This window comes from Labeo rohita, unplaced genomic scaffold (assembly GCF_022985175.1).
Source record: "Labeo rohita strain BAU-BD-2019 unplaced genomic scaffold, IGBB_LRoh.1.0 scaffold_365, whole genome shotgun sequence".
NCBI lineage: Eukaryota > Metazoa > Chordata > Actinopteri > Cypriniformes > Cyprinidae > Labeo > Labeo rohita.
The window spans coordinates 4,224-73,483 of NW_026129283.1; the positions used below are offsets into that span (position 1 = coordinate 4,224).

A 69,260-nucleotide genomic window follows, 5' to 3' on the forward strand; every position below is an offset into this window, starting at 1 on the left:
TATAATCAGACTCATTGGGATAAAAAGATTGATCACTTGCTACTGCTGATGTGCAGATTTCAACAGACAAGTTTGTTGTTCCCTTGTAATACCACCCATTTATTCCATTATTACGATGCAAAGGAACACTGTGATCTCCATCATGGTTTTCTATGGTGTTGGTGCAGGTGGCTCCACAGAACGGACACTGAACCCAACAGCACTGACACAAGTGATCAATCAGAATCTCATCTGGCCTAAACTTGGGATCCAGTTTTCCAGTTTTCAGCTCTCTGCTGACATCAGTCATTGTAGCAGAAAGTTTTTGATTCATCACATCTTCGAGGAGGCTGAAATCATCAACATCATCAAGTTTCACTCCACTGAGGTCTTTTTCAGAGAAGATCAGCTCATCTGAGAGCTGCTGTGTGAAACTCTTCAACCACAAACCAACATCTCCTCTGTTGACTTGAACATGTTCAGTAGATTCATGAGCTGCTTTCATGATCTTCTGCTGCAGGAGTTTAATGTTCTCCTTCATCTTGGGTAAAACACTGACACTGAACTTATCAGTGATGTACTGACTGACTTCATCTCTGATGAAACTCTTGAAGTGATCTCTGGGATTAACAATGTAGTTCATGTATTTGTCAAAATCCTCCTCTTCTGCCAGTGTCTTCAGGATGTGTTTCTCCAGTTTTGATCTGTTTCCATTCAGTGATGGACAGTTTGATCTCATTTCATCTGTCAGTTCTCTGGCAGTCTTCTTGTAGACACTCTGCTCAATGGGCTCTTTAAGTTTCTGACAGATCATCTCACCAAAAATGGCAGCTGGTGTTTCTCCATGACAGTATTTCAGGAAAATACTATAATAGGTTTCTCTCTTCTTCTCAACATATATAACAGGATCATTTCTGTCCCTGAACAGTCTGTGTTGGTCAGTGATCATCTTGTTTGATCTCATACAGATGGAATAAACCAAATCCCTGAAGAATTCATCCTTGAACACATACTTCACTTGTCCTTCCTGATGTTCTGTTACTCTCTTCTTGATGTAATGTGTGAGTTGTTGAATGTAGCGGATGTTGTAGCCCAACTTTGAAATGTTAAATGACTGAATCTTCCTGTCTGACTGCTGAGCAACGTCTTTGACTAGTGATCTTATTGGGGCTTCATGCTTCAGCGTTTGAGCAAATCCTAATGCATCCTTTACAATCTCTTTAATCCCTTTTGTTGGGAACTTTTTAAAACTAACATATTCAGAATAACTTTGCACAGAGAAAATATCCCTGCTCTCCCTCATATTAACAGAAGCACCTTCATAGGTTTCACTGAGAATATCTTTCACGTCTCTCAGTATGTCAATGTCTTTGATTTCAGGACAGTTTGTGATGATCTGCTTTACACTCTGATCCCAAAACAAATCAAACTCTTTCTTTAGTATTTCTTTATTATTTGAATTGTCTTTGAGTTTTAAGGCAAGTTCTTTGCTCTTTTCATAGAGAGTGTTTTCATGATTTCTCCTTTGAGCATCAATAATTTTCTTCTGGTCTCGTTGCTGAAGAATCTCATTTAATTTATTGTTTGTTTCTCTAATAATGCTTTGCTGAAGTTTTTTGATTTTGATTTCAAAAGATGTTTTCCATTGAAACAGTACATCTGCATCTGTGTCTTTCTCAAAGAACTCTGACATTAATTTTTCCACTTTTTCATTTGCCTTCTTCAGTTCTTTTTGAAGATTAATTTCCTTAACTATATGCATTTTTTCATTTTCTATTTTGTTGTGTAGTTTGTTCTCAGTTTCCATCATAGCACTGTGAAGACTCCAGGACCACTCGCTGTATTCAGTCTCCAGTTTGCTGTAGGCTGTGACCTTTTGGAGTTGAAATCAACAAACATCATTCATTAAACAAAGACTCAGAAAAGAGGTCTTTACTGTCTGAGATGTTTGAACTAACGTTAAAGACCAAAAGTGAAATGAACACTCACCTGGTGTGGGTCATCAGTGTCAGAGCAGACCTTCTTCTTTCTCTCCTCTTTCTCTCTGTCATGTTCTTCTCTCCAATCCACTTGCTTTTTCTTTAGTTCATCTTCATACTGTTTTTCAAGGACTTTCTGTATCTCGTCAAAAGATTTCTGTTGCTCTTCTCTCCTGTTTCTTTCTTCTTTAAGGCTCTTCTCTAAATCCTCTAGAATTCCTTGTTTCTCTCTTTCCATTCTCTCTTTCTCCTCTTCATGTTTCTTTATCAGTTCTTCTCTTTCTCTGTTTCTTTTCTCCATTAGGATCTTCATCTTGTTTTCTTCTGCTTCATGTTTAGATTGAAGATCTTCTTTCACTCTTTCAGCTCTTTCTCTCTCTTGTTTCAGTTTTTCATTAAAGTCATCCCAAACTCTCTGTTCTTTCTCTCTTCTTTTCTCATCCTCTTCTTCCCTTCTTGTCTTTCCCTCTAGTTTTTGTTTCTCCCATTCAGCTCGTTCTCTCTTTATCTCCTCACGCATCTTTTCTTCACTCTCGTCTTTCTCTTTCATTAGTGTTTTGTATTGTTTTTCTATCTCATTAATTTTTTCTTCTCTTCTCATTCTCTCTTCATCATGATTTTTTCTTTCATTTTCTATTCTCTTCATCAGTCCTTCTATTTTTGTATCATGTTTGATCCAAAGTTTATCTTTTTCTGATTTTATTTTTTTCTTTTTCTTGCCTCATACCCTCAATTTCATTTATAAGTGTCTCTCGTTCTCGTTTCATTTCTTCTTGTAGTTTCTTCATCTCATCTTCTGTTTCTCTGACTCTGTCCATCAGGATCTTCATCTGTTGTTCTTGTTTTTCTCTTTCCATCTGTCTGAACATCTTACATGAGTAGAAACTCCCTCCGTTTGCTTTCACCATGTTGTCTATCTTCTCCAGTAGATCAGACACCTGTGTTCGGTCTCCAGTCTGATTATTATTGAACACATGGAATCTGTTTCCACAAGCTTCAGTCAGCTTTCTGATGACAGATTCGGGTTTTCCCAAACACTGTTCAATGGTTTTGTTCTTCAGATCATCTCCTCTGGTGAAGAGCACCATAGTGTACATTAACGATTTCTCACCAAACATCTCTTGGATGATCTTCACTGATGTTTCCTCATGTTTAGTGAATCGTCCCAGTGGAATCAGTAAGAGAAACACATGTGGTCCAGGCAGGATCATGGAGATGCAGTTGGTGATTTCTCTCTGGATCTCTTCATTAGTAAGTTCAGTATCAAACAGTCCTGGAGTGTCAATCACAGTAACGTGACGGCCGTTGATTTCAGATGTTTCTCTCTGACTCTCTTTAGTCACTGATTCAAAAGATTCCTCTGCTGCAAACACATTTCTTCCTAAAATTGTGTTTCCTGTTGCACTTTTGCCAACTCCAGTTTTTCCCAGAAGAACAATCCTCAGATCATCTTCATTCTCTGTTGAACCTGTCAAAGAGGAAATGCATTAGTTTTCAAGCATTTTAACTTACTCTGACCAGTTCCATGGTTATGAATGTAAAATGAACCAAACTATTTCACCATTCTCAAAGAGTGATGGACTGCTAAAAAAATAACATGGCGCAGGAAAAATTGTAAGATTTTGTAAGTTTTAAATTTTAGACATGACAATAACATCTGAATTATTTCAAGTGTATTTTATAGATTTGTATTTGTAAAGACTAGATGTGAATGTTCGGATAAAAAAGGATAAAAAAAAAAACCCTTCAGCTTCATTGCTCTGGAGAATTGTGGTAGTTCCGTAATTGGCCAACATGATCAGTTTGAAGATTTGAATAACCAACACTTTCTGTGGGACACTGAAGCTTGACCCTTATTGTTGTACTGTCTAAATATTTAAATTGAGTTGTTTTTTTTCTTTCTTTCTTTCTTTTATGAATTTCTGAAATCTTTTTTTCTCTCCATAGTGCATAACTGTAAGAGTGATTTCCTGATCATTACCCTTTGGCATTAAGCGTGTGTCTAGAGAAACATTTTTCCTCTTCATCTCTTCATATTCCATCAGTTTTTTCATCTGTGCCTCCAAAAATGTTTCTGTGGAGAAAAAGCCTCCTTTATTTTCATCCAGCGTCTTCTCAATGTTCTCCATCAATGAAGACACTTGTCTTTTGGGACCAAAGAAATGATGTCGTCCTCCAAAACTCTCAATGACAGACTGTGTTTCTTCATTTAGTTCTGCTGTCTGATGCTCTGAATTTATGACGATCATGATGTGTTTGTTGATTCTTGAGCTGAAGATCCTCTGGATCTCCTCAATTTCTGCTTTGTCTTCATTCGTAAGTGAAGCATTAGGAATAACGAGGAGGAAAACATGAACTCCAGGGTGACAGAGAGACACACAGCGGAAAGTCTGACGCATCACTTCCTCCTCGGAGAGCCGAATCAGAGCTGGAAGCTCCTCCAGACTAATCTGACGACCATGATGCTCCACGTCTGATCTTCTGTCTGTTTGCTGCAGGATCCGCTCTGATATGGAGGATTTTAATGTCCTGTCACTTCCACACACAACCAGATTCAGCTTCACAGCCTCTGAAACTGTAAGTAGAAGAAGGTAAAAACCTATATTAAAGTTTATCACTATAAAACCATATGTGACCCTGGACCACAAAACCAGTCTTAAGTCGCTGGGGTTTATTTGTAGCAATAGCCGAAAATACATTGTATGGGTTAAAATGATTGATTTTTCTTTTATGACAAAAATCATTAGGAAATTAAGTAAAGATCATGTTCCATGAAGATATTTTCGCAAGGGCACAAATTTAGAAGAAAAAGTGACGATTTCCTTGACAGTTCTCAAAAAGCGTTTTTTTTTTAACATCGCGTCATATGACGTCACGAGGGGGAGTCGTTTGCCTTGGTCTATTGGTTTTCACTAGGAGCGGTCTTGAGTCAGTGTGTTTTCTGTAGTTATTTTTTTATTTCTATTGATTATCGTCATTGTAAATTATTGTGTTTTTGGAGGTTGCCCAAACTCCAACCTGTCAGGACATCGAGTCCACAGGTTTGCTAAAAAGAAAAAGGACGGCCGCTATCGTCCGTGCCTGCGTGCGTTTGTGCAGCTGAAGAGACGGGCCTTTAAAAACGCGGTGTGTAGCGTTCAGTTTACACCGGAGGATTATTGTCCCGGCGATATGATGGAGTTCAACATGGGATGCCGAAGCAGCTCAGAGCTGTTGCAATTCGTTCGGTGCACAACTAATTGGTAATTTATTCTCATGTGGTGTGTTTATAAGGCTTTGCGAGACACTGCAAGACATGACGGTGTGTGAAGATCTGAAGCAGTGCAGGCCAGCTGTTATTAACCACCTCTACTGAACTGCAGCTTCCACTCCTATTGGAGATGCAGATGTGATGGAGGCCAAGTGGAAAATCATGGTCAGCAATGAATGATAGTGGAATACTGCAGATCACCAAAGGTTCTACGAGAACGCAGCACTTTCTTGTCTTCCACTACACCTGCTCCCCGTTCCAGATCCCTCCAGATGATCAACAACATGAAGCTGTTGGCGTGTATCTAGCACAGCATTCACAATTTAACATGTTAACAACACATTAGTGTGATACCCACACTGAAAGAGTGTTAAATGTTTTTAAATGGGTCAGATGGTATATTTTTGTTTCAGAAGTATATGTTTGGTAAACCTACATTTGTTATATATATGTATGTGTGTGTGTGTATGTATGTATATATATATATATATATATATATATATATATATATATGTAACAGTTGCAATGTTGTTTTGAGTTTGATTTAGTGCTGTATAAATAAAACTGAATTGAATTAACCATAAATGCAGATCTGCTTGATATATATGTGATGTAAATTTCATAAACAAGTTTTTATACAGTAAGACAATTTGTGATTGTGATTATTGTTTATTGACTGTCACCAAAATGGGGCCATTCAAAACCTTTATAAAGTCACTCTTCCTCTGTAAACTGTCTACTCATGACTGACACAACACATTAAGGGTTTCCCACACAAGAATATAATGAAACACAAACGTGTTTATCTCCCTCTCTCTCCTGCTTTGACGAGAAACCGCTATATCACGTAACGTTAGTGTCGGATATTAACGAGTTTGACGCGCTTAATTAACGATTATTAGTTTCGGTTACGGGTAAGTATATCAGTACTTGTCGATGACCAATATTAGCTTTGCTTTAGCCTGATTACATATCATTTGTTAACGTGTGTAAAGTTGTATCTAAGCAAACACTGGTCTCTCACCAAAACATCTTCCCGGTTCTCCTTACACCACAACTCAATTCGTCTCATCTGACCGTTGTTCAGTCTAATCCTGGCCTGTCCCTGCTCTCTTGGCCACATAGCAGACTCATAATTGTATGTGTGGTCCGTCATACGAGTGTAAATAAACATTTAAAATTTCCTCCGCGTCCGAATGATCATTGCGATCCATTGTTTTTCTATTGTTTACATTGACCGCACTCCCTCTCGTTACGTCATTTCCGGTTTTGGCGATTTTCAGATGCGGAACTAAAATTCTCTCACAAAAATGACTCCAGAAGCCTTAATATCATGTTTTAAAGTATAGTTTCAAGAAAATCTAGTTCCTACATTATTTTTCTATACATCAACTCACTGGGGTCGCTAACCTGGAATATGCACTTTAAGCAACATAAGGGCCGAAGAGCTGGACTAAAAATGGTTTACATGGGACCCACATAAATTGCCCATTTTCAGCCCTCCATGTGGGCATGGGCTGAAAATGGGCAATTTATGTGGGTCCCATGTATGTTTCACAATGTGGGTCCCATATGGGTTTGAACATATGGGACTCTCATGGGATCTATGTGGGCAAAATTCTTTCACACTTAAAATACATCATAGCTTTTTTGGTTAATAGTCACTTTTTAACAAAGAATATAGATTTTATTGATCTGATCAATATAACTTTTTTAATGAAAAATTTATTGTTTTCTATTGTTTCTTTTTTTTTTTTTTTTGTTTAATTTTCAATATTACAATGTTAGCCTGCTTATCAAAATGTATTTGTTTTCTTTTACTGTAGCCTTCACATTTTAGCAAGGACGAATACAAATTCCAGAATATAAATGGGTCTCACATGGGAGCTACAGTTGTCTTGACAGAAAGTAGCGAGATACATCTGTAGTTTTAACATTAATTGTTCTTCAGACATTCCTCTTTAAAAGAAATGAAATATTATATTTTTGCAAACCGACATTTGGTTTTTGACCACTGAAATGTGTACATTTTAACTATTTACTCCTGGAGCCATATTGAAATTCCAATATCTCTGGAACCGAATCTCATAGGGCATTAAAAAGATGCCATTACCAAGATTGGTTACCATTGGCACATAATGCAAAAAAGATTGCTAAAGTCAACAGATTTTACTAATAGAACTACCAATCTCTGTGTAAAAATAAGATAATGATGCTGCAATCTTTCTGAAGTCATGTATACCCCCTGTAACTTGACTCTGAATCTAAAGATAAAATTGCCTCCCTCTACAAAATAGTGGATTACTCAGTAAATATTCATCAATGACATTTAATATTTTGCCTTTCAGCATTATACATGTCCATCTTTTGACACAAAAAAATAAAGTAAAATCAAAAATTTGAGCTGGGGAATTTTTTTGAAATTTGGTTGATTTGACACACAATTACTTTTTAAATGAAAATGTGTGAATTATCAATATTACAATGTTACCCCTGCCTATGGATTTATGAAAATGCATTTTTCTTTTACTTACATATTTTAGCAGGGACAACGTAGGCTTTTTTTCAAACTCTAGATTCGTTTTTGCATGGGACCTAACAAATGATCTGACAATGCACCTTCCGCTTGACCAAGTAGTCCTGTTCCATTCGATTTTTAGTTTGGATTTGTTTTTTCACATCATATCATATCATATCATATCATATCATAAAATCACATGACATTGTTCTTGGCTGAAAACAAGCGTTTGTTTAAATGTGTAACTATTTTATAAATTTGAACAAAAGGAATTTCCGCTCTGGCGCAAGGATAAAGTCTCTTCTAAGCGCGGCCGGTTACTACTTTTAACAGTTCACACAGACTAGTCAGAGCGGAAACAAGCAGGTAAAAGGCATATTTTCTAGAAATTAGATATTATTATTCGTGGTTTCAAGTATTGAGAACATTGTTTTGACTGTTTAAATTGTTTTTAAAATAATATAGCTTTAAAAACAATGATGTTGTATTTTTTTGCTGGCCGCATAATCGCAAAAATGTCTGTAAAGCTTAAAGCATGTCATTTTTGTTGACGGTAAGGTGTAGTTTTGTTTTTTCCTGATATTAATGAAGTAGGATTCTCAGTTATTATTTATTTAATGCTTTACTGATGCGTTTTGTGGCCGTCTAGCCGCCATTTTTTCACCTGAGGGAAAAATGAATTTCCGCACAATTTATAATAATAGTCGTGTTTGAATGGCAGAATACTGAGTTTTTAAATTATCTAACATATCTTGTTCTTAAAAGCGGACAAATGCTGCTTTCGAACGCCAGGTAGGATTTTAAACTGTTTTGAGACCACCATTCTCATTAGGTCTGTCTGTGCCAAGTGGCAACCCCCCGGTCTCCCTCTTGAAGCCAACACGGAAGTGACTAAAACTGCAATTCATCGACTGGCCGCTAGAGGCTGGCTGCAAAAGGGAGTCAATCCTATAGACTCCCCATGTTAAAATGCCCAACTTCACAGCAGAAAAAAATATGTTTACAGCCTGGTTCAAAAAGTGGTTTTGGTCTATATAGCTAATTTCGCCCTTCATGTCAACTCTGAGGGGGGTGAATTTTTTTATAACTCATCCGTTTAATTTATATTAAGCCTTAAAGTTCTGCATAATTTAGGGCGTGGCCACTTAAGTGACAGGTGGATTGCCGCTGCTGTCACCACCGTCGCGCTCGGCGGGCGTAGTCTCACCAACCAGCTCCACCCACGTCCCGCCTATTTACCCATTTTCGATTATCCGGGAGTGACGTGCAGTGACGCGATTCCAAGATGGCGACGGCTGAGTCACGCCCACTAAGAGCTTCAAAAATGCTCTTCGGAAACCTACGGGTGACGTCACGGACACTACGTCCATGTTTTTTACAGTCTATGGTCTGTGCGCGCGCTTCGAGCATGCGTGATCACCTGAGCTGACAGCTTTTTTTCACAGCAGCCTATGTGACACCAGTGGTTAAACTGTAATTTTACGAAACTACGACAATACTTTTTGTGTGCAAAGAAAACAAAAATAACGACTTTATTCCACATTTTCGTCTCTACTGCGTCACTTGTGGATGCGCGTTCACGAGAGTACTACAACGCATACGTGTGGTGGCGCCGGCGCTGACCCGATCCGGCGTTTATGACGTTAAGCACATGCACCGTGCCTTGTTTACAAACGGAGAAAGACGCAGGCTGTATGGAAGCTATTGAAATCTATTGATCTGGGTCAGCGCCACCACACGCATGCGTCGGGGAACCCTCGTGAATGCCCGTCCACAAGTGACGCTGTAGAGATGAAAATGTGGAATATTTTATTTGACTACCCTGTCGCTTCTTGAAGTTTGGGAATTACTGTTGTCTCTGCACTCACCGGTCAGCCTTTTGTTATTGCAGTGGCACAACTTTCAAAAAAACAACTTCTCCCTATGACTGATGGGTATGTGGCTCCTGAAGCAGACTGGGCAAAGTACACCATACCTGTCCTAGGAAATGCAGGTAATTTGAACCATCTGTGTTCAAATTTTCCAAATGGTAGTCTTGTGTTCCTAAATGTATTTGTTTTTTTTGTTTTTTTTGTTGTTGTTGTTTTTTTACAGACACATGCTGCAGCAAAAGCTAAACTTAGCAGGGTAGAGGGTGCCTCAGATTTACAAACTGACACTGAAGTGCCAATGAAGCACAAAAGATTGTAAGTTAAAACTTTTCTCTAAGTGATGCTGTTTAGGGTTAGGAGTTATACTATACCAAAAACACATTATTTTGTTTAAAACTAAATGTATATGGCTGTGGGTGACATTTTAGATAACAGTAAAATTCCACAATTCAAATTTTTTTGTACAAATAATAATAATAATAATAATAATAATAATACTAGACAAATTAAAAATTTCATGCTCTTCAGACAGTCGTTTCACGCTCTGTGTGAAAACACATTCGTCAGTGATTCACGTTGGTTTTTCGCATCGTGCCCAGTGTGAAATTGCCTTAAATCTGTAGATATATTGTAGTTCTGTTCATATCTTGCTCAAGCTTGTTAGCGAGACATAAAGCATCAGTTTGTTAATATTTGGCTTGTCATACTCTTTTGTACAGCAGTAAATATTAACAAATATGGGTAACACTATTTTACAGTGTTCATGTTACATTTTACATGTACTTATTATAGAAATACATTGTGTATTAATTTATGCAACTAATCTAAACCAATCTCTAATCCAGACCCTAAAGGTATGGTTCACCCCATGAAAACGGTCATCATATACTTAGCCTCATGTCAGCACAAACCCATAAGAAATTCATTCCAGTGGAGGGACATAAATCTCTCACATTTTATTAAAAATATCTTCCACTGTGTTTAGAAGACAAACAAGTTTTATGAGTTTTGAAAAACATGAGGGTGAGAGTTCTCATTTTGAGGTGAACTAACCTTTTAACCCTATAGTAACTAAATGTTGTTAAATAATAATACTTAGTACATAAATGTACCTACACTGTGATATGGACACTATAAAATAAATTGTAGCTGAAGTGTGTGGCTGGACGTTTCAGATGATTATATGTAAACTTTTGTTTTCATAGGTGGACTGAAGAAGAATGCAATGACCAAGACCAGAAACACATCAAAATGGTTCACGGGAGTTAGAGACAGGGCAGAAGAGAGCAATCAGGTCACAGCAGTCTTCAGGACTGTGATCAGCTTTGTGTGCGTCCATCGGTACAAAATGTGTTGAAACCAAGTATTTTATTACTGTATTGTAAGTTAAACCAGGGTTTTTTTGTGTTATGTTGTCATTGAGGATTTAAAAGGGATATTTCGCCTAAAATTTAAAAAAAATATTCTATCTGTTCCATTGTTTTAAACCAAGGGTGTCAAACTCTGATTCTGGAGGGCCACAGCCCTGCAGAATTTAACTCCAACCCTTATTAAAAGTACCTCATCCAGCTAATCAAGTCATTCAGGCTTATTAGAAAACTAGGTGGTATGTGTGTTGGAACAGGGTTGGAACTAAAATCTGCAGGGCTTTTTTTTTTCTAACCACTCACACCCAGAAACATTTTAATATTGTATATAGTTTACTCGCTATCAATACTCAGGTTATTGAAATCGCTTTTGCGCTGTTTACTTTCACTTTTGCTTTCGTGATTAACGCGCACTCTGTGTAAAGAATGTCATTGAGTATTAAGCAGCAAATCCTCAAGCATGGTCTGTCAGTCACGTCTCCTTACCCTTTTTTTCTATTTTATTTTGATCGATTTAGATTTTTAGCCCCCTTAGCCTACCCATTTTATAGCTAATATTAAAGGATATAAAACGTAACTGATCAAAATATGCATGGAAATGACCATTTTAGTAACAATATAGCATAAAAAAAAAAAAAAAAATTATAGTCGCTAATCCCACTACTACCTCTAAACCTAACCATAACTCTCTCTGTACAGTAATAAAGGGAAAAAAAATGACAGATAAGTACAATAACTATTATTTATTTATTGCAAAAATGTCAAAATTAAGCAGTACCAATGACGCTGCGTTGCAGCCGCAGTTCTCTCTGGTATGTTTGTGAGGTGCAGAGTAGAATTTAAATTGTTAATCGCTGAAAATATTATCCAGAATATTTCCCTATTCATTCCGTGAAGGCGCGCGCGCATCATTCAAACACACCTCACCAGAAAACGGCATGTCGTAATCTGTGACGAATGCAGGCGAGAGCCTTTGAGCGTTCGATTTTCCTGCAGTAAAATGCACTTCAGCGTGGATTTATTGCTGTTGCTTACGGTCGCTGGATTCGCTGCTCGGGATGGAGATGAAGATCGCAGGGTAAAGGCTTGAATTTGGTCCGTTCCTCGCAGTCGTATGGATTTTGAAGATTTGGAGTACAGCGCACAAATAAAATTAGTTAATTTTGTAATTATGTTGCGTTTTGGTCTATTGTGGTTCTATTGTTAGTCACAGCATGTTAGAGAAAACGCCTTTTGTGTCCCCCCTGGTGAAAAATCCAGCATATGCTGGTAGGTATGTTTTGATGCTGGTTTAAGCTTGTCCTTTGCTGGTTCATGCTGGTCCTTGACCAGCAACATGACATTTAGACATTAGACATAGTACATTTAGATGCTATGAATACGTCAGTGTAGTACGTTTTAGTGTCTGGAAAAACGTAAGTAAATGTACAGCCGCTTTTCCACTATCGTGCCAAACGGTTCTTTTAGCCTGGTACGGCACGGCACGATTACAAATCGTTCTCGGCCCGGAATTCTCGGCACGGTTAGACAACCGTGCTGGTAGAATGTGTGTGCTAAGCGAAAGCGCGCTATATGATCAAACAGCCAAGTAAACAGCTGTTACGCTGCGTTCATAGCTCATGCATTAATACTCTCAATAAATGTGTACGTTTTTAGAAAGGTTTCACCTTCTGTGTCCGTCTCCGTTGGCATGCATATCCCCTCAGCATTTGTTGGTAACGTTATACCTGTCGTCGCCTTCTGTTTATTTTATTTTTTGCTTTGCTTATAGGGATGTGACGAGATCTCGTAGGACCAGTTGGATCTCGCGAGATCTCGTGAAAATATCTTTGCAAAACATTTTGCGGAGTTTCCAGTAGAGCTGCACTATTAATCCTTAAAATATTGAGGTGTTGATTCAAACACCCACACGATCTTATTCCTGAATGACAACGATTTAGCTATGTCTGTTACACTGTTTCACATCGCGAGTGTCAGTGGATAGTGAGAAGCAGGTTTTCGTTGCTGCTCATGTTAATGAATAAGAGGGTAAATGTGAAAGCAGAAAGAGCAACACAAACAGTCTTTTCAACCACATTATAATCATTATTTCTGTGTTACAGACATTTAAATAATAGAAGTACTGGGATAAAAGTTTATAGTTTGGGTCTAAACACTTATTGTCTACAGTAGCGATCAAAACGAAAGTATTTGAACACGTGTATGTATAGTAACGCTTATTCTCTTCCGCCAGGAGGTGGCGACAACTGCCCGTTTAAAACATGTCATTGAATTATTCATTCAGGAGATTCCAATAGTGAAACATCTTAATGAAGTGAGACACTGACTCCTTCATTGAATGTTTTTTTTTTTTTTAAATGAATGTATGTATTTAAAAAAAACTTAAGCAATGAACAGTTTGTCAGAACCACTAGTAAATTGTTATTTTTTTAGTTTTCTAAAAAAAAAAATTCCAGAATCGTGAGAATCATGGTCTCCAATTTATTAAAAACAACTAGGATTCTCAATTTATTCAGAATCATGGAGCTCTTGTTTAAATGTTATTACTTCATATAGTTAATTAAAATGGAAGTTTAATTTCATAAAGTTCAAAATGCACCTTCATTTTTTTGCATTTTGTGTTTTTCAGTTGAATAAAAGACTATTTCCCCTATATATTTCATCATTGAGGATTTCTTAAGAAAAGTTAAAAAATCTCGTCTCGTCTCGTTCTCGTGAACCCAGTCTCGTGTCTCGTCTCGTCTCGTCTCGTCTCGTGGGATTAGTGTCTCGTCACACCCCTAGTTGCTTATAGTTGTGTCCTTTTTCTGTTATTTAACGAAGTCCCAAAAACAGAAATATCTGATCATCGTCCATTTCTCTGTTTATATTGCAATTGCGTTACCAAGGCAACGACTAGAGGTCGGTTATCAGCACCATAGTGGAAAATGAAACCGTATCCGTGCTGACTGGCCCGGATCGGCACGGAACGGTTAAGCGAAGAGAACGGTTCGGCCCGATAGTGGAAAAGTGGCTTACTACGTTTTATAGAACCACTTTTTACGTAAAATACATACGAATTATCATGAGATTACAGATGCTCTCAGTTTAGAATTGTAGCGTATGTTTTCCAGCTGAACTAAATGATTTTTATTTCTATAAAAATGCTAAACATCAGTGAAGGCGGTGCCGCGGTGGTCAAGTAATGTAACCAGTGTTAATTTTGTACTTAATATACTAAAATTTATTCTTTAGTAAGATAATCTTAAGAACATCTGTAGTGTACTCAGCTGTGCTATTTTGAGGCATTGTAAACTAAAATGTGCTTTTATCATAATATCTGTGTATTAAAATAATGTATGTATTTACCACTAATTGTAACATACCTGGTTTAATCACATGCTAGTCTAACCAAATTTATAGTATTTACTAGTTGCCATGGCAACAATATACAGAGAAAAAAGTGGTCAAAATTCAAAAGCCCTTTGATGATATTGCTGAATATATATTTTACCATAGTAAAAGTAAATTTCTGGCTGAAGCAAATTTTTCTTCTCAGTTTTTAGTATTAATTTAAAACGAGACAAATCTAATCACCAATCTGTTACTTATCCGTTTAGACAGTTTATTAATGCTTGGCAAGTCAGCGGAAGACACAAACCAGTTTTAAATTCCAGTTGCGCTGATAGGGAAAGTTGTAACACTGCGTTACAATCTGCCCCGCTATATTAAACTATGCTATTCTATGGCATGAGCCATGTAATTTTCACTATTTACTTTTATGGACTTTAAAAAGAAACCACAAGAAACAGGTGAATAAACACTGGCAATCGATGTTTAATGTTGAGAAATTATTATTTCAAGAAATGTAAAACATTTTGGCTCATTTATGTGTCTGGTGTTCTATGAGAGCTTTGTCTGGAGGGAGGGAAGGGTTTTTTTGTTGTTGTTTTTTTGTTTGTTTGTTTGTTTGTTTTTTATGTCTGAATGTGTTTCATCTATTTGCGCACATTGTTTTGAACTATACTGTATAGCTGTGTTTTGCGATCAGGGTGGTCCCACACATGGTTGCGATGTGTGACCTCAAAAATTAGATATTTGTTTAATTCTTTAAAAATGCCATTATTTTATTTGAAAAAGTTAATCATTTTATTTTATTGACAAAATATTTTAGTGTATATGTTTTTCATTCGATCAGGTAACATTTTAAGCTGTCGTATGGTCATGTTACAACGTGCCCCTCACAGGTTACAATGTACCCCACCTACGGGGCACGTTGTCACTTTTCACTTCCTTTCATTTGAGGTAAATAAAAAAGGTATACACTGTGAAATTATGAAACGACGCAAAATATTTGTACACGACAAGTGTGAAATTAAGGTGGATAAAAAAAATTATACTCTGAACCCCATGTGGATTTACACAAACTGAGAAATTCAAAAAGTGTTGTGCCCCGCTCTCCCCTATATATGTTGGTGATTAATCGCCTTTCCTAATAATGCACTAGGTAACAAGTTCCATGGCTAAAGTTTACAGTCTTTGGACCTCTTGGATGGGGTGAGCAAAGCTCATTATCATTTAAAGGGACATGCACTGAAACAGCTTGAGAAATTTTAGCCAAAGCATGTTATAGACTTTTCATTAAGACTCTAATAAAAATGGGCATCTGATGAACCCTTTAATAGTGCTACTTCACTGGATGGCCAATTTTACAAGTATTTTCTCAATTTTGAAAATACATTATACTGTATTTGCATTTTAAATATATTTTGATGTATTTGTGGCCATCTCTGGCTGTAACAAGACACTCCAAGACGGCTGAAAAACAATACACATATGTGACAATTTAAATGGGTTCAGATGTTACACCACGGATGCCCAAACTCGGTCCTGGAGGGCCGGAGACCTGCAAAGTAAAGCTCCAACCCAATTAGACACACCTGAACCAACTAATCAAGCTCTTACTAGGCATGCTAGAAACTTCCAGGCAGATGTGTTAAGGTAAGTTGGATCTGAACTCTGTAGGACACCGGCCCTAAAGGACCGAGTTAATGTGCGATAACGTTTTATTAAACAGTAGGGGGCGGTGAAGCTGTATTCTGAGACCTCGCTTTACAGGCGAGATAGCAGCGAGCAAGTTGTAACATTAAATATTGAGGACATCCCATCCTCATTCAAATCACTGTAATATAGATAAATTTAATATAATTATATTATATTGTGCATAAAGTGTAACTCATGCTGTATGAAGCAAAGCAGATGCTTTCATTTTAGAATTGTAGCCTGCAATGTACAATCTAAATAGTTTTATAGCTATAAAAAGCAAAACGACAGTGGCCAAACATTGTGCAACCCCAAATACTACAGCAAGCCTGTTATGAATAGGGAGAAAGTAAAAAAAAAAAAAAAATCCTAGCAAAGACATTGATCGTATTATTTATTTGTTTGAATGGATTTTAATTGTGTATTAAATCTCATTTTGTTAAAATAAATAAATTGTGAAATAATAATATCGTAAAAGCAGTATGGTGAATCGTATCGTAAGTTAAGCGAACTGTTACTTACCTAGAAATAAAGTACAGTAGGAAATTATTTTTGTTGTGACTTTTTGTTGTTGTTGTTGTTGTTTGTCTTTGGCAGAAACAATTTGTATCTCTTTTTTTTAAATAATTTCATATATATGTATATAAATACTTACTGTCTGGAGGTCTGTTTTTGCTCCGTGATCTGCTGCGAACATGATTGTGGCCCACTGTCACTGTATGAAACAGAAGTCTTACATTTGACTCTGTCATCACAGAACAAAATGAACACTTATAATAAAATCTTTTTAACACAGATTAATTAAAGCAACAATTCTGGTCAAAGTGAAAGTGTGATGTTGTCAGTTTTGATTGTCCAAGATCAAGGTCTTGAACTTATGACTCAATTCAAGCGCTAAAGAGCCTGTACTGCATAAATAAAGATAGTAATGAATAGACAAAAGTGAAGCATGAGGTTATGGAGGAATATTTCAAAAACCTTTGTGCTGGTAAAGTAAGAAGAATTAAATTAACATGTTCTAGATAGATCATATGAATCTCTAATCTGTGTGTAGTTCACCTCTGCCCTCTCTCCCAGACATGTTGATATTGCGTTTTCTCCTTTCTTTCTCTCTCTGTTTTTTCTTTTAGTCTTCAGTCAGTCTTCTTTGACTCATGACATCTGTATAGTCACCGTCCTGTAAGAGTTTAATCAGTCCTGAACCTCAGTGTGTACGGAGTTGCACATCTACTGTGAATCACAGGATTGATTCTCAATGAACAAACACATTGATCAAAGATCCAGCTTCAATTAACTTTGTCACTTTAGATAAAAGCATCTACTGAATGTAAATTGTGTGCTCATTACTGAGTTAGAGTTTGACTTTACAATCTGTTGTGATTCTAAAGGTTCTGTATTAAGATTTACATACATATTCATGATTATACATGATTAAGCTGCTCTACTGAGCCACATAAAACTAAATGATTGAATGGGATAATCTGCTTCTTCATACAGTAAAGAATATTAGTTTAAGAATATAATTTATGAAAACTATAACTTGAACAACATGTCGTATCACTTTTATATGCCCATGCAGCAGCTTTCCAATATCTTTTGGTACAATTGTAGACTTTTATTATTTTTATTATTCTTTATCATAAGAACTAGACATAAACTAAAAGACAACTAAATGTCTGTCTCTCAACACTGAACACAGTCACACATTTGTTTTTCATGTGATTTTTTTTCTTTTTTCTTTCTTTGTTTTACAATTGAAAGTGAAACTTATTGATGCTACTTCTGCTAATACAGTTAAATACATTTATTAGTAGTTTTGCATCTCAGGTTTACATTTCATATAGCAAACATAAATATGGTATTTAAAATGAAATATGCTACCTGTATTTTGAAGTTTCGTGATGTTCAGATGTTTCTTATTGCCAACATGAGAGCAGGAAGAGGCTTGTGCGTGGAGTGACTCACATTAAAACAGTCAAAAAAACCTGTTTCTGTCTTTCTGGTTTGATAACGTTTACATGCAGGTAAAAGTTCAAACCACTATAGAGTTTCTGTGAAAATGAGGCATAATTTGAAACATCACAAATAAAACAGCAGCCAACCATAAAGACATTTAACAACAAAAATATATACAGGTGGATTAATTTCAAAAATTTTCTAGTTATTTCTATTAGTGAACTTTCAGTGACATTCAGTGAACTAATTACTATTTTGTATACAGTGTGTATTAGGGTGGCCCTTATTTTTGGACTTTTGAAATTGTCTGTTCTAACCATCCCAGTCAACTCTCCTTTAATGAGAAAAGGAAACAAACCAAATTTTGCTGAGATTGGACTATGTTTAGGGTGTGCTCAACAAAATTGAAATTATGTCTTAATGACCATAACAGGACATATTTAATAATTAGGTTAAAAATGAGAACACAGAACTGTGTTTTTAGTCTTAAAATGTTAAACTGCATGGGCACTGATAGCCTTGTGGGCATTACGCTGACATGTAGCAATGTGGTACTTCAGGTGTTTCGAGTTCGAGTCCCGGCTGAAGGACTTTTCTTGATCCCGTTCTTGATCCGGTCCCTCTCTCTCCTACTTCACTTCCTGTCCACTTACTGTCCTATTAAAACAACAGCATAAAACAACAAAAATTAAATCTTAAAAAAAAAAAAAAGTTACATTACAATGCTGCTGATGAGAACCAATTTTTGGAAAACTGTGATCTGATCTAGATCATGATTACAATCTGACAGGTGGTTCAGTTGCAGAAACTGAAAACAGATTTTGTTGCTCTCTGACAATCTGCATAATGAAGTGCATTTATTCTTTAGTCTTTGAGAGGAGTCCATTGTACTCTTTGATACTGTGGAGTTGCAGATGGAAAAACCAAGGCTGGGGATCACTCAAAACAATGGAGGTTTTATTATAACAAAAGAACACCAGACAATTCGAGTCTCACAGCAGTAATCAGAACTCTCTCTATCTCTTTTCTACATTGTTACTTATCATGCTGTTTTACTGCCATCTAGCAGTCATGTGCAGAATCACAGTATTTCACAGAACACCACAGATGCTCCTCTTTCTTGCATTTGCATGGTTTGCCCAGATACCAGGATTTTCATTTAGGAAGAATAATAAAGAATTTGCAAGTGTTCTGCCATTGTCATGACATGTTACCATTGTCATGACAAGTATGGGAACCCATACTCAGAATGTCTGATATGCATTTAACCCGTCCAAGTGCATACATACAGCAGTGAGCAGTGAACATTGCTCACACACACTGGAGCAATGCACAGCCATTTGCTCCATCACCAGCTGGAGCAACTGGGGGTTTGATGCCTTGCTCAAAGGCACCTTAGTTGTGATATTGAATGTGGAAAAGAGCACTGGACATTCACTCCCCTCATCTACAATTCCTGCCAAGACTTGAACCCACATCCTTTAGGTTACAAGTCTGACTCTCTAACCATTATGCCATCATCTGATATCAGAAACAACTGAAGTACCTAGATAAATATACATTATTTGAGCATAACCTAAATGACAAATTATCTGGATGGAATTTTGCATACACTACATACTTCTAGTGGAGAAACAAATGAGGGGGTGAGAGGTTAACATTTCCAAAACAAATAAAAAAATTACGCCCCAATAAGGGTCACTCTAGTGTATATATATATTTGACAGGTGTTTTCTTATCAGAATAACTTAAAGGGGACGTTGAGCTAGGCTTGATTGTGTTTATGGCAGTCTAACGTGTTAATGCTTCATCTGAAAAAAAAAAAAAAAAAAAAAAAGACATAATCGTGATCTAATTAAAAATAATGAAGCAGACGGGAGAGACTGGACATCGTGTTGGTTTCAGAGAATATTTGTTTTCGGCAAGAGCGGCTTCATCTAAAAGTAAAAATATCAAGCTTTCTATATATGTATCTCTCGTGTGTGTGTCAGGTATTCGCTGAGTTTTAGTTCATTTTAATGACGCATTTCAAAATCTTACGTGTGGAGACTGAGACTGCTGAATGTGCACCCTGTTTATTTTCTTTGTTTGGCAAAAGCATATTGTTTTGTTGATATTGTGAGTGTACAGTAGACCCCTTACAGATTTAAATTATGTATAACTCTTATATGTACGAACAAAAATGAGAAAGCATTTTAGGTTCTTTTTACTCCTGTTATTAATAGATGCAATTGGCGTCGATCTCGCTGCAGCCTGCGGTGGACATCCAACCCCGCCCACATCCAAGTGCGACGTCACAAACCACGCCCGTGTCCAAATACGTCACATTCATTCATTCATTCGTTGTGAAACAGGAAGAAGCATCGATAAGAAGATAATTCGTATTGTTTGCTAACCGCTAAAAAGAAGAAGTTGTTTGCCGTGTGGGTAAGTAAAAAATATATCTTTGGTCTTGACCATAACTAAAAACATTGACAACTTTTAAGAATGTGTGCGTCGTTGCGTTCATGTACATAAACAACAGTTCGGCAGGCTTAGTATGTGTTTTAAACTTTACACAGACACGTTATTACTTAGCTCACAACAAATTTACATATATATTTATATATATATTAACGTTATATGTGTACGTGCGTGGGTTAGATGAGTGTTGTGTTTTGGGGAACTGCACGTTCATTCAGCATTCATGTTATGTCGTCGTAAGAACGTAAGAATCTGTGCACTGTGTGTGTCTCTGTCTGTCCGTGTGTATACTGTACATGTGTGTGTAAGTCTGTGTGTGTGTATACACACACACACACACACACACACACAAATACATATTTATACATACATGTGTGAATAGATAGATAGTGCACTATCTATTATATCTATCTACGTCTTGTGACATAAAGTGAATGCTGAATCAATGTGCATTTTTTTATACCCTAACCCCCACACAATACAGTCATCTCACCCACTCAGACACACTTCATCCCTCTCACACATACAGGTCCTTCTCAAAAAATTAGCATATTGTGATAAAGTTCATTATTTTCTGTAATGTACTGATAAACATTAGACTTTCATATATTTTAGATTCATTACACACAACTGAAGTAGTTCAAGCCTTTTATTGTTTTAATATTGATGATTTTGGCATACAGCTCATGAAAACCCAAAATTCCTATCTCAAAAAATTAGCATATCATGAAAAGGTTCTCTAAACGAGCTATTAACCTAATCATCTGAATCAACTAATTAACTCTAAACACCTGCAAAAGATTCCTGAGGCTTTTAAAAACTCCCAGCTTGGTTCATTACTCAAAACCGCAATCATGGGTAAGACTGCCGACCTGACTGCTGTCCAGAAGGCCATCATTGACACCCTCAAGCAAGAGGGTAAGACACAGAAAGAAATTTCTGAACGAATAGGCTGTTCCCAGAGTGCTGTATCAAGGCACCTCATTGGGAAGTCTGTGGGAAGGAAAAAGTGTGGCAGAAAACGCTGCACAACGAGAAGAGGTGACCGGACCCTGAGGAAGATTGTGGAGAAGGACCGATTCCAGACCTTGGGGGACCTGCGGAAGCAGTGAACTGAGTCTGGAGTAGAAACATCCAGAGCCACCGTGTACAGGCGTGTGCAGGAAATGGGCTACAGGTGCCGCATTCCCCAGGTCAAGCCACTTTTGAACCAGAAACAGCGGCAGAAGCGCCTGACCTGGGCTACAGAGAAGCAGCACTGGACTGTTGCTCAGTGGTCCAAAGTACTTTTTTCGGATGAAAGCAAATTTTGCATGTCATTCGGAAATCAAGGTGCCAGAGTCTGGAGGAAGACTGGGGAGAGGGAAATGCCAAAATGCCTGAAGTCCAGTGTCAAGTACCCACAGTCAGTGATGGTCTGGGGTGCCATGTTAGCTGCTGGTGTTGGTCCACTGTGTTTTATCAAGGGCAGGGTCAATGCAGCTAGCTATCAGGAGATTTTGGAGCACTTCATGCTTCCATCTGCTGAAAAGCTTTATGGAGATGAAGATTTCATTTTTCAGCATGACCTGGCACCTGCTCACAGTGCCAAAACCACTGGTAAATGGTTTACTGACCATGGTATTACTGTGCTCAATTGGCCTGCCAACTCTCCTGACCTGAACCCCATAGAGAATCTGTGGGATATTGTGAAGAGAAAGTTGAGAGACGCAAGACCCAACACTCTGGATGAGCTTAAGGCCGCTATCGAAGCATCCTGGGCCTCCATAACACCTCAGCAGTGCCACAGGCTGATTGCCTCCATGCCACGCCGCATTGAAGCAGTCATTTCTGCAAAAGGATTCCCGACCAAGTATTGAGTGCATAACTGAACATAACTATTTGAAGGTTGACTTTTTTTGTATTAAAAACACTTTTCTTTTATTGGTCGGATGAAATATGCTAATTTTTTGAGATAGGAATTTTGGGTTTTCATGAGCTGTATGCCAAAATCATCAATATTAAAACAATAAAAGGCTTGAACTACTTCAGTTGTGTGTAATGAATCTAAAATATATGAAAGTCTAATGTTTATCAGTACATTACAGAAAATAATGAACTTTATCACAATATGCTAATTTTTTGAGAAGGACCTGTATATACTTACCTGCCCCCCACACAAAACACTCACATACATATGACATCTGTAATGATAAACACTGATCACAGTACCCATGCACAGTAAATCAGACGAGTAACCGCATCATTTCACTACGTCTTGCTGGATAATTCTGTGTATGTCACAAATTATCTTTGTATTCTTCTATATTAATGGAAAGATCACATAACTTTTGTCAATGTTTTTGTGCATTCTACACATTTTCAGTACAAGCCTGATGCAGGGCAGTTCTGCCGGGTTGAGAGGTCCCTGCTGCAGTTTTACCAGTAAAGAAAATGACTCATTACAATTCACTTGGAGGACCACATAAGCCATGCAATGGTGCATGGAGTTATGGTGAGAGCATTTCTCTAGATATTGATATAGATAAATAAATGTATAAATCATACATATGTTTGTATGTAGAATGATGAGGTAGCCTAAATTATGAGGTAAATACTTTTTAGTGGACAGATATACCTTCCAACACATATGTATTCTCTATTTTTATCAGGAGCACCAAGAGGACATAAAGTGGAAGTTACCAAAGGTCCATCATGGTGCTGGAAACAGAGTTGCTGTGAGTTATTCTGTAGGGTGATGAAAGGTCCTGCCTTTCTACAGATGGACAGTAAAAATCAACAGAATGCCATCAAAGACTACCGGGGGGAGAATCAGATGAAGCAAGATATGTCTTTTTATTCATCTTTGAGCATCTGGAGGAGCTGGACACATTCATATCAAATTGTCTTGATGAACAAGGCCTCATGCCATGTCCTGTGAATGATCTTTCAGAGCAAGGAATCTCTCTGTGTAGCCTATGGATGTAGGTATGTATGTGTACTGCATAACAAGAACTGTTTGTCTGATCATTCAACTGTTCATTCAACTGCTCAGGCTTATGATATTTGGAACATATATTTTGTTGAACACAATCAGCCAAAAGTTTTTGAACAGTAAGATTTTTAATGTTTTTTTTTAAAGAAGTCTCTTCTGCCCACTAGGCCTGGATTTATTTGATCCAAAGTATAGCAAAAACAGTAACATTTTAAAATATTTTTACGATTTAATATAGCTCTTTTTCTATTTGAAACAGTTTTCTATATTTCTATTAAAATGTAATTAATTCCATTGATTTCAAATATGACATTTAGCATTACTCCAGTCACATGATCCTTCAGAAATCATTCTATATTCTAATTTGCTGCTCGTTATTATTATTATTACTATTATTATTATTAAGTTGAAAACAGCTGAGTAGATTTTTCTTTTAGGTTTCTTTGATGAATAAAAAGTTCAGAAGCATTTATCTGAAGCATTTATCTTTGGATCTTTCTATTTATCAAAGAATCCAGAAAAAATGTACTCAACAGCTTTAAATATTGATGGTAATCAGAAATGTTTCTTGAGAAGCAAATCAGCATATTAGAATTTCTGAAGGATCATGTAACACAGAAGACTGTAATGATGTAATGATGCTGAAAATTTAGCTTTGATCACAGAAATATATATCACTTTAAAATATATTCAAATAGAAGCTTAAATGTTGTGTTATTGTGGATCAAATAATTGCAGGCTTGGTGAGCAGAAGACTCTTTAAAAAAAAAAAAAAACTCTTACTGTTCAAAAACTTTTGGCTGGTATTGTATATTTTTGTAACATTTTAAATTGAATTATTTTTGTAAAATAAAAAATATAAAATGCCCAAATAAGTAATGTATGTCTTTTTATTTATCTTTAAGTATGTGGAGGACTTGGACAAATTTCATATCAAGTTGTGATGAACAAGGCCTGAATGTCAATGTCATGTTTAAACTATCAAAGCAATCAACCTCTATTTAGCCTGTGTATGTGTAATCTAGTGCATATGGAGAACTGTTGATTCTGTCATTTAAATGTTAACACTTTATGATAAGTGAAACACTTTAAAAAAAAAATAACTGAAAATTATACAATACCAACTTTTTCAATAATTTTACATACTTTTACAATACCAAAATCGAACTGTCCCCTTTACATTACATTTAAAATTCGCCTAAAATCGATTGTAATAAATGTGAATTTATCTCATTACATAAATGAACAAGGTAAGGTTTAAAGGTTTTTATTAACAATTAGCCTAATGTAGTCAATGTAAGCGTATTACAAGCTGTCAGGATGACGAAATCAGCTCCGTATATTAGACATATTAAATATATTAGATTTAAGTTGTGGCATTTTAGCCTAGACATCCTTTACACAAATAAGAAAACGTGTATTAGTAAAACGAAGGACAATGGCCTATTATTTTATATAGATCCCCGAAACAACCGTAAGTTGCTTCGACATACTTCCGGGTTTCCCGGTATAGGGATTGGGGAATCACAAGGTGACGTATTGATATGGGCGTGACTTTCGACGTCACGCTCGTACGCGGGCGGGGTTGTATCGGCGATGAGCGTGGTGTCTGACGTCATGCGTGGATGTGGGCGGGGTTGGATGTCCACCGCAGACTGCAGCGAGCCCTACTTGACATCAGGAGGTTGAGGAAACTCAGGAGTGTCCTTTCTGCAGGAGAAGATCCTCAAAACCTGACCGTCTTCCAAATCGTGCATTAAAAAACTTGTGTGAGTCGTTCCTGACGGAGAGAAATGGGTTCATCAGGGTCTGAGGAGATCTGCAGTTTACACAGTGAGAAACTCAAACTCTTCTGTCTGGAGGACAAACAGCCTGCGTGTTTAGTCTGCTTTACTTCACATAAACACATCAATCACACATTAAGACCCATTAGTGAAGCTGTTCCATCATATAAGGTAAGATTGATTTATTTGCAAGGATAAGAGCTTGATATACATTTCTCAGCACAGTTTTGCTTTATACGGTGTATTAATGTACGCTATGCATTTCCTTCAAAATCTAGGATAAGCTCAATACTGCACTGAAGTCCTTAAAAGAGAAACTCAAACATAAAGAAAACATTAAAAGAGAGTTTGAGAAAACAGTTCAGCACATCAAGGTAAGGATTGATTCTTTTGACATGATTACAAATTTCATTTTTAAAGTTTTCACATTTTCTCACAGTTATATAGTTGGGCATTATATTGTGTATCAATATTAACTATTGTGCATTTGCTTTTCACTTTTGAATTCGCAATTACACATACTGACTATCCACCTAATATTTCAATGTGGAAGTAAGCTTTTGTGTGAGACTTCAGATTCATTAGCCGGTATTGAATATAACAAGAATTGTTTTGCAAGTCACACTGAACAATTCTTTCCTGAATTGATCCATTTGCATCTGTTCTGTTTAGGCTGCAAAATTACAGGCAATAAACAATAGCCCATTTAGTTGCTTGTGACTACCTTGGATTGATTGACTGATTGATGAGTTGAAAATTAGTTGTGTGTATGTTCTGCAGAATGAGCCCTTTTTTTTTTTTTTTTTTTTTTTTACTTTACTTTACTTTTGCTTTAAAATTTGCAATAAACCATGGCCCATTTAGGTGCTTGTGACTACCTACATACAGTACTGTGCAAAAGTCTTAGGCCACTGGTATTTTCATCAGCTAAAAATGGTTTAACCCCCTGGGGTCAACGATCACGCGGGCGTGATCAGCTCATGTTTTTTAAGATCAGTGCAAAAGACACTAAAAATACTCCGTCATTTTGGTCACACAAATAAGTGTTATACATCATTAGAAACCATTAAGTGTATACTTTTTTTGAGCACACTCACAATAAAAACTGAACTATGTGCTGCTTTAAATTAAAGAAAATAAACAGGGTGCTTTCTCAGTCTTCACTGTCTCTGCGAACGGCTTTTAGAAATGCGTCAATAAAATGAACCTAAACTCAGTGAATATTCGACACACAGGCAGGAGAGATATATCTATAGAAAGCTTGATATCTCTACTTTTAAATAAATCAAGTCTTATCAAAAACAAATATTCTGTGATAAAGTAATCCGCGTGAAACCAACGTGATGCCTAGTTTTTTTTGTTGTGATTCTTCACCTCGCCACACTGGTGGAGAATGCGAGCATAAAGTGGAGAATCACCAACCCACCACCCCTGAATGCACTGATATATATATATTTTTTTTTTCCTTTTCTGTATTCCCCGTACAGTCAACCCGCACCGAAAAGAGATGGCACTCCCTCCCCAACATGGAAGACCTGCTTAAATGCCACACTGAAATAAGTGTACGGCAACAACAAATTGTCGAGCACATCGCCACGCGGCAGGAAAAAAGTCGAAGATGAGCTCGCCGCTCTCCGCCTCGCGTTCCGTCTAGGTTTATCCTCCATCTCTGCCACTCAGCTGTTCCGTGAATGGGAGTTCCGTGAATGTTGAGCTCGCCCGGCTCACACAACACTGGCTCCTGGAGGGAACGCCCATGGCTAATCAGGTAGCCTAACGCGTAACGATCGACCGGCTGCTCCGAGCTCTCCTACCATCCACCAGGCGGGTGGTAGGGATGACGAACCCCACCACCATCGCCGAGCTCATCAAATCCATCGGGATCCCGGGGAGCGAGCACCGTCTTTCCCTCGGAGGGTGGTACAGGAGCGACGCACGCCAGTAGTGTTGCTTATGACAAAAAAGATTTATGGCTTTGACCTTTTGACCTTTCCCCTCCCCCCACTACCCCTGTGTTTCACTCTCTGTTTCCCCTTGCTCACACTTTCCCCCCAGTCTGCGTGTGTGGGTGAGGCCCCGTTCTCTGTCTCTCTCTCTCTCTAACCCCCTTACTCTAGCTCTCTCCCCACCAACACTAGGATTTAAATGTATGGTAAAAGAATTAAAGAAAATAATATTCTTAAAATTAAAAGACTTTTATTAAACACTCACCCGTCCGCTCAGCTGGGACGCCTAAGTTTACTTCACCATATAACAAATAGATCCTAATCTAATCATGACAAAACTGTATATCGTTGGAAAGGTCTAAGACACCTAAATAGATATTTGGCCACTGTTTGTGCTACAACTTATGTAGGCAAAGTAATAGATTCATTTATGACAAGAGTGCACCTCAAAAATCTACATCATAACAGGAGTTCTGACCTCACAAAAAAGACTTTATTCGCAGGCTTTTTCCCTAAAATGTTTTAGAAATTGTAAGAAATTATATATCAATTGAAAACTTAGGATCTCAAAATTTATCCTTTGAAAACCATTTTAAAATCAGACATTGCATTACCATGGAAAATGTACATCAAAATCATATTACAAAATGTTTTCGTTCATGAATTATAAAAATTTAAGTTTGGGTTTTTAACATATTTAACATTTTCACGTCTATGTTCAAAATGGGAGTGACAGTTAAAGGGTTAATAAATCTATGACAATTCTTAACTGACGAAAGCATTCTTCCCGTTTTAACAATAATACAAGTAGTTTTTCATTTTAAAGATCATACCAGTTTCCTTTCAAACAAACTCCTCTTAAGCCACAGGAAAATGTTTCTTTATTTTAATTTATTTTATTTAGTTATTCGCACTTTATTAATTTAATTTATTTAATCACTCTTTAATTTTTGTCAGACCTTACGGTCTGTTAAATCAGCTGAAACGCACATATGTACATGTAGGTAGTTAAATATCAAGATGAATGCAAATGTTTTGTTCCACGCTGCACAATAAAAACAAGAGAGGAGTCCTCACTGATTTTCTTCCCCTGTAAGACTGGTAGTTAAAACACACTTTCACGTGCATGTAGTTAATCGTCTAAACTTAACATCACATGAAATGTAAATAGCTTGTACCCCCGCAGCCCAATAAACCAAAGAGGTTGTTTTAATAAACTGGTGTATGCTGTTGGAAAATTCTTGTTTCATTTTAGTGAATATTGTTAGTTTAGTTACATTTGTTATTTCTTTATATTCACTCCTAGATTTTTCAATCCTCAACACAAGCGCAGACACATACACAAACACTCCCACAAACACAAACACAAACATACATGCAAACTCAAACGCAAACAAATGCAAACGCAAACATACATGCAACTAAAACACAAACACACACACACACACGCACGCAAAAAACAAACACAAAAACAGACAAATGCAAAAATACATGCAACTAAAAACACAAACACACACACACACATGCAAACTACAACACAAACATGTATGAAAACACGAACATGCAAAAAACAAACACAAAAAGACAAAGACACATGCAAACACAAACATACATGCAAACTCAAATGCAAACACAAACAAACATGCAAACATACATACAAACTGAAACACAAAATGGTAAACATAAATGCAAACGCAAACATACATGCAACTAAAACAAACACAAAAAGACAATGACACATGCAAACTCAAATGCAAACACAAACAAACATGCAAACATACAAACTCAAACACAAAATGGTAAACATAAATGCAAACGCAAACATACATGCAACTAAAACAAACAAACACACACACACACACAAAAAGACAAAGACACATGCAAACACAAATGCAAACAAATGCAAACACAAACATACATGCAAACTCAAATGCAAACACAAACAAACATGCAAACATACAAACTCAAACACAAAATGGTAAACATAAATGCAAACGCAAACATACATGCAACTAAAACAAACACACACAAACACAAAAAGACAAAGACACATGCAAACACAAATGCAAACACAAACAAAGACACATGCAAACACAAACATGCATGCAAACTCAAATGCAAACACAAACACAAAGCATGCGAACTCAAACTCAAACATAAATGCAAACACAAACATAACAAATTATATTATATTATAATATAATTATAAATTATAATATTATTATAATATAATTCCAATTAAGCCAAGGTTAAGCGTAGTCAGAAAATCATATCATTAACACTGGGTTTGTTTGTATATTTCTTTTCTGCGCGCCTCTGATCTGCACGCGCTTCTCTAGCACGCGCTCAATCCTGCCTTCCACAGAAAGCCGCGCACCCGCGTAATTTAAAAATTAACGGTCATTTCGTTTTACTGACTGACTAACATTCGTTGATTGATCGCTTTAATTAATAATTACTTATAATTAATATATATATACGAGAGTAAATATTGTGATTTCAGGGAAATTTGACACGTCTAATTGAAGAGAACATGATGTTAACGGAGAAGTTTTTGTGTACTGACCAAAAGAGAGAAGCACATCGTCGTTAATTCAGTGGTAAGAAACGAATGTAATATTATTCTAAGTAAAGTAAAATAAATGTTATTCGTTTTCAATGTCTGTAAAAATAAAATTCACATTTTTAAAATCCAATATTTTGCTTTAATAAACAAAATCTGGGTTATGGTACTTCTAATCTTATATATTAACGAATAAAACAAATCTAGGATATTAAAGGATAATTTAATGTCATTTTATGGTGGCTAAATGTGCTCTAAATATCTGTAAGGATTAAACAATAGTTTAAAACAAGACATGGTTTGTAGTAGTGATTATTGAGGTCCACATGCGTCCGTCTTCCATGCTGCTTACTACGGGACGCGGGAGTGCTGACATACGGCAGCGGTATCGGAGTGAAGAGGTTAGGAGAACGTTCTCGGAACCTTCAGAGAACTTTCAGGGAACCTTCAGAGAACTTTCAGGGAACCTTCTAGGAACATAAATAAAACGTTCCCTATTGGTTAGCCAGGAAAGTTTTCTTAACGTAAATAGAACGTTCCCTGCAGGTTAGGGGAACGTTCTGGGAACCTATCGGGAACATTCCCGAAACGTTCTGAGAACGTTCCCAGAACGTTCCCTGTAGGTTCCCAGAACGTTCCCCTAACCTACAGGGAACGTTCTATTTACGTTAAGAAAACTTTCCTGGCTAGTCTTAAGTGATATTATTCATATTAAACAGGTTAATGAACTGAGTTTGAAAGCAAAAAAAAAAAAAGTTTTCAACAAATATTCTCAAATATTATATTAACGTTCCCCTAACCTGCAGGGAACGTTCTATTTACGTTAAGAAAACTTTCCTGGCTAACCAATAGGGAACGTTCTCGGTAACTTATTCCCAGCTAACAATTTTTGGTTCCCAGAACGTTCAGGGAACGTTAGGTTTTGGTTCCCAGAACGTTCTGGGAACCAAAAATTGTTAGCTGGGAATAAGTTAAATATATATCGCAAATATTAACAAAATAAAATTATTTAAGGTTAGTCATATTATTCTACTGTTAATCATATTACCATTTATTGAAAAAAAAAAATCTAAACTATATTTCTTTCATACGTGTGTGCGGGGCGCCGGACTAATGAGTGTCTATGTAGGTACACAAACTTTTGAAAAGCATGTGATTGAGGCTAAGCTCTAATTGGCTTGTTTCAAATTGTCCTTGGGGCGCTGGGCTCAGGCTGAGCTTTGCGCCCCGATCCCTCCCACTTTTGTTGAGAGCGAATCAATATTTGTTTTTATATAATTGGCCTTATGTGATTGGACTGTTCTCATTCCGCTCAGCAGCAGCTCATCAGTTGACTGACAGGTATTAATCAATGTGGAAGCAAGCCAATTTCTCGAGATGAAAGAAAATTCGGTTTTATCTTTACAAAGATACCCGTTCACAAGGCGTTTGGATGAAGAAAAAAAAAAGAATCAAGGAGCTTGGACCAGATCGACCGTACTTGCAAATTCATCAGCAATCAAGTGATCGCGGTCGCGCCTACACCAGTGGCGTTGCGAGGGGGGGCTTTGGGGGCTTAACCCCCTGATGTATTGTCAAAAGCCCCTGATCTTTTGGAATATGTTGCACTTAAAATAAAATAGGTTGTATAACATTTATTTTGTTATCCAAGTACTTAAAATTCGCCTGTCCATAATGAAAAGCAGTCTGGTTGTGATAGATTGCGGCTTACATCACGCGCATTCCACTTAACGCAGCTTTTGTGTCGGGTATTTAAATAGTCAGCTGTTCAGCAGTACCTGTTTCTACCGGCAGGTGAGACTGTTGTCAGACGGCAAGTGTTAATCCCGCCACTGCACTGTCGTCATTCATTCATTATTTTGAGGAGCAGATGAGGTAATAATACAACTGTTCCGCGAAACTGAATAGTTGATGAAGCTTAATATTTGTTTTCACAGTCTAAAATGTGTGTAGTTTTGGTGAAATAAAATAACTGTAATCAATAAATTGTGCGTCATATTAATGTAAATAACGTGCATTATTCAGAAAAACGTAAATTGTACTAACTTGCTAGATATGATATAGATATCTAGACATATTTATCTAGATATGATATAGTCAGTCACATCTGTTACTGTAATAGTTAAATCAGAAAGGGATGGCTTAGGCTATAGCTTGCTACACCTCATTAGCGTTGTCAAAAATTTAGATTTTTCGATAGGCCTATTAGGGCTGGCCGATAAATCGATTTTATGGATTAACTCAAATGTGTAGTTTACATCGATTTGTTTGAATGAAAATCGGTTTTCTCTTTAATATCCGCCGACGCTCCCCTCTGGGCTCCAGCAGTTCTGAATGGGCTCAGCCCTCCCCCCACACATTTACCATATTACAAATACACTAATATATATTTGTATTCAGAAAGGCAAGGAAAACAAATAACGCTTCATATTATTGATATTGATATAATACATCAGTTAAATGAACAAGAAGTTATTATTAAAGGGGTCATCGGATGCCCATTTTCCACAAGTTGATATGACTCTTTAGGGTCTTAATGAAAAGTTTCTAATATACTTTGATTAAAAATTCTCAATGGTTTTTTAAAAAAACACCCTTTTTACCTTGTCAAAATGAGCTCTGCAAAAATCATCTCATTCTAAGGGGTTGTTCCTTTAAATGCAAATGAGCTCTGCTCGCCCCGCCCCTCTCTTCTTTCTGTGGAAAGATGCTATTGTTTACATTAGCCGCATGTAGCTGCGTTTAGCCGCTAAACTACCACGTTATAAGGAAAGGCGATTGCAAAGATCCATAAAAAAAAAACCCTTATACTCACTTCTGCTGTAAGTGAAGCTGGATCACGAATGATTTGCGTGAACACAGACGGATATATGTAGATCGGGAGGCGCATTTCCTTCACAAACAAACGTAATCTACTGCATCTTCAGCGGCTCAGATGTCGGGAGTAAATGATGACCACTATGTTCATTATTACATCCAGCAACACAACACCTCAATCGCTCAATCGGAGATATTCTTGTCTAATTTACAACCCTGCTCCAGCATCAAAACAAAGAGGGCGGACTGTTACAGCTGATTCGAGGTAAATCGCTCATGTCAATCAACTATCGTGGGAGCGGCCTCTGTGGGTGTGACGCAACAACGACAGGCATCTGAGAACGGGTCGATTTGAAAAAGGGGATATTATTTTTACAGGTTAATTAAAAACCACTGCATGGATTTTTATCATTACAGGGTAGATTTGTACATACACTGCCAACACACATTAATGTTCAAACAGCATGAAAAAGTCAACTTAGCATCCGATGACCCCTTTAAGTGACTTACATTGTCTGACTATAACACTATTGCTTGATTTTTCTCAATTCCATCGTCAAAAGTAGTCTGAAACAAATCACAACTTGGGCTGTTTTTTTTTTTTTTTTTTTTGGGGGGTATTTACAGTTACCCACAGATATTTACAGTTACCCACAGATGGTAACTGAAACAATGCAGTTTAATTTGTTGCAAGCACAATGGCTTGTGTAGATGATACAATGATGATACAATGACCAGGTCTCTTTTCAAATAAGAGTCTTTAAGTGTATCATTATAGAAGCATTATTTTAAAAAAGTTAATAAGTATTTTGGAGATCAGTTTTGTTGATTATAAGCTGGTTATATTGGGCTTTATGAAACTATAATAAATGTATATGCATTATTTTTTTTTACTAGGTGATGTTCTTAACCATTTACAGTCTTTAAACTATGATCTAAAAGGATTTGTTATTCTTCTGTTCCCTCTTGTGGACAACTTTAGTATTACGGCCTTCATCTCTGAATCTGATTAAAATAAATGGCTGGCATTTTAAAAATTGATGTCAAAAGTTCATGAAGCTTGACATGTTTATGAAGTTTTGATAAATTATGGATTCAAACACTAAAACTGGTCACCCTTTATAACTTAAATTGGTCATTTTAAATGTAGCAGTTGAAATTGACACTTTGTCATAACTACATAATTTTTGTTTTTATCCTTTAAGTCTGTGATACCATACTCAGACACACATTGGAAAGGTTCTCCTTCACAGACCACCTCGTTAGTGCCACCTTGCTGCAAGCAGACAGGTTTGAGAAGTATACAATGGCATTTCCTGAAGATGCACTAAGCAGGACTCTGAAGGCCTATCCAGTGCTCAACGGAAGTAAGCTGAAGACAGAGCTTAGTCTCATCTACTGCAAGGAAGAGTTCAGAGCCTGTTGTGGTGCTTTGGACTTACTCCAGCTGTTTATGGAGAACAATCTTGAGGAAGTCTTTTCAGAGACTGTAACTCTCCTAAAGATTCTTGTAACCACACCCATGACCACAGCAGAAGCTGAGAGGTGCTTCTCAACCTTGAAAAGAATTAAAACCTTTCTGAGAAATAGCATGACCCAAGAGAGGCTGAATGCATTGGCCATGCTGTCAATAGAGAAGAGACTGGTGACTGAGATGACTGACTTTAACCAGAAGGTCATTAAGAAATTTGCAAGCCAGAAAGAAAGGAGAGCAAAATTTGTTTTCAAGTAGTACTACTGGCCAGTGATTAGGCAACATTTCTGTGTGTGTGTGTTTAATGATTATATTGATTACTTCATTACTGATAATAAACCCAATTTGAACTAAAATTCACTGATTTGTGGTACATTTATTAGCAGTCGTATTTTAGTTTTTGTTTTTTTTTTGTTTTTTTTTTTAATACATCACCTTAATAATTATTTTTTTTCACTCCTGTATTACTAACGGTTTATTTTTTATTTTTTTCAGTTGTTTGCGCCCCCCAAAATTTTGTTAGCACCAGCCGCCACTGTTAAACTTGCTAATTTGCTGTTGTGAAACAAACTTTTTACAAAAAATCTTTACAAAACCAAAGTTCTGTCATTATTTATTCACCCTCAAGACCTTCGTTCATCTTCGGAACATAATTTAAGATATTTTTGATGAAATCCGAGAGTCTCTGACCCTCCCATAGACAGCAAGAATACTACCACGCTCAAGGCCCAAAAAAGTACCAAGATGATTGACATCAGTGGTTCAACGGTAATTTTACGAAGCTACAAGAATACCTTTTTTGTGTGTGTGTGTGTGAAAACAAAAATAACAACTTTATTCCACATTTTCGTCTCTACCGCGTCACTTGTGGATGCACGTTCACGAGAGTGCTCGATGCATGTGTGTGGTGACTCTGACCCAGATCAATAGATTCCAATAAATGTGTAAACAAGGCACAGCGCATGTGTTCAATGGCATAACTCCGGATCTGGGTCAGCGCCGGTGCCGCCACATGCATGCGTTGTGGTAATGTACTCTCGTAAACGCACATCCACAAGTGAAGAAGTAGAGACAAAAATGTGGAATAAAGTCGTTATTTTTTTTTTTTCCATATGCACAAAATGTATTCTTGTAGCTTTGTAAAATTACAGTTGAACCACTGATGTCACATGGACTACTTTGTCGACCATTTTGCGATTTTTCTGGGCCTTGAACATGGTAGTACCCTTCCTGTTTATGGGACGGTCAGAGAATTCTCAGATTTCAAAAAAAATATCTTAAATTGTGTTCCGAAGATGAACAAAAGTCTTACGGGTTTGGAAAAGTTCTCTAACAGCTAACTAAAAGCTCTGTGTAGCAATGGCTCACATAGTCACTAGCATTAAGCTAGTCTTGGCGATAAATCTGCTTGTTGGGGGGTGTTTTGGTCTTGTTTTTGGCTTGTATTGTCCATTCTGTGTCTCCTGCTTTGTGGGGGTTTAATTCATGTATGTTATATGTGCTTTAAGTATTTCTTACATGCTCACAGCAGCATGTTGTGGATGTATTGGCAGTAGCAAGTCTAAGGACTTGCTCTGCCACAGCAGCATGCATGTGAATGGACAATGGAAGTATATGACAATAGAAATGCATGCCTGCGCAAATACAGTGGACGTGTGTGAGAAGAGAAATGCATGGATGCGAAAGGAAAATGGAAGTATGTGAGAGTGGCAGAATGAAATTGTCACGAATCTGGTCGTTGTCCCGTTGTCCACTCACCACCAGAGGTCACTCTCGCTTCACCTACACACTCTGACTGTTACTTTACATCTCGGACTGCATCTCCCATCCTCCACCGCTCTGATTGCGTCAGCCCCCGTGACCAATCAGGCGTTCTATAAAAACCCCGGTCCTCCCCAGTGCACTTCATGGATTGTTGAATCGTTGAATTATTGTATTGTTGTATTCCTAGTTCCTGCTCCAAGTTCCTGGTTTTTGATCTCCCGCCTGGTTTTCTCGTTTACGTCTGTCTAGCCGCCTGCCTTGTGGATTATCGCTCTGGTTTATCGGTTTATTCTCTTCGTCTGCCTGTTACACACCTGTCTGCTCCTGTCTCGACCCTGCCTGCTCGACCCTGTATCTGTCTTGTTTGTTTAAATAAAGCTCGCACATGGATCCGTTCGCCTCTCGTCATTCACTCCCCGTAACAGAAATATAGCTTATGCAAATGCCATTCAAGAATCTGTATATGGTCTGTCCTTGAAAGCAAGCAAATTACATTTTAACACACATACCCTGTGAAAACCTTTACCTTTTCTCACATTACAAACTGGAAAATAAAAAATTAATTAAATAGCATTTTGTTTTAGTTAATGTTAAGACTGAGAGTGATATGGAACACGACAAGGACATCTCTCTCTCAATACTGATACTCAGACCTTTCCAACAATAATCTATTTTGTCAAGACTATAAAAAGTTTACGAAAGAATACATCCAGAATGTATTTTTTGCATTCCACTGCACTGTTTTTACATTTTTTCTATGTAAATAAAATGACTGTGTTTCATTAATCCCACTGGTTTCTGTGTCAATATATCACCCAACAAAAAGTAATTATTGTGACAGCCCTAAAAAGTAAACCTTTAAAAGTATCCACTGTTAGCCTTTCATAGAAGCACCTCCTTAAACTGCTACACAAATGTGTTCATTGCATAAAGTTTAACTGAACTGCAAAAAAAACAGACTTTTAATGTTTTTGCATGACTTTAATTAACATGAATCTGACTTTGCTATTGTTCCACATCATCTCAAGTAAAATAAAATGAATATAGCAGTATGCAACAAGAAATAAAACTGATTAAACAACAGTTCACTTATTATGCCACAGTTATAACTGCTCTTAAGTAAAGAAACATTTAGAAACCCACAACCAGCACATCAGTGTAAACTTTATGACAAAGGCATTAGGTTAAATGCATATTAAATGTTACCAGTTTACTTGCAAAAATATATTAAAAAAGGATCAAGACACTCATCAGGAAAACAAACAGCACCATGACAGAAGCACAAAGAGAAGAAGCCTTGGATACCTTCACTTTGTCTTTGACCCACTTATCTGTGAACAGGGAATACAATGAAATGCAATGTTAACTTAACATAACATTTAATTAACTTAAAATAAAATGTTATTATTAATTTACTAATGAATAATAATAATAAAAAAAATAATTAATTAAATGCTCACCTGTGTTTCCTTTAGACAACATCAGAGGACCCATGGATATGGAAGAACTGTCATGGAATTCCAGAAACCTGCGCTTTCTCCAGTGCAGTCCAGAGTTACAGTCCTACAGAAGATGAAGACAAAATTCAGCTTTGTATGTCCCTGTTGAATAATACTGAATTAAATGAAACATAAAAGAGAGCACAACGTCTCCAGAAGAGAACAGCAAAAACAACTATTGTAGCATTTCTGACACTAAACCTTATCACTGTGGGTGATGGTGATATTTCCCTGCTGGTATGTAGATAATTGTTAGACCAACAGGTGTTTTTCAGAGGCAGAACCTTAAACCACTACATTCACATCCATTGTAATCGTCACATCTCACCAGTGAGCAATGATTGCTTGACAGAAGGCAAAGGTGAACAGCACAGTGCAGGTAAAGCTTAGTGGAGTTTGCAGTAAAGATAAACATCCTAAAGGAGAAACGGCTAGATGTCGAGACGCCGTTCTGCACCAGCTCCACTGTGTCATCATTTGTATTGGGACACCTGAGAATATCAATAATGACAATCAGCAAATCAAATTATTTAATGAAAGACATTGTACAACAAAGTCACCTTGTGTTTCAGTAATAAAATACTGAAAGACAAGGTATCCCTAAAAGGAATGTGTTTTATTTTATTAATCAATCTATGTGCAGAACAAAAGGCATAAGATTATTTTGGCATAGAAAATAAGCATTTCTTTACTCTTGAAAAATTAGATCCCAGCGGAGACTGTAATCGGGATCATTCACAGGTGTAGCCCAACACGTGTCCATCACCAAGGCAATCTGGCGGCTGTCAACACCCTCGACGCGAACTTCCACATGCATCTTCTGGTTGAGCTCTGCATCCACACTACCAGTGAAGGGCTGGGTAAACTCATCATCCTGATATGGAATCATCCGAACCCGATAACTGCCTTCACCTGCTGGAAGGCTCTTGTGCACAATGCTGTTAAAATGATGGATAGATCTGTGTTAGAATTATCCTGTTTTATTATTTAAGTTTCTGCTTAAAAAATTTGTTCACACACACACAATCGTTATTCACTAGCTCTATCCTCCTATGACCTGGGTAAAGAATTTATTAAAAAAAAAAAAAAAAAGTATTGTTTCATGTCATAACTTTTTTTTACAAAAACTAAAAAGACATGAATGAACATGCATAGGCAAAAACAACAGATTTTTTTTTTTTTTTTTTAATCACCATTACATCTTTAGTTTTCAGGGTTTTTTTAACAAAACTTTGTATAAAGATGAGTCTCAACTATGTTATAACAAAATTATTTTATATACCATTTTTCTTTGGCCATAAATGGTTTTACTCATTATACAATGTATCTATCAGTGTTGGTGGTAATGCATTACCAGTAACGTGAGTTGCGTAATCAGATTACTTTTTTCAAGTAACTGAAAAAAGTATTTACTAGATTTTCAAGAAAATATCTGAGTTACTTTTTCAAATTTACGCCAGTTCATAATAATATATAACATTTTATAGGAATACTGGAATATAATTTCTTTCCCTATTTTTTTTTTTTTTTTGTATCTCCCAAAATGCGTAATAAACACACATTTAGTTCCTGTGTCCTCATATGAGGACATGTATGAAATCAACGTCCGGTTTCATAACGGAAACCAATAACATTTTCCTGAGATTTTGACTCGTGACACACAGTTTAAAAATTAGTCAGATTTAAATGATAATTACAAATGTTATCATATTTAAGAGTGTCACTAAATTAATATTAGACATTATTGAAGACCAAAGAGAGGGAGTGGTCATGGAGAAACATCCAAACATTTAGTATGTCTAAAAAGCCCTGAATGTGCTCTGTACCATACATCCAGACTTAAAACTTTGGCATGTAGTGTCAGAGAAATTCATTAAACATAATGGGGTCTCAGGAGGCTATGGTAGTACATCTTAAATTTGGATTGATTCGCACCTCTCCAGTGGGTTGATTTCCATATTCATGGAAAGTGTTTGTGTTTGGGGGTAAGCACAGCTGAAAGAAAGCTTCAGAACCTTCTCTCTGCTGATGAGCCCGTCTGATCTTGGTGTTCCCAGAATGAAGTTATCATAGATGAAGTGGGTTCCATTGGCCTGTGGACAAAAAAAATTATCTTTTTGTAATTCAGCCTAATTGAATTTGATATGAGAGTAATATTTGTAACCATAACACCCATCATTTGCATCTATCAATCATTTGTAAATTACCCTTAAATGCATACCTCAGGTCTTTAGCGACCCGGGACATTATTTACTACCCTCTCCCTCCTTCATTTTTCTAAGTTTGACATCAGTTTTCTTAGTATTAGTATCTTAGTAACTATTCATTATAAACAATAAAACAAGAAAAAAAAAATGAAAGAATGTCTGTTTTCTGATTATTTTTTGCAAAAAGTGTATAAGGGTCACTAGAGACCTGAGGTGTGTATTAGTGTAAGTATATTTTTTCGCAACAATATGTGAATATCTGATGACTAAATACATGCAGTTCACCTTTGTTGCTCGAGGTGGCACTGTTTGACAGACAATAATGACATGATGTTTCACTCTAATTATCGCAGACAGCAAAAATTTAATTGGTTTGAATAGCTATAGGCCAATTATCTGCTTGTAAACATTCGGGATGTGCGCGCAGCATGGTTGCAGAAAATCCGGGAGAGATCGCCTTTACGGCTAGAGAATGGGGATAGGGCCAAAATACTTCGATTTAAAAAGAGTATAGATTATATTGAATAGATGCCATTTTCAAAATGTTATTCGCATTTTACAAGAGCTTGTCACCCAACGATAAGCACTGTTCTTCAACGAAATTGACGTTAGATAGTGGGATAGTCTTACAGATCCGAAACAGGGATGACGTTTTTTTTCATGGGCGGTTCAGGTGGCAGTCTATGGAGCCATGGAATAAAATAATAAAAAAAAGTACATTTTATATTTTAAAATTCTGACTTTATTTTCGCAATTCCGAGATTATACCTCACAACTCTAGACAAAAAAAAAAACAAAAAAAAAAAAAAACTTGTCATTCTCTCTTTTCCCTCGGCTCGGAGTTTATCCACACTTTTGGCTTTTCCCCTCGGAATTAACAAGCTCGCTAGTTTTGTGAAATCGAGTTATAAAGTCTGAATTAGGAGATAAACTTGCATTTGTGAAGGAAAAAAAGAATTGTGAGATAAAATAAATAAATGTTATGTACAAATGTTAATAGTAATAGGTTCCCACTGCGCAATGTGACGTCGTAGTGACGTCTTTTCCATGTCATTTTTGGACGTCCAATTTCCGTCCATTAATGGGGTTGTTTTGTAACACCAGGCCAAAGAGTATAGAAGTACCAAGAGGCGAAACTCAATAGAACGCTCCATAGCAACAGTTCCGCCCATGACATAACTGTGCTGCCGCCATTTTGGACTGACACCTACACAAAACGCCGTAGAATAATACGAGCCAGTCGCGCTTGACCAACTTACAATGACTTATGTAAAGTTTGTATATATATGTATTTATATCTAAATTAAATATTATAGACAGGTCCCCTTCACCAATTGACTAGACTGTTTCATACTGCTTACTGTTTACCAAGTAAACCGATACAATTACTGCAAACCCTTTACTTACCCATATCTATGTTCTATTGTATTTTTTTCCTTGTTAAGTTAAAAACTTAATGTAGTGAAATAACCAGATTCGATGTTTGGTAGTGATAGAGTCAGACACACTCAAATTTATTTATTCACAATGTAATTTTTTTTTTTTTATTAAAAAATACATTTATAAAAAAATGGTACACATTCATAAAAAACTGTTCAAATTTATCACAAAATATGAACACCTAGCAACCATTGTCTCACGGACTCCAACTATTGTGAGGTCTCTGTAATTTGTCATGTATTAAGTGAACACTGAACTGAAAATAGTAATAGATCAAAATCAAATAAGCAACAGAGATCAAAACCACCACCGGCAATTGTGTTACCCGCTACAGCTGAAATCAACCTGCATTTGGCGAGTTGGCGGATGTTAATGTCAAGCAGTCCTGCTAACAATTTAATATGTACTGTAAAATCGATTCATAGTTAAAATATTTCCCCTTATTATTATTACCTTTGTGGATCACTTGGAAACCGGTGAAACGCAAAATCATGCCTGGTGGATTGATAATTGCTGCAATTTATTGCAGCACACTGCTTACGTTTCAGCCACTTGCGCGCTCGCATCTTCTACACACTTTTTGCAGGTGTCAGTCCAAAATGGCGGCAACGCCTCCGCAGCGCCATCTATAGACTGTTGCCCATATCAGTACAGAGTTTCGCCTCTTGGTACTTCTATACTCTTTGACCAGGCGACGTCTTTTTTCGACGTCTACCGCACGTCTAATGTTGACGTCGGTGGGACCTCCATGTAAGGGCTATTTATAGTCCAAAAGTGGTCGTTTGTGGACATCTTTTCAACATAAAATTTTGACTTAACACGTCATTTTTATACAACTTCTATGTAGTCCTATGTTTCAAGAGGGTGGATGACATGTTTTCTGTATCATGTATTCATTTTCCTGTACCTTTGTTTGGCTCAGCAGTTTGAACTGGAAATGCATTACACCTTTGTATGCTTATCACCTGCTGTTTACAATAAAACGTATAATGTTAATTTCATGAACGATTACAGTGACTAAGAGACGGTAACATCAACCAACCTTGCATTATCTGTAAACCCCGTAGCTAGCACAAGTAACAAGCTAATGTAAGACGAAAAATGCGTGCTGTGACCCTTGACCATTCGCAGCTTTATTGTAAGACAATAACGCCAAAGACTATACGTACACATGGCCATTGAAATAAATGCTGACCGAACTTAGCTTCAATTTCTAGGAAACGGGTTCACCAGTGATCTGAAGACCTGTGCCGTCCAGAACACTACGGCTCTGACTCGCGCCAAGCCGCCAAATGCCTCGTCTTGCCTCGGCCAATCAGAGTGGCGTTTATGATGATGTGCTCGTTTCAGCCAATCAGAGTGATGCTGACTGGTTTTTGCCTGGTTGAAATCCTCCTTGATCAAAGAACTTATATTGTTGCCTAGCTTGATAGAGAGCTGTCTGTCCTTGACTTTTTTTGCAGCTGTTGGTTCTTTTTAAGATAGGAATAAGGTGGATAGGCTAGGCTACCATGATTTTTTTTTATATAAAATATATAAATTCATATAAATATAATTTATATATATATATATATATATATATATATATATATATATATAATACAATATAAAATAAAATAAAAAAAATAACTTGATTATAGGCTACTTTAAATAAAATAAAAACTGTTAAAGGAAAACAGGAAAATGTAAAAAAAAACAAACAAACAAAAAAAAAAAACATATGGGCTACCAAATAAATAAATAGTAATACAGATAATAAATCTTGTTTGTTTATAAATAATCTGTATTCATATATATAATCATGTTGATAGGCTCTATTTTGTAAAACACATTTACTGCAACTGCCATAGACGTCCAAATGACGTCCAAAAAAACCCAGATCAAATGTTGAACGTCAAAATGACGTCTAAGTTGGGTAATGGATAGACGTCCAAATAGTGGACCTAGTTTGGACGTCGAATAGATGTCCATAATTGGTCATGGACCGACGGACCCAATATAGACATGATCTGCACGTCTATCCGACGTCCAATGTTTAGTGGGTTTAATTAATATGTCATGCTGTAACAGTAGGGCTAATACAGTACATCCCCTATGAACAGCATATGTGAATATTATGTAGACCTATTGTTTAAATCAAATTTTTGCTTTAATAGCAGTTTTCATGTCAGTATGTCCCTTTAAACGTCTGCGTTTAGCTTCAAATCTATGACTACAGTATTGTATAAAAATTATTGGCATTCCGATTTTGACATTTGACAAGGGCTCCGAGCTCGGGAATGGCCCGAACCCAGAGAACCTAACCCCTATAGGTGTAGTGAGAACTCGGAGTGAGGAGATGGGGTGGTGGTGGGATGCTGATAAACCGTCGAACGGATAGAGGTGAGTCAGCTGTATTTAAACCTATAGCGTTGATTGACTTGAGTGAGCTCCTCTTGTGATAATTAGGCTAGGCTAGGCGCTCCTCCCGAACCTTGTTAATAAAACATTATTTAAAAAGGAAATTAAATAACTGTAACTGTTCTTAAAATATCAAGTGTTTTTTTAGAGTTTTTTGCTTTTGCATAAGTTAGAGATCCATCCGTGCTGGATAGGTCCGAGTCACTAAAAACCTGAATATGTAATAATGATTGCCGAAACAGTCATACGGGTTAAGTTACAGATGATTTACTTTTTAGTTTGGATGATTTACTTAGTTTGGAAAGATTATACATAAATGAATCTTACCACAAGGTTTGTACCACAGATGTGCTCATCGTTGTCAAAATGAAATTCCACTCTGCCGTTTCGCACTGTTCCTTTGCAGCTGGGATCATTGAGATGTAAGATGTCAGCTGAAAAACCAGCCTCAAAGAGCTGACAGCGAGACACAGACATGGAGCCAGAGCTGCTTTCACAGGTCTCTGAGAAATCTGAAAGAAAACATTTAAAAAAATCAATTCCTAAAAAAAAAAAAAGTGATTAAAAGGCCAAGAAAAAATGTGGTTAAACAATACCAACCAAAAGATTCAGAATTTGGTCTGTAATGGTTTGTGTTACATAAACAGCCATAAACACCATTTTTTTCCCCACAGTGTTCATCCTCAGAGCAGCTGAGCTCAGAACAGGGCCCTGTCACACCTAAGAGAAGCAAAGACAAGTGAAAGGCAACACAAAAAACTTTGAGTCATGTGAGTTTTTCTAGTGAATTATATAATGAAATAATTTCATCAGTTTTAATGTTCCACATTATCTATCGCCCTGACCATTAGCCCTTAAGTGATTGAAGTAGCATTACTAAAATATACTCCAATGTGTCATCATTTGCATTTTCAGCTGTTCTCCTCCAGCCACAGTCTGTCACATGCTTTGATTTATGATGGGCAGTGTGCAACTGTGTTCCACTCCCATACGTACTATATATGCATATAACAGGCTGTATCTATGTTGTTTACGTGATTAAAGTAATTGCAAAGTTAAAATAGACCTTTACGTTTAATCATTTAAACAGGCCTTTAAGGTTTCAGCAAAAAATATCCTGCCAGTAAATGTGTTTTAATGTGAAACACCGAACACCTCACTTATATGATTTTTCTCATCCATAGTCAGGACTTGGCATGCTGAGATTCCTCTTCGAATCAGCCTGTCTTTTGTCTTGATGAAAATACTTATGTTAAAAATAAATGTCAGGGATTTAACCCTTTGCCTTGTCGTTTCGGACTCTGTTCGATAACAGAGTTATTGTACTCTGTTCGATGTACAATAAAGCTCCGCGTTTGGATCCGCCCGCTTCCCATCTCTCCCGCTCCGTTACAGAATACTCGGCCGCAAAAGAATCCAGAAGTTTTTGCCCGGACACTGGCAAAGTATGGACATAGCAACACTGTTATTAGCCCTCAAGCAGGGCACACAATCGCTCAAGGGCTATATTCAAGAGTATTTGGACATTGCTAATGAATCTGATATACTGGACTGTTTATTGACAGAGTTTTATTGCAATGGTGTTAATCAACCTCTAAAGGCTAAACTTAGATGCGAGGGTCCACATTCGTCTCTCGCTGCATTCATGGACTTTACTTTGCTCACCATTCACTGTGGGCATTGCAGAGGAGAAATGCGGTAATGGCGACTGCAAGGTTTAGTCGACCGCAAGCTCCGGGACATTTAAGTGTTTTGATCGCTACTCCTGTGTGTAAACCCACTCATGAAATGGCATGCTCACATAATGGCACCGGAGCGTGCTCACATAATGGTGGCGACAGCGGAGCCCGTTCACAAAATGGTGGCGATAACAACGCTCTGTCATGTCACTTCTGCCATCCCAGAGTCATGTAAAGTCACAGCGGTGTTTCCTGAGTCAAGTCAAGGCAGAGCTGCTCTTCCTAAGTCAAGTCAAGATACAGCTGTTGTTCCTGAGTCAAGTAAAGTCAAAGCTGTTGTTCCTGTGTCAAGTCAAGATACAGCTGTTGTTTCTGAGCCAAGTAAAGTCAGAGCTGCTCTTCCCGAGTCAGGTCAAGTTATAGCTGATCTTCACGAGCCAAGTCAAGTCACAGCTGATCTTCATGAGTCTCGTCAAGTCACAGCTGATCTTCAGGAGTCAAGTCATGTTTCAGCTGTTCACCCAGAGCCTCGTCACATCTTGTCTGGCCTCCCAGAGCCTCGTCATGTCTCGTCTGACCTCCCAGAGTCATGCCACATCACATCTGCTGCACCCAGGTCATCAAGATCAGTTCGTCATAACCCCAGTCTGGTAGGCAATGTGAGGGATGCACCGCTGGTGTCTACACGCTCAGCCGGTATCCCCAAACCTACTCACCTCACCCCTCCTGTTCTTGAACTGATTCCCCTTTCTGCAGAGCTTCCCATAATGGGAATCCCTTTATGGTATACCACCGTATACACAATCACCGAGTTTCCAGAGGTGTCGGCTTATGCTGCAGAGCCTCTGGAAGCAGCAGCATCTACTGCGGTTTCCTCAGAGGCTATGATGCCCGCCGCAGTTTCCCCAGAAGTGGCAGCTGAGGCTGCGAAAACTCATGAAACTGGGATGTCTGCTTTAGCTCCCTGCACGGTGGTAGTGCCCAGCAATACACCCCTAGCCTGTGGATCATTGTCTTGCCCCGTTCCAGCCATGGAGGCCATGTTTGAACTCTCTGCCCATCCTGTCACGATTATGGTGGTCATCAGTGAACTCTCTGCCTGTCCTGTCACGGCTATGGAGGCTGTCAGTGAACTCTTTGCCCATACGATCACGGTTTTGGAGGCCATCATTGAAGTCTCTGCCCATACTATCACGAAAATGTTGGCAGTTTATGAACTCTCAGCCCTGTCTGTTGTCCCTACTGAGACCACTAATTAGCCCACTGCCTCTCTCCTTGTTTCTCTGTCTCTTCCGTCTCTGTTTTCCCCAGGTCCCAGTCTCTGCTGTGGGTCTCTGCTCCGCCCTGGAGCGCTCCTGCTCTGTCTGCTCTGCCCTGGAGGGTTCCTGCTCCGTCTGCTCCACCCTGGAGGGCTCCTGCCCCAGATCCTCTGATTGGAGGGCTCCTGCTCTGTCTGCTCCGGCCTGGTGGGCTCCTGCTCCATCTACTCCACCCTGGTGACCCTCAGCCTCACCTGCTCTGCCGCCTCCGCCCTGGTTCCCTGCTCTGTCGGTCCTGCCTCAGTCCGCAGGTCCTCCACATGGACCTGGCCCTCCAGCCCTCGCCTTGTCTGGCCCCGCCCCACCGCTCCCCTGGATTGTTTGTCGTTCGGAGTGTCTGGAAGCCGCTCTTTGGGGGGGGGCTATATCACGAATCTGGTCCTGAACGCCAGTCCGCTCGCCACCAGAGGTCGCCTTGCCATTCACATTACTCAGACTGTTGCACTACATCCCGGACTATGTTCCCCATCATTCATTGCCCTGATTACACATTCACAGCTGCAGCCAATCACAAATTGTATAAATACAAGGCCCTTCCCAGTATTCTGGGCAGAGTATTGGACTGTGTTTAGCACTCTCTTTGTGTTAGCTGCCATGCGGAGCCACCTTTTTATTCCTTAGTCTAGTTCAGTCCTAGTCTTGTTTTCTAGCCTGGATATATCGTCTAGTCTGCCTTCCGCCTGCCCTGGACTTCTCGTCTGTCATGGATTTAACCCTTTGCCTTGTCGTTTCGGACTCTGTTCGCCCCTCAAATGAACTCTGGTCTGTCTTCTTGGAATACCCGTTTGCCTCCCCCCTTGGATTACATTCGCCACTGAATGACCCTCGCCTGCCTCACGGATTACTCTTGTGTCTTGCTCTGATATACCTGTTTGCCATTGTCTGACCCTGCTTGTTTATGACCATGCCTCTGTTTCATTACAATAAAGCTTTGTGTTTGGATCCCCCCGCTTCCCATCTCCCTCACTCCATTACACTGAATCTGTTTTTTTGTGAGCAAGATGAATAATGCATGTTCACATTTATTCTAGAACTAACATCTTACTCCCGATTTCTCTCAACATGGGGACAGGAGAGCTTTTAATCAATAAATGGGGGGAAAAAGTAACTGGTGTTACTTATTTGAAAAAAAGGAACTCAAATATTTTCTTGTCAATTAAAAAGTAAAAAATGGATGTCCCAAAAGATGCTAATGAGAGTTGAGCAAGACATTAATTTACCAGTGGTTGTGACTGGTGGAGTAAGGAATGTTGTTGGTGTTGTTGCTGCTTTTGCTGTTGTTGGTGTTGTTGCTGCTGTTCTTGGTGTTGTTGTTCGTGTTGCTGCTGTTCTTGGTGTTGTTGCTGCTGTACTTGGTGTTGTTGTTGGTGTTGTTGTTGCTGCTCTTGGTGTTGTTGTTGGTGTTGCTGCTGTTCTTGGTGTTGTTGTTGGTGTTGTTGCTGCTGTACTTGGTGTTGTTGGTGTTGCTGCTGTACTTGGTAGTGTTGTTGGTGTTGTTGCTGCTGTACTTGGTGGTGTTGCTGCTGTTCTTGGTGTTGTTGCTGCTGTACTTGGTGGTGTTGCTGCTGTTGTTGCTGCCGTACTTGGTGTTGTTGTTGTTGCTGCTGTATTTGGTGTTGTTGTTGTTGCTGCTGTACTTGTTGTTGTTGGTGTTGGTGTTGTTGCTGCTGTACTTGGTGTTGTTGGTGTTGTTGGTGTTGTTGCTGCTGTACTTGGTGTTGTTGTTGGTGTTGCTGCTGTTCTTGGTGTTGTTGTTGGTGGTGTTGCTGCTGTTCTTGGTGTTGTTGTTGTTGTTGTTGCTGCTGCTGTACTTGGTGTTGTTGTTGGTGTTCTTGGTGTTGTTGCTGTTGTTAAAGAGGCTGTTGTGGCATCTGATATTAAGAACAATTGTTTTTATCAATATCAGTTCAACAAAAAAGAAAGTTAAATATGTAAAATACATTTGAATAAATGCTCACTTGCACAGTAAACTCTGCAAAACACTGGCTTGACAAACTCATAAACGTAGTAATTTCCAGGACAGGCTTTAACTCTTATAGGGTGGGAGGTGTAACCACAGCAGCCCTTCCATGAGGAGACACAGACCTGACGCATGACCACTCCATCTTCTAGCTGTGGATGAGAGCCGTTGAGCCACATTGGGTTATAAGTGCCACACATGTGTTCATCAACACAAGATTCTGGCATCTGAGCATTTTGACTTCTGATAAATAGCCTGTACCAGCCCTGCCAATTTACATCATCGTCACACCTTCCATAGTAAATAAGAATTGTTGGTTGATCTCCGAGGCTCATCCAGAGTGGTATAGTTATAGCAGGGGTCAGCATTTTGGGTAACTGGATGTGCTATCATGAAAAAGTGAAAAAAAGGGCATTGATTTAATGTATCATTAAATAATACATGGGTAGTTGACAAAAAGACAGTAAAAAGTGTTTTTTGTAAAAGACCAAGAAGAAATGTATATATTTATGTAGTGTGAAGTCTGATCTTTGAGAAAATATAAACGGTCATTATTCACTGATAGAAATTTATAAATTTAATTATAGTGTTATTTATTTAATATGAAATTATAATTAACATAATTTTTCCCCATGACGTGTTGGACAATTTCAAGACAAACTTTGCTATCACCTGTTTAAAACTGCAAAAATTGATACCATTTTAAGATGAGTGATATTTCAATCCTTCCTATTGCAATACTTAATGCAGAAATGTCAAAAAAATAGTGTAACTGAAGTAATTATTGCATTTAAGAACACTGAAAATGATCAAAAAAATAATAAAAAGGCATTAAACAAATCTTATTTAATTATTTAAAGTTTTTCTTAATGAGACCTTGTCCTCTGATGTGACAGTACAGGCGTCACACCAGAGGACATTATCTGTCATACCAAAGGACATTTTAGCTTTTTGTTTCAATTAATGACCTTGTTATTCTGAACCAACCGGTCATTAGCAGTAATTACTACAAACTACATAATTTTCCGTGATTATGTAGTTTAATATACAGTTTTTAACTAAGAAATATAATTTAGGGGTGTCACACAGCAAAGGACAACAAAATGTGACACTTTGCAGTGGTTCCAAAAAAGTTAAATATGTGAACAATTCTGAGACAAAAATTGACCATGTGCACGTCATGGGCTTGACAGGGGCTTCAGTAACATGATCATGAATGGGGTACACCAACTAATTAAAGTTTTCCCTGGAATAAGCTGATTCAAAATCAGGATATGGTGTCACACCAGAGGACATGGTTTTCAGATACAAAATGCATCAAGTTCCTACGCTTTCAGATATATATGGATGAAATGGATGGATGCCGTTTACTAAAATAGACACTTGTGCACTTACGCCGGAGGCATTTGTTAACATTTTTACGCTTCTTTTTTTTTTATTTATAAAAGTTGTAATTTATTGAACCATGCTTGAGACAGTCACACCATAGGACAATTTTGGCTCAAAATTCGAAAAATCGAATAACCCTGCAGCTTTTGTAACAACGGGTCTATGTAAGAAAATGAATTGTTTAACGATTTACTGTATTTTTAATAACAACAATATTAATTATATTCATTTTTATCTAGTAGGACAATGAAAATGCCAAAATGCCACGTCAACAATCCACATACATAGATAATAAAATAAAAATCAACAATACAATTCATGAAAAATGTGTGAAATATAAAGATGACTAAATGTACCTGCACAATATACAGGAGCTGGGATTGAAAGAGCTGGCTTGGTTAATTTGTAGACATAATAATTTCCAGGACAAGCTTTGATTTGGATTGGGTTGGATCTGTAGTAACTGCACTGCTCATAGTAAGAGCCATAAACTTCACGAGTAACAACTCCATCTCCTAGCTGAGGATGAGGTCCACCAAGCCAGAGAGCACTAAAACCTCCACATGCCATATAAGATGCACACCATTCAGGCATCTGAGCACTCAAACCATTAAGGAAGAGTCGATACCAGCCATCCCAGTTAACACGAGTGTCATCATAATCAGGTGTAGATCCATCTTGATACCAGTAGTTGAGTGTGCTTCTCCAGGTGTTGTTGAGAATGTTGTAGTTAATGCACGGGTCATAATCTGTTAGTGATGAGAACAAATTCTGATCAAAAACTAGATTGCTAAACTATTCCTACATACACAGCATGAATGTGTAACAGTGAGGATATGCTCATAAGTATACACAAAAGGTGTTCATTGCAAAAAAGTTATTTATTTATTTATTTTTTTACTTTATATATTATTCATTTATATAATAGCAATAAATGTATACTGTCAGCATTGTTAATTCAATCTGGTTTGTGCTCAGTTTTGTGCTCCTACTGTCTTGTCTTTATGAGGACAGTTTTGAGTTTGCGCAAGCCATGCACTCTCTTTTATATGTGATATGTTGTATGTGTGTGGGTCGTATTTATCGGATCCCTGCAGTCCAGTTCAGTTTTGGTTTTCGGAGTTCAGACATTTATTTTTATGATTTGTCTTTCATTGTGAGTTTACAGACTGTGTGTTTATTCCCTCACTGTGTGCTTGTGTCTTGTGTGCTTTGTCAAGCATTCTTGTGTTATGTTCTTTAATGTAGCACACAACTTGTTTTTTTAATGCTTTCTTTTATTTTTTGGCCGCAGGCTGCTTTCATTGATCACATGTTTTATAGTTTGAACATCCAGTTTGTGGGAGCACATGGCTTTTGTTGTTTCTTTGTGCCATGTTTTCTCATGTCTAATGACTAACCGTGTCCATCTTGTTACCTGATTGTTGGTTTATTTGCCTCACCTTCCTTTCCTTCAGAACCTGCTTTATTTTATCTATTCTTCTTGTGTTCTCACATCTGTGCCAGCTCATTGTCATATATATCCTCACGTGATGCCTGCTGCTGTCCTGGCTGTTTCCTATTTGGTTTACTTTTATAAACTAAAAGCCCATTAACCCTCTGCTCTTGCCTTGAGTCCTTGCTTCACTGTTTGCCCAAAACTGACATATACAAAAATGAATAAAGACTATTGTATTCAAGTATAAATTTAACAATTACTTACTCAAGGCAATACTGGATCCAGTGATATTTATATGCATAGTGGAAACTGGCACTGAAATGGTGTTAACATCTGAAAACAAAAAAAAATATGACATGATTGAAATTGTTTAAAAATTTTTGAAAGAATTTGTTAAAAGGTAGGGAAAAGTGACTTACCTGTGCAGTATCCTGAACACCAGAATTGTGGGTTTACAAGTTCATAGACATAGTAATTTCCAGGACATGCTTTCACTCTGATGGGTTTTGATTTGTATACACAGATGCCAGTTGAAAAAAGATTCTGTTTGGACCTCCATAATCACCACTCCATCCTCTATCCGGGGGTGAGAACCGCTGAGCGACAGACTCTGGTATGCATTACATCCGTATGAACCCACACAGGTCTCTGACATTCGAATGTCCATTCCATAGTAGAAAAACCGATACCAGCCACTCCAGAAGAAAGATTCTTCAAAAATGAATTCTCCACTTTCATTGTTGGCTCTCCAGGGACGATCCAGTGATTCATAGTCATAGCAGGGATCACTGCTGATGTTTTGGAAAGCAACTGTCATGGACAAAAAAAGAGCTGTTTGCAAAAGTACTGTTAAGATACTGTATTTTAATTAAAACTAAAAAGTAATGATATATAGTGTAGTTTTCAGCAATTATTCCATAATTAATAATTAATAATTAATAATAATTCCAACAGGTTTTGTGCAGACACATCCTTCAAACTCCTCAGAGTAAGGCTGACAAAAACTGGGAGAGAAAAGTTATTAAAAGTTCTAAAAGAACAAAAACTTTAACAGCTCCACACATTAAAGGCCTCCCAAAAAAGACCCAAAAATTGGCAGACCAATGAGATTGGTGCTTTTTCAACAGCCTGAGCTGCTGAAGTTACAGTAAAACCTGGTGGCCACAAAACACTGTCATGTTTTGGATCGTTATTGCAAACTGGCTGGCACTACAGAGCCACTAACACCAGGACAGCCAGGCACAAGAGTTTCTACAAGAGTTTCTGTACATCCTAGTATATCACAGCTTCCCATTTTATTCTGTTCCTTTTCTATCATCTATAGCAGTGGTTCCCATCAAAATCCCCAAACACTGCATGTTTTCCATGTCTCCTTAATCAAACACACCTGATTTAGATCATCAGCTCATTAGTAGAGACTCCAAGACAGAGATTTTCTTACTATAGGGAGATGAGCGGATCTTTTTACTTACAATTGGCGAAAGCGTGACAGCTATCTTGGATCACGTGTTCCTTAATAACTAATAACATTACAGCTTTGATGTCACTGAATTTCAGTTAGAGTTGTCCCCATTTAAACTTTTACCATACCAGTTGAATGAGAAGTGCCGTAAGCTGAATCCCACATGTCACAAAAAGTCAGTGACTTCTCTTATAAAACAGCATTTTTTTCATGGTAAACTCATGGTAAAATCTAAAAGCATTGTTTAGTGTAAAACATGTTGAAGATTAGCAGATAGGCTGTCGATTCATTAAATTATAAGCCTTTTCCTCTAAAAAGTTGTTCATTCAGCCTAACCATGTTCTTCCATTGACATCCATTCAAACTGCAGCCTCTAGTCTTTTTCCCATGTCTGCCAGACCGGATCAAACACACCTGATTCAGATTTTGGCTAATGGTTGCAGGCTTGCCATCTAGTGGCTTTGTCCAAGACCTGAAATGGGTGTGTCAGACAAAGGAGAGATGCAAAATGTCCAGTGTTGGGAGGCCTCCAGGAATGTGTTTGGGAAACACTGAACTATGGCACAGCTGTATGTACAATTTATTTTATTTTTTAATTTATTTGTCAATTTTTTTTGTCTATATTTATATATGTGTATTTTTTAATTGTGTCATCTTATTTTTATTGTACTGTGTGTTGTTGTTTTAATTGACAAACCAGTAGTCTTTGAAGAAAAATGTAATTAATAGAGAATTTAGATTTACCTTTTTACCTAACTCATTTAATCAGAAAAAAAAAAAAATAAATAAATAAATAAATAAAAACAGAGAAAACAGTTAAAACTGTACCTGCACAGTATGAAGGCATGTAATTTGACACATTTGGCTGGACAAGTTTGTACACATAATAATTTCCAGGACAAGCTTTGACTTGGATGGATGCAGATCTGTAGCCACCACACTGGAAAGAATACATATAACTTCCAAACACTTCACGGGTCACCACTCCATCTTCAAGTCTTGGATGAGAACCATTGAGATACAGTCCAACATCACCACCACATCCAACACGACTCACACACCACTCAGACATCTGAGCACTTTGTCCATTCAGATAAAGGCGATACCAGCCGCTCCATTCAACAAGACTGTCATTATGTCCAGAGTACTGATATGTGTCTTGCCGTATATCTCTCCAGTATTCATCAAGAGTGGTATAATTATAGCATGGATCAGAGCTGGAAGGTGAAGGTTCTGAGAAAATAATGGCAAACAAATAAAAGACAATTGTGTGGTGATATATACTCATTCACTGAGGCGAATATAAGAGTTAACATTGTTCACTATGTCAGAATGAAAGAGATGTTGGGATGGTGAAAGACTGAGAATAGTTTAGATAAAATGACTACACCTGCAACCAAATATCTGTGTAATCCCTCTCTCACTAATCCACTGAACTGTATTTATGTGTTATCCAGTTAAATTGACAATATTATACTCAACTCATAAATTACTTGAACTATAGCCATATCTGGGTAATGGGAAACAATTTTGGCATTTAGATTTATCTTTGTTAGTTTGTGGTTGGGGAATGTAGAAAAAATGGCTTTGTTTTGGGGGAGTTATTGCTGCTCTCCCTGCTCTTATCCATGCAAGGCTGAAGGCAGAAAAGAACCATACTGCCAGTCCAAACTGTATCCTAATTGGCATTCATCTTTTATGTTAGTGGTCCTAATGTAAAATTAGTTTTGATATGAATTCACTTGCATTTTGTAACAGTGGAATGAACAGAAAAATATGTTGAGAGTTCATATAATTAAAATGCATGTCCAAAAAGATTCTTGTGAGTGTTCATAAAGTAAGCAAGACAATACTTTACTAGTGGTTGTGACTGTTGGAGTAAGGGATGTTGTTGGTGTTGCTGTTGCTGTTGTTGGTGTTGATGCTGTTGTCGAAAAGGCTGCATTAAGTCTTGTGACATCTGATAGTATAGGAACAATTGTTCAGCATAAATTTAAATAAAACAGAAAGGTAAATGACTGAAATACACATTAATAAATGCTCACCTGCACAGTAAGCTCCACAGAATATTGGACTGACAAACTCATAAACATAGTAATTTCCAGGACAGGCTTTAACTTGTATAGGTAAGGATTTGTAATTACAGCAGCCAGTCGATGCAGAGCCACAGACCTGACGGCTGACCACTCCATCTTCCAGTCGCGGATGAGAGCCGTTGAGCCACATTGGGATGTAAGTGCCACACATGTGTTGACTGACACATGATTCTGGCATCTGGGCACTCTGACCATTGTAGAACAGCCTGTACCAGCCCTGGAAGTTGTCACATCTTCTATAGTTACTATCATAAGGATTGTTTGTTGCTCTCCAAGTCTCATTCAGACTGTTATAGTTGTAGCAGGGGTCAACACTTGGGGTGGTGAAACGTACTATTGTGACAAAGTAGAAAGACAGTTTATTGTCTTTGCATAATATACTGCAGATGGTTTTATTCAAGATGATAATATCAAAACCTACAGTATAATTCACAATAAGCATACAAATGCCAGTCAAATACAGTATAAGGTCACATTAATGTACCTGCACAATATACAGGAGATGGGATTGAAAGAGATGGCCTGGTAAATTTGTAGACATAATAATTTCCAGGACAAGCTTTGACTTGGATAGGGTCGGATCTGTAGTAACTGCACTCCTCATAATGAGAGCCATAAATGTCTCGAGTAACAACTCCATCTCCTAGCTGAGGATGAGACCCACCAAGCCACAGAGAACTAAAACCTCCACATGCCAAGTTAGACACACACCATTCAGGCATCTGAGCACTCAAACCATTAAGGAAGAGTCGATACCAGCCATCCCAGTTAACACGAGTGTCATCATAATTAGCATTGAGTCCATTTTGATGCCCATAACTGAGTATGTTTCTCCAGTTGTCATTGAGCGTGTTGTAGTTAATGCAAGGGTCATAATCTGAAAGTGAGAGAAGACGAGATCAGAACAAACCAAGTTCATGAGTGCCTAGACCATTCTTACTTAACATGTATTAGTGATGCTACATGTTAAGACACAGAAGGTGTGATTTTAAATTGCATTGCAAGAATTCAGTTGCAAATTTCAGTGTTTATTATTTGTAATACATGTATTCATTTACAAATTCTGATTAACAACTTACCCAAAGTGTTGTTGGTTCTAGTGATTATAGCTGGACTTACAGTGGAAATCGGCTGTGAAATGGTGCTGATATCTGAAATATAATTCATGATATGACTGAAATCATTTTAAATAGTTTAAAAGACTTCAAAAATGGTAAAAAAAAAAAAAAAAAAAAAAAAAAGCATCGTACTTGTACAGTATCCTGCACACCACACGTCCTGCTTCACAAGTTCATAGACATAGTAATTGCCTGGACATGCTTTAACTTTAATTGGTCTTGTTTTGTAATGACAACATTGAGTCCCATAAGTCCCTCCACAGACCTCCCTGATCACCACTCCATCCTCAATCTGAGGGTGAGGACCATTGAGCCACAGGGTGATCCGTGTGTGTTACATCTGTATGAGCGAACACAGGTTTCTGGCAACTGGATGTCCATTCCATAGTAGAGAAACCGGTACCAGCCATTCCAGGTGAAAGACTGATCACAAATGTAATCATTACTTTCATTGTTGGCTCTCCAGGGATGATCCAGAGACTTATAGTTGTAGCAGGGATCACTGCTGATGTTTTGGAAAGCAACTGTTATGGAGTTTGCAAAAATACTGTTAAAACCCTGTATTTACTGTACATTAAAGACAATTTACAGTAGGTTAATTTCATAAATTTGAGTAGCTATAGTTTAGCATGCATGTTTATATTGTCTGTATTCATATCCTGTTTTCCTTGTTTTCTAATTATGTTCACCTGTTTCATTTAGTATCAATTTCTTTTCTATATATACAGTAGTCCTTAAATTAATTTGTTTTATGTCATTTCAACATGTATGTTTAAAGTTATCTGCTGTGTACATGGTGTGTTTAGCTTTTACTGTGTTCGGGTTTATTTCATAATTTTGTTTCAATTATATATTTTTTTTAAAATAATAAAAATAGGCCTGCAGTTAGATCCACACCTCAACTACTTTCCTTCCCTTCCTGGCAAACATAAAACACACACTGTACAATAGGTATGCATTTGTAATTTAACTGTTGGTTTAAAGTTGTGAGATTTCACAAATTGATGGACTGCACAGCACTGATTTTGACTGTTTATAACATGTTTAAATATCTTAAATTACCTAATACATAGAGCACTTTATCTTTATATTGACTTGTAAAATTCACCTGCACAATACATTGGCTTGGGGATCGATGCATTGGGTTTGACAAATTCATAGACGTAATAATCTCCTGGACAGGCTTTGATTCGAATGGAGTTGGACTTGTAGCTGCCACAAGAGGAAGATGACCACAACCACCACCAAGCATTAGTTCCCACGACTTCACGGGTCACCTCTCCATCCTCAAGTCTTGGATGAGAACCATTGAGAGACAGTCCAGTTTCACCACCACAATGTGTAGTACTCACACACCACTCAGACATCTGAGCACTTTGTCCACTCAGATACAGCCGATACCAGCCTCTCCATTCAACAAGAGTGTCATCATGTAAAGGGTTGTAAAGGCTGTAATAGTTTGGCTTTATGTCTCTCCAGTATTCATCAAGAATGGTATAATTATAGCATGGATCAGAGCTGGAAGTTGTAGAAGCTGATGAGAAAAAAAAGTGGTGATACTTTAACTGATAAGCCTATTATTCAGAATACAGATGGCAAACACACTAACATTACATTACGGGTAAACATCTGAGTCTGTATGACAAAGAAAGTGTGTGTATAAGCCATTTAATTTATTGTTAATGTCAGTATAGTGACACCTGCTGGCTAAAGAATATGATATTCTTTAGTAGGGGTGTGAGGAGACGAGATTTTTTAACTTTTCTTAAGAAATCCTCAGTGATGAAATATATAGGGAAAATAGTCTTTTATTCAACTGAAAAAGACAAAATGCAAAGAAATGTAGGTGCATTTTGAACTTTATGAAATTAAACTTCAATTTTAATGAATTATATGCAGTAATAAACAACATTTAAACAAGAGCTTCACGATTCTGGATAAACGGAGAATCCCAGTTGTTTTTAATAAATTGGAGACCATGATTCTCTCACGATTCTGGAGACAAAAGATTAGAAAACTAAACAAAATAACGTAATTTGCTAGTGGTTCTGACAAACTGTTCATTGCTTAAGTCTTTTAAAAACATATATTCATTTAAACAAAAAACAAAAAACAAAAAAAAAAAAACATTCAGTGAAGGAGTCAGTGTCTCAATTAAGTCTTGTTTGACTATTAAAATCTCCTGAATGAATGATTCAGATCTCCTCACATCCCTATTCTTTAGTCATATGAAAGTTTTTTTTAAAAAAAAACTTGCTTAGAAAATACAAAAGTGAAAAAAAAAATGCAATTATAAATGCATAGCAATTAAAATTCAAGAGAGAGAGAGAGAGAGAGAAAATAAATAAATAATAAATAAATGAAAAAAAAGCAGATCATATGACAATAAACAACAATCTTTCCTACAAAACATAAACTAATATTAGTAAATAAAAATTATACAAAAACACCAAAAAGTGAGCATACATTCAAAATTTTAATTACCATTTTGTTACAGGAGGTAGACAAGGTTAAAATATAAATGTTAATATTTTTTTTAACATGAAAAAAAAAAAAACTTTCATAATCTTGCATTTGTGTCTAAAATATTTTGCAAGCTAAATATTTAAGTTGAAAAGAAGGTAAACATCTTCATACTGCTTCTCGAATGTGAACAGAACAAATAAAACATCCATAAAGAAAAACGCAAAGTCATTATGTATGAAGCTTACAATAAACTGCCAAATGTCTTGCCAATGTTTTCTTGTATGAACACAATGCCAAAAAAGATGCAAGACAGTTTCTGGTTGTGAGTCACAGAAAGTACAGTTCACATCTATTTTAGTCATATGAAAGACTGCTTAAATATTACATCCCTATGACGTAATGGACACGTGGAACTGTGGAAGACACCAGCAGATGTAAGTTTATAATACATTTGTTTTTGAATAACGCCATGGTATTAATTATTTATTTTAGTTTATTACCTTTTTTATGTGAATAAATTATACGATCATATCGTACCATTTCAAAAGGTGACCACCTGGCAAAAGTTCTGCTGTGGGACATAGTGACATTTTGCGGGACAATGCGGGACACGTGTGAAATAGATACATTTTCTACAGTTCTGCTATGTAAATACTGATTACATCTGTTGTCATATGCGCTGATTTATGTTTCTGAGCGCGCACATGGAAGCGAGAGAAAGCGCGTCTTTTTTATTGAGAGTTAAGACAATTCACCTGCGAGAGAAGAGATCGCGCTTGCACATTTTGACGCGCTCCCGCATTACAATAATAATGCGCTCTAGCAATTAAAATAATGCCATAGAAACAGCATCGTACGAACTATTAAAATAAGTAGGTCGCGTCTGAAAGTTGCCTTGATTTTTTTTAATTGTTTAATAGGAATGGAGAATATCGTGTCTTTCCGTGTGCGCTCGACCATTCCCAAAGCGGGACAGGTGGTCACCCTACTCATAACTGGAATTCATTGTAACGGCGTCTAGACGAAGTGACATGGAAAACACACTATTACAACAAATGTATCATTTACACTCTTCTCTCACTAATTACCACCTAGATCGTAAGTGAGCATTTTCTGGGAAGCAATTTGTATTTGTTTTCTCTTTATAACTTGCATATTTATAGAAATATTGTTATGACATATAGACCTCTAAAAGTGTCTTATAAATTCAAATCCCATAGTTATTGCTCTTTGAAATTATTGCTCTGTACCCATTTTTGCTGAAAAAATTGGACTTAAAAATGTAGATTCTAACCATTGCCTACTATTATCTTCCCTTTTATCGGATTTCAGGTCCTGCTGTTCCTGCTCTGACCACCAGGGGAAGATGATGCTGCTGTCTGCTGTCAGTCAGGAATTGTTACACCTATAGCTCCACCCATTTCACCTGTTCATCGTTATCAACTTTTTATTTTTTTTTCTATGCCAGATAGTTCCAGTTGTACAAGTTTGCACTTTCTTGTTTGACATAAAGACATTTCTGTTAAGGTCATTAATGTCTTCTTACATCTGAGCCTGGATTTCAAAAGCACCTTTTAAAAAGCATCTTCACTTTGATCATTTTTCTGCATGACAATAGAACAATATGTTTCTGCCTCTATTTTAATTTGTAAAATAAGTCTTATAGCAATAACAACATTTAAACAGCTGTGTCAAATAAATTACCAAAAAGTGCCAAAAAAACTATATAGATACAAAGTTGTTAATTTTGCTACAATGGTGACCTACACTACATGGAACTCAATTAAAACTTTTTATTCTCTTAGTTCATACAGCAATTTCAGCTTTAATTAAATCTGTTGTGCACTTTAATGTGTATCAACCCGATGTCTGAGAGGCTTAAATTCAAAAGAAAACAGACTTTGTCACTGTATGAATTATTTTGTTCTAATGAAAAAGAAAGTATTGAAAGAAAGAAGAATTGAAGATAAAGTGAAGAAACATTAGAAACATGTTTGTCAATGGATCATTTCACCTGTTAAATACATAAGCGTAATGATTTAATATAGTCTATTAATTCAATTACCCAAAGTTCCATACTGATGTAAATGACATTATAAAACACTCACTATTAATCATCAGCAGCAGCAGCGACACAAACAGTGAGATCAGAAACCTCATTGTGACGAACTCCTGCACACACAGACATAAAATATGTCTCCTACTTATTTTGCTATATTATATTGTTATATTGTAAAAGCAACTTCAGTTATAACATTCAGGGATATTTATATAATATGGTTATTTATATATTAATGTTATAAATTAATGTAATAACATTAATAGAATTAAGAAATAAGTCTACCTGAGGTCAGATGCTGCTGCAGATTCTCTCTCTCTTCAGCAGCAGCTGAATACAGTGATACTGAACTGAAGCTCTCACTTCGCATCTCATCAGCCTTTATTAATAGGTGTGGGTGGACTGACACTGGAACCGGAAGTAATCTAAACACCTTAAACCAGTTTTTCATGTGTGGTTAACATGAATGAAAGGTTTTAGACAATGAAAGTTTAAAACGATACAGATTGCTTCAAAGCAGCTTTAGTAATAATCATGAAACTTCTATTTTAAATGAAAGCATATAATTAAATAAAAATCTGCATGTTTCTTAACTGTGTCACTCTGATAAATGTACTTTTTTAATTTATCATACATTTTGGAGTAACACTTTAGAATAGGATTGAGTGGGTTAACATTAGTTAATGCACTAGGTCTCTTGAACAAACAATCAATAATACATTTATAGCATTTGTTATTCAAGGTTATTCCTAATTTTCCTAATTGCAATCATGTTTGTAGCATTCCAATGCAATAAATTATCATTAATGTATTACAAACAAACAAGCAACAACAGTATATAATTTAAAGTAACGTTAACTTTGATTCATGAGTTCTGTGAAAGAAAATAAATTATATTGTAAAGTGTTACCTAGATTTACACACATACGACAGTATACATTTATTTATTCTGCAGCGTGTGTAAATGTGCAGAACTGTTTTTATTGAACTCAATGCATGCATCCGCCTTCTTTTTTGTTTAGTCAAACTTGATGGTCAGCATTGTCATCATTTTTACACATTGCTACTTTTTTTTGCAGTTGCTTAATTTTGCTTTGCAGTTCTTTTTGAAAACATGTCTTTTTCTTTTAGTTTTGACCCTGCATCCACGCTAAATATCTTTGTCTATACCTGTGCCTTTTTTGTACACATAGAAAAGACACAAATCTGATATGTATTAAAAATACATCATTAACAATTAGTTGATCAGCTTGGTTCCACTCACTGCACTGAATGTCTGTAAATGTGGCTTATTAGAGAAGATTTCTAATTTTAATAAATGCTGTTCTTTTTAACTTTTTATTCATAAAAGATTACTGAAAAAAAAAAAATCACAGGTTCCAAAAAATATTAAGCTGCACATCTGTTTCCAACAGCACTAATAAATCAGTGTATTACAGTAATATCTGAATAATCATGAAACACTGAAGACTGATGCTGAAAATGTAGCTTTGATCACAGGAATAAATTATACTTTAAAGGGGTCATCAGATGCTCCGGCAACGAAACAAAGAGGGGGGGACTGTTACAGCTGATCTGAGGTAAGAGGCTCATTTCAATCAACTATCGTGGGAGCGGCCTCTGTCGGTGTGACACCACAACGACAGGCATGTGAGAATGGCTCGATTTGAAAAAGGGAATATTATTTTTACAGATTATTAAAAACCACTGCATGGATTTGTATCATTATAGGGTAGATAGGGACACATTAATGTTCAAACAACATGTAAAAGTGAACTTAGCATCCGATGACCCCTTTAACAGCTCTTATTTACTTTGAGATCATTGTGAGGTTAAACACAGATTTAAAATCATAACATGAAAATAGTTTAATAGCTATGATACTGGTTTTGAAATTAAATGTTTGCATAATTATCACAGGAAACACTGGCATCTAACAATGCCTTGGAAAAAACAATTAATCTTAAAAAATAAAGTATATGCATAAACCCAAATAGGAAACAAAACATTTACTGAAGAAGCATGTGTCCTGTCCTGTGTACTATACTCCTGAAACAGTGTTGTCTCATTTTAGAGCAGTCAATGCAATTTATGAAAGAAATCAATAAAATCTGTATGTGGGTGTGTGTGAAAAAATTCAGACGTATGCCCAAAAGTAACTGTAATTTAATTACACATTTTTTTTCTCAGTAACTATAACTAATTACAATTACATTTATTTTCTAATTAAACTATGTAAGTCTGTTACATGTAACTAGTTACTCCCCAACACTGATGATAGGACCCAACACTACTGTAGCGTATTATTTACTCACCCTCCAGGCATCCTAGGTGTATATGACTTCCTTCTTTCAGACAAATGCATTCGGAGTTATATTAAAAATTGTCCTGGCACTTCCAAGCTTTAGAATAGTTTATGCGAAAATAGAACATAGCAAATGATGACTGCTATGTTCATTACAACATCAAACAACAGAACACTTCTATCACTTCAATGGCATAGATGGGTGTTTCTCTTCATTAGTCCAAAACAAGTCCAGTAAAGTGCATCCATCCATAATAAAAAGTGCCTCACACGGCTCAGGTGGGTTAATAAAGGCTTCTTGTAGTGAATCAATGTGTTTTTATAAGAAAAATATCCATATTTAAAATGTAAGATCACTTTAATCTAGCTTGCGCTAGAAGTTTTACACAGAACTTGATGCTTTGGTAAGGGGCGTGGCAGTACAGAAACACCATCTAAGCTGTTCGCCAATCACAACGCACCAGGACAGCTAACCAATCACAACACATTTAATTTTTTTCGGAAGGTGGGCTTTCATCAAACCCAGAACTAATCAAGCCATTTGTGCTAGGCTGGGGAGAAAGGAATTATAATAATGCAAATTACGTGAAAAATAATGTGTTTTTCGAACCACCAAGCATGAGAGCATGTCCTAGTGCACCCCCAAAACAAAATCAAGACTTTGTAAAAGAACATAACTTAGAGCATAATTTAATTTAGCCATTCAATATTTAAATGTGCATATTTTCACTCAGGTTGTATGTACTTGTCATAAACAACGTTGTTTTTTAATGTTACGTTTATGCGTTTGTAAGTTAACACTAGCTTTAGCCTCTGAAAATGTCCTGTATATCAATGTTTGTGTGTTCGAAATGCGTGTCATCTTTTTCTTTATATGTCGGTATGTAGACAAGAGGAGTCAGTATGAGAAACTGAACCGTGTCTACACCCGACATTATTGTTGTCTTTTCGTGCCATGACAGCTTGAAGCTGTGTATGTTAATGTTACGTGACAAAGCGGCTATTTTAAAGAGCTTAAAGTTCAAACTGTGCCCCATGCGAAGATTAAAAACATAGTTCTCTGAAAAATGTTGTGCAGTTTTCAAGTCTTACCTGCTGCTGCATTTTACTTCCTTTTTAAAGCAGTATCTAGCGTGAGAAAAATGTAAACGTGGCTTCAAACGGCTAATCCATAAACATACACAGACAGATTCATTTTTATGCACCAGTGTTACTCCTTTACCGAGCTATTGACGTTGTCAATTAAATGTTGCCAGGAATGAAAATCAAAATTTCATCCATTTTCACCTATAAAGTTAACTTCACAAGTGAAAACTGCAAATATAACAATATATGTGATAAAATAATGAAAAAAATAATGAGCACCTTTACCTTTCTGAGGTCAAATTGAAAAAAAAAAAAAAAAAGTCGGCATCACGTCGGTTAATCCAGCTGAGAAAAACAAATCCCACTCAAAATTACTTTACTGTGATTCACAGATGCTTTGCAGATATACAGTAAAATACTGTACACATATTCTACAGTATGGATTTGTTCATTTTACAGTAATAATACTGTGAAAACTACAGAAATTTGTTACGTTGCAGCCAGTTAACTGAGTTGAAGCCTACATTTTTATTGCTGTTTTTCATGTTAAATGTAAAGACAAGTTGGATGCCACAACCTGACGCTTTTTTAGTGGAGTAGGTGGAATTTTCTCATTAACTTTATGCAACATAGTAGTAGTAGTACACTGTAAAAAACTATTTGTTGAGTCAACTTAAAATTTTAAGGCAGCCAGGTTACAAATTATTTTAAGTTCAGTCAACTCAAAAAAGGTTTATTCAACTTGAAATGTTAAATTATACTAAGTGACAACTCAACAATTTGAGTTGAATCAACTTAAAATTTTAAGGCAGCTGGGTTACTTACCCATCTGTTAAGTTTAGCAAACACAAATATCTAAGTTGTTACTTAGTACAACTTAACATTTCAAGTTGAATAAACTTATTTTAGTTTGACTGAAAGCATTTTAGCATTTTATAGATATATTTATTATGTTTGTGAGGCAACTATTCGCTGAGTTTCGGGTCCTTCTCAAGAGATGGCAGAAAGCGCATGTTTGTTTTCTGTATTTTATATGAAAGTACAATGTTTTGTTGATATTGTGAGTGCACAAAGATAAAAGTGGACCTTTTGCAGTTCCAAATGATGCATTACTCTTACCTTTATGAGCAAAAATGATGGCATATTTTAGGTTTCTATTATTAAGAAAAACAATTTACAGGTGCATCTCAATAAATTAGAATGTTGTGGGAAAGTTCATTTATTTCAGTAATTCAACTCAAATTGTGAAAATCATGGTTTAAATAAATTCAATGCACACAGACTGTGTTTAAGTCTTTGTTTCTTTTAATTGTGATGATTTTGGCTCACAATTAACAAAAACCCACCAATTTACTATCTCAACAAATTAGAATACTTCATAAGACCAAAAAAAAAAAAAAAAAAAAAAAACATTTTTAGTGAATCGTTGGCCTTCTGAAAATTATGTTAATTTACTGTATATGTATACTGTATACTGTATATGTACTCAAGGGGCTCATTTTGCTTTAATTACTGCCTCAGTTCTGCGTAGCATGGAGGTGATCAGTCTGTGTCACTGCTGAGGTGGTATGGAGGCCCAGGTTTCTTTGACAGTGGCCTTCATTTTCCTCTTGACAATACCCCATAGATTCTCTATGGTGTTCAGGTCTGGTGAGTTTGCTGACCAGTCAAGCACATCAACACCATGGTCATTTAACCAACTTTTGGTGCTTTTGGCAGTGTGGGCAGGTGCCAAATCCTGCTGGAAAATGAAATCAGCATCTTTAAAAAGCTGGTCAGCAGAAGGAAGAAGGAAAAAAAAATTTGGTAAACTGGTGCAGTTTACTTTGGTTTTCAAAAAACACAGTGAACCAACACCAGCAGATGACATTGCACCCCAAATCACTTCAAGCAACTTGGGCTATGAGCTTCTCCACCCTTCCTCCAGACTCTAAGACATTGGTTTCCAAATTAAATACAAAACGTGCTCTCATCTGAAAAGAGGGCTTTGGACCACTGGGCAACAGTCCATTTCTTCTTCTCCTTAGCCCAGGTAAGACGCCTCTGACGTTGTCTGTGGTTCAGGAGTGGCTTAACAAGATGAATACGACAACTATAGCCAAATTCCTTAACACGTCTGTGTGTGGTGGCTCTTGATGCCTTGACCCCAGCCTCAGTCCATTCCTTGTGAAGTTCACCCAAATTCTTGAATTGATTTTGCTTGACAAGCCTCTCAAGGCTGTGGTTCTCTCGGTTGGTTGTGCATCTTTTTCTTCCACAGTTTTTCCTTCCACTCAACTTTCTGTTAACATGCTTGGATACAGCACTCTGTGAACAGCCAGCTTCTTTGGCAATGAATGTTTGTGTTTTACCCTCCTTGAGAAGGGTGTCAATGATTGTCTTCTGGACAACTGTCAGATCAGCAGTCTTCCTCATGATTGTGTAGCCTAGTGAACCAAACTGAGAGACCATTTTGAAAGCTCGGGAAACATTTGCAGGTGTTTTGATTAGCTAACTGCTGATTGGCATGTCACCATATTCTAATTTATTGAGATAGTGAATCAGTGGGTTTTTCGTTAAATGTGAGCCAAAAACATCACAATTAAAAGAACCAAAGACTTAAACTACTTCAGTCTGTGTGCATTGAATTTATTTAATACACAGCTTTCACAATTTGAGTTGAATTACTGAAATAAATTAACTTTTCCACGACATTCTAATTTATTGAGATGCACCTGTAAGTGATCGCACTGGCGTTTATGTTGTAGCGTCTGGACCAATCAGACATACATTAATTGTTACATTTAACAAATAGTCTTTAAACACAACAGGCCAGCTACATGCTGGAGCTCTGGAGACAACCCCCCCAAAGCAACTAACACCCCAAAAGGGCTCAGTTGCCAGGACAACGATCTGATATCACAGGTTTTATGGCCTCAAGGAATGCAAACGGAGCACACTACATTTCTCTATAGGAAAGACACAATGCCTATAGAAATGGACTCTTTCCTGCTCATTCACAGACAAACCTTTCTTTGACCTTCCTATCACACATAGCCCAGGTCATTGTGTACAGTATTACTGCATTGTATTTTAATTTTGTCTGTTGTATTTGTATTTGTCTTTCTACTGTTTTATGCATGTATTATGATAGATGACTAGTAGTATAACCCACCTATGTCATGCTTGGACTATTTGAGTTCGTATTTTAATGATCTAAAAGGTGGTGTAAATTAGATGTTGATACCTTTGCAACATGTTAGTGTTTTAAGAAACCTTAGTAGTTTTTGCATCAACACCCAATCGAATTACATATGCAAAATACCATGCTCACAGACAAAGAGTCGTAAACTTTCCCTCCAAAGGTGAAAGTTACCATTGGTTCATGGACCTCCTGGAGGCACAGCCTCCAGAGAGTTTAAAGGCATCGACCCCTCTCTCTTCTCTCTCTCTTCACTTTCTCCTTCGTCTGCAACATCTTCTGATTGCTGCCCGTGTGGAGGAACCCACGGGGAGCCTGAGCCGGCACAGGGCGTGCCCGGCGGGCCCGACAGGCCCAACATACAGAGCTGTGGCTCTCGACCACAAAGAGCCAGACAGTTCCACTCAACCCTGGAATTCATCTTCATGACTCGCCTCAGCCAGTCAGTGGTTCTTGGAGAACCTAAGAAGATGGGCTAGAACTCTTCAGGACTTCCCTAAGCGTGCACCAGGCCTTGCGGCCTTGTCTTTCCATTCCCCAAAGATCACAGGACTTCAGCTGGGTCCCTCTCAGCTCTTGGTTCTCCTTCACTTTTCACATGGGAAGAAACTCCCAGTCACCAACGAGTCAGGACATCTTTGGAATTCATCACTCTTCAGACCCGGAAGAACGTGATTGCAATTCCAAAACCACCACTGCTTCAAACCATCAAGACTTTCAGAGACTGCATTTGGACACTTGTTCGACGACCAAGGCAATGCAAGTATCGTACACTTAACTAAACATACAGAGGTTTAGTATAAGCTGTAGACAGCACTGATGGTTTCACAGCAGGTGGCTAACTGACTCTTTTCATAGCTTCATTTCCTTGTCTCTCTCTAACTGCTTCTCACTGACCATTCCCCCATGTATGAGTGATTTCATGTTTGTTGTTTAGATTAGTTATGTGTTAGTCCTTCGTTAATAAACTATTGTGCACAAATTACATGAGATTTGATTCTGATTCTGCCTTGCAAATGAATGTCCCTTTACGATTCCGATTCGAGCTACATGCTCTAATGCAATGGTACTTTAAGAAAGTTATTTTCTGTGGCCAAGAAAATATCATTTCTTAGAGTTGATATAAAGATTATACTGAATGTTCGCTGAGCGAACAGATTAGTTGATGGAAAATTGATTCTGCTACAGTTACTACTGGCAGCTGATATAAGTAATTGTAATTAATCATAATTAATTGTAATTATTTATATACATTTCCCTTTGAGTTAAATTCGCAACAATGTCCTGCAAAAGCGCGTTTCAGCTTCCACTCTCTGCACAACGACTAGCGCCTAACAGCACACATTTATATATGTTTAAATCAATATTGTGAAATGCATCAAGTGTTTTATGTCTATAGATTTTATTTTAGGTTAGTCGTGTTGATTTGAGAAGGCTAAACTGATTAAAAACATATGCTCAACTCATTGCCACTGGCCGCTGGGTCATTACTTTATAAAACAAAAACCTGAATTTAACAAACATAGAATGTTGCAAACATATTTCTAAATTAACTTAATAAGGAAACAAAATGAAATCTAGCCACTTTGCAATTAAAATCAAAAACTAAACTGTTTTAATGGCTGCAGCAGCAGCTGTGTAGTAAACACTGGCTCTTTTCCTCTCGGGCCAGGTCTGGGCCCATGCAGGGCGGGCCCGCAATCTGCCCAGGCCCATATGTACCTGCATACCCAGACACTACGGCCCTGACAGAACTAACAACACATACTTTTTGGCCGTCTGAGCAGCGGCTGAAATCATCCTATTCTTATTGCACCTATGACAGAACACTTCAACAAGTGTGGCAACATTCTTTACAACTGAAAGTAAAACAGCAAGACACGTTTCATGCATGTTATCATAACATCACTTAAAGATTTAAAGTAAAACGATAACACTATTACTGGTGTTATGTAAAAGACATTATAAATCCCTAAAAACACAGACAATGAGGCCACATGGCTATAAGAAATACTAAACCCAATTTTTAAATAAAGAATTCATATTGCAGTTGATTTTTTTTTTTTACTATCACAAAATCATATTTCATTTTTGTTATTATAAAGTCAGAAATACTTTCTATGTACTGCTACATGGTCATATTAATTGTTTAAAAAAATACAGAAATTAATAAATTACTTAAAACATGAATTACCCTTTCAAAATTTGTGTATGATATGAATAACTGTTAATCTGATTGTCAGTGTTGTTTTAGCAGATCATTTAAAGTGTAATTAGATTAATGTAGTGTAATGTAAAAGATTACATAACAATTAATTTATAACTTGTCAGGGTTTTGTAAAGAGATGGGGTTGAGGACTCAAATGCAGAGTAATGGGCTTTCATTGACAGAAACTAACAAAAACTGAACCGGCAGTTGGACTTCAGTG

General features: G+C 37.1%; 1 protein-coding gene across 1 annotated transcript; it reads right to left on the bottom strand.

Moving 5' to 3' along the window:
• Positions 1-36,954: 36,954 nt before the first annotated feature.
• On the bottom strand, positions 36,955-60,594 carry LOC127160498 (uncharacterized). Its single transcript, XM_051103134.1, is given in 20 exon segments — positions 36,955-37,058; positions 37,188-37,290; positions 37,555-37,717; positions 37,919-38,164; positions 39,162-39,319; positions 43,601-43,785; positions 43,874-43,984; positions 45,164-45,178; positions 47,882-47,938; positions 48,212-48,553; positions 51,791-51,846; positions 54,369-54,459; positions 54,572-54,949; positions 55,101-55,493; positions 55,696-55,767; positions 55,867-56,065; positions 56,068-56,258; positions 56,843-57,268; positions 60,309-60,372; positions 60,545-60,594. Coding segments are annotated over 19 exon segments (3,342 nt in total). The 5' UTR covers positions 60,361-60,372; positions 60,545-60,594.
• Positions 60,595-69,260: the final 8,666 nt, after the last annotated feature.